Consider the following 62,324-nt stretch of genomic DNA (forward strand, 5'->3'; position numbering starts at 1 on the left):
AATCTTTAAAAATAAAAGCAAAAATCAATTTAGAATATATTTTTAACATATTTCACCAATTTTTTTTTAATGTAAGAAGAATTTATTACTTTTTGAGTGGCTATTAGCATTATATTTTTGTTATTTTATAAGAATATTACTCCCAACTTAATTATAATCAACATAGTCAATTTATTTACTCTTTAATAAATATTAAGCACCACTCTACAGTAACAATGTATTTTGTGTAGCATATATTTTATATTGAAGGAGTAATGACTAAAATGTAAATATTTACAAAAAGTTAATTTAATAACCTTCTATTAAAATCTTTAGTAGAATTTATTGATCTTAAAACATTTATTTTTACTTTGTATACATTATGATTAATTCATGCAATTTATGTTGTAAAATTAAATAATTATACAATCTATATTACTTCGAATGCATTGAAAATTAAATACGCAAAGTTTTAGGCGAATAAAATATTAAGCCGTGTTACAAATTCCTAATGTAAACAACCTCAATAATTTTGGGTTACTACGATTTTCATTGTATTGTTAGTATAGCGTTTAAATAATGGATTTACAAAAAACTATATAAACAAAAACGGTAGCACAGTGGGGTCGAGGCACAGTGTAGACAAGGCATAGATGGGACAAGTATAGATGATATTTGACAGTGATTAAAATCACTATCATAAGAAACGCTTCGATGCAAATCTGTAGATAGTGTTTTCATTTAGAGAAATTGGTGGATTATTCCAAAAGCAACATCAACTCTTATTTCTTTGATTATATACTAATTAGTAGTTCTTTGATTTTAAAATATGATATTTGAATAAATACTAATTATAATTATTAAATTTAGTATGAAAATAAAAAAGTAAAAAAAATTTAATAAGTTTAATTTCTTATGTCTTATGAACTTTATTCTATGTCAATTAAATTATATAATATTCATGAAAGTCAATATATTCTCCTAATAAGATATTTTAAAATAAAATAAAATACAAAACCTAGAATTTTAATAGAAAAATAGCATATTTTTGAATACTGTAGCCATTTGCGCATAGAAGATAGGTTGTCGGGACAAATTTTTTTTTTTCATTTTATAGTACATAAAATAAGCTTTAATTTGATATATGTTTAAAGGACGCAGTATTTCCGGAACATTTTCAAAAATTAAGTTGAAAAAGTTAGTTTTTGTAAAAAAGTTGCTATTTTAAATCCCCCCTGTGAGCAGAATAAGTGTAGATTTTCAAAAAAAAATGATATCAAACGAAAGGAAATTACCTAAGGTTTCAATATAAAAAAATATTATTTTTATTTGTTCATTTTTGAAAAAGTTATGGCAGTTTTAAGTACAAAAAACATCCCGATAAAATGTAATTTTTATCGCAAACATTACATTTTTTTTTGAATTTTCGACAGCCATTTGCACATAGAAGATAAGATGTCGGGACAAATTTTTTTTTTTCATTTGATAGTATATAACATAACCTTTGATTTGATATATGTTTAAAGGACGCAGTATTTCCGGAACATTTTCAAAAGTTCAGTTGAAAAAGATCTATGTTTTTTACAATATTTAAAGTTTTGAACGCCGCCTATATATGGGGAAATTGTCCAATTTTAATAAAAAGTATGTCAAATGAAAGATGTGCTGATAGTTACATCTTTCGAAAAGTTATAACACTTTTAAATTGAAAATTTAAAATCGAAAATCGAAAATTGTAACAAATAAATAGTGTTTTTTTAACTACGGCAGCCGTTTAAATGTAGAAAAAAAAGTGTCGGGACAAATTTTTTTTTTTCATTTTGTAGTACATAAAATAAGCTTTAATTTGATATATGTTTAAAGGACGCAGTCTTTCCGGAACATTTTCAAAAATTAAGTTGAAAAAATTAATTTTTGTAAAAAAGTTGCCATTTTAAATCCCCCCCAATGAGCAGGTTAAGTGATAGATTTTCAAAAAAATGATATCAAATGAAAGGTAAATATCTAAGGTTTTAGTATAAAAAAAAATTATGTTGATTTGTTGATTTTTCAAAAAGTTATGGAAGTTTTAAGAAAAAAAAGTGAAAAAATTTCGAAAATTAGCGATTTTTAAATTTGTAATTTTTTTGGATATTTCCCCCATTTGCGGGGAACGAGGGAATTTTTTTCAATTTTTAAGGGTAATGTCTTCAACTAGATACGATTTGTGATCTTTTGACGTATTTTTGAAAGAAATCGGTCCAGTGAGAGCTGAGAAAAAGTGGCAACAGACAAAAAAAAAAAAAAAAAACACATCATAGTAAAATTAATACCTTCTCCGCTTCGCATCGAAGCTAAAAGTGTTTAAAATAACAATTTTTACAAATTGTGTTCTTAACAATTTTTCATAAATTAGTTATTTATTAAGAAAACGCGAGGTTTTAAAGTGGGCGTTAATAAGAAAAGGAGTCCCGAAAAAGTACATTAATATAATAGAAGATATGTATGATGGAATTTGTACCAGGTTAAAAATCGTAGGATAAAATAATTCCAATGAGGCTGAAAGGTAAATTTTATAAGACTGTAATGAGACCAGCTATGATGTATGGTTCAGAGTGTTGGGCAGTTGACAAGAAAGTAGAACAGACCCTATTATGCAATTGAAAATAAAACTCTTAGTTATATACAAGATGATTCCTTTTAAATTTTTCCAAATTTGTATCTATACTAAAATGTTTAAAAAATTGTATTCAAATTCATCCCTTTAAATGATAATAACTTCCGAATAATGGGCAAAAAGTTGTTATCGAACTAATTTTCTTAATTAGATCATTATTTATTTTATAAGCTAGTTGAATGTTACAATTAATATATTTTAAATAATTGCATAATCTATATGCATAAGTGAGGTAATGTTTTTAATTTTGGATCTAAGGAATTAAAAACTACAGTAGTTTCAATATGTATTGGGATAGTCCTTATTTTTCAACTTTATACATTTTATGTCACAGACTCAAAATTTTATTAGGCTTATTAAAAAAGAAATCTTAGTAAAAATTTATCTCATTATATCAACGTCACCGTGTGCCTCAGAGTTATTTTAATTTTATACAGATAGTGTAGATTTTCTTATTTTGGATGTATACTCCATTATTTTAAATTTACTATAAAAACATAAAGAGCTATTATAGAACATAATATGAACAAAAAAAGGTAATTAATTATTTTTTTGTAAATTTAATAGTTTTTTCTAAAATTAAGAAAAACTGATTTCGCTTATTTTTATGAGAAAATAACATGGTTTTTAGTTTTTCTCTTGTATTTCCTTAAATTTTTAATTAAATAAAATGTTGAGCTTGCAACTGATTTTTTTACTTTTATAGCTAAAGATCACTTTAATATAATATATACAAATTAAAACTATAAATTGTAATGTAGTCATGACGTATAATTTTTTTTACAACCGTTAGGTTGGTTAACATTAATTGGAGGGTTGATATATCCTGGTGAAATTTTTAAGTGCAATAGTTTCTTGTTGCCTTCTACAATGACATTTCATATAATAAGATATAATGTCAATTTAAACTGATCAAATTTACTTAATACAAAAAAAAAATTCGTAAAAAAGTTAAAGTAACAATAATGTTATCTTCATGGTAAAATATATTGTTTTTTGGATCAAAGCAAAAAAAATAATAAAAAATCATATTTTTATTATTTTTCTTATTCCTTATCTTAATCCCAACTGTTTGAGATTAACTTCCCTTATATATGTTTTTCTTTAGTTGGAGAGTATTTTCAAATACGTTTCTGATCATATTATGTGTTTGGCTTTAATAGAAGATTATTTCATGCAAATCTATTTGTATGGTTTCATTAAAGGTACTTAGCTGTTTTTCAATTAAGATTTGTTCAGTGAATATCATTTATTAACATTTAAAAATATAGTTCTTCTTCTTCTTCCTCGCCTTAATCCCAACTACTTGAGGTCGGCCACCCTTTCCCTAAAATTCCACTTGACACAACCTCCCATGTCATCTACGTATACATCACCAATCGTATTCAATAATATCCCTTCATCTATTTTTCGGTATTTTTCTACCTCTTCTTACTTCAACACTAATTTTCATGACTGTTCTTACAGCTTCAGATTCCTTCTCCTCATAACATGCCCAAACCATCTAAATCTATTTTCTTTCACCTTATCTACGATTGACGCTACATCTATACTCCCTCTTATATGTTTGATCCTTATCTTATATTCTCTAATCACTCCACTCATCCATTTACATATTTTAATCTCTGCTACACTCATTCTCAACTCTACTTTCTTGTCAACCGCCCGACACTCTGAACCATACACTATAGCTTGTCTCGCTACAGTTTTATAGAACTTACTTACCTTTCAGCCTCATTAGAATTCTTTTATCGCAAAACACATCAGACCGTTTTCTCCACTTCAATCACCACTTACATTTTCGTCAATATCACCGTTCTTTGTCCAGCTGATTCTAAATACTTAAAATTGATCACCTCTCCTATCATTTCCTCGCTTATTGTCACTGATTTCCTCATTTCACCTATCTCGTGTTCTCCTTTGTCAAACTTGTTTTCTATTTTTTATCTTTAAAATATTAAAAATAAGTATTCAATTAATGACAAAATAAATGGGAGGAGTCATAGCTTCAATAAGTATTCTAAAGGCTGTTTCGTGTTAATAGTATTACTTGGTTCTAATAAAAATCAATTTTAATGTAGTATAAAAAAACTTAATAATAGCTAATATCAAATAAGTAACTACAGAATTACAATAAGTTATTAAGTGTTGAGAAAATAGAGAGTCTCTTCTTAATTTTAATCAAGTTTATCGATCATGGTAAAACATTATTTTTTCATTACCATTAATACTGAAATGTGAAACCGTAGCTCATCATGCATTTTTTTGAAACGTAAAAAATATTTATAAAATAAATCTATAAATAACTTTAAATATTTATTGAAGTGATTGAAAATTAAAATTAAATGTTTAATTTTGGCTTAATGTGTAGATAAATGAAACAAAAAAGTAAATAATTTATATTTTTAAATAATTTAAAAAAATTATCTTATAGAATGAGTTTAATAGTTTAATATGATTAATAGTAAAAAAGCTACAACGATAAATCAAAAACTCATATTAGTATGAATAGCAGTTTTTAACACCACAAAAAAACTACCATAGTCATTATCTTTATTATAATTTTTTACTTAATTTGTTAATTATACTTAAAGTAAAACATTTTTAACAAAAGTAAAAATGTATGCAGAATAGGGTTAGATATATCATATTAAATATATTCTCAATCATCAAGAATTTATATATTTTTTTAAATATTAGAATAAAAATACTTTTTAAGCTTTTAGAGATTGAATTGAGATTTTCACAGTTTATAGTAAACTAGTACGGATCTGTTTCGACAATATGACTTCTATAAAAAAAGAAAAATATTTCTTATCTCTACTGCAAAATTGTGTTGATGGCAATATTTAAAGAGTAAAAAATAAGTATGAGAAACAATAATAGTACAATGTGAATTTGGTTAAATAATTTCATTATCTAATACTAAATAATAAAGACACGTGCATTGAAATCACTAAATGAACTAGGAAAATCAACGATGTATTTCTTGTCGCTGTCGTACATGAAGCATAACTGAGAAGAACTGTACTAGCGCATGCTTTTAGTTATCATTGGATACCAGTTAGTCGACAGGTGTGCGTCCTGCGGCGCGGTCATGAGTCGTCGTCAACCGACCCAAGTGCGTGTGAGGTTTTACTTAAGTAGTAAAATTTTAATGAGCCGATTAAGTGATACAAAACACATCAGCGAATGATTTTCTCAATTGGGATTATAACTCGGCAGTAGTTTAACTAGAAAATCGTAAGCGCTAATTATTTTCTAATTATCAATTATACTTTATCAGGTTTCAAATGTTTTAAAACTATCAATGCATTTAAAACTGCTGTATGTTATAACTATAGGGTACAAAACATCTAATTATTTATATATTTTAAGTTTATTTCTTAATAAAAGAAATGTTAAAATTCTTAAAAAACAATATATTCTCCAAATATAATTAAACTTCATTCTAAACAATTGGCCAGAATTGGTAAAAAATTAGCGATTTATTGAAAATTAATCAATATTATCATGTTTATCATTAAATAAGTAATAAATTCAAATAATCGCAAACAAATATTAAGACGGTATAAACATTTATTATAATGCAAACCATTTTTGTATAGTTAATTATGAGTGATCAATACTTGGTCGTTTTCTTTTTACAGTATTTATAATTTCCCTGTGTTTGGTAGCTACAGTAGTACAGAATACTACTTTTTATGTTTATAGATTGCTATGTGATATAAAAATACTATGTTTCTCTGTATTTGAATTATAATTTATAGATAATAATTTTAATAATTCATATTTACAATATGAAAGTTCTTAATGAAGTAACATTATTGATGGCACTTAGTATCATCCAATGATACATGGTACTTGATGTACTAATATTGAAGTATTAAATCATGATCAGTAAATTATTTGTTTTTATTTAAGAAAATAATTGTATAATACTTATACATATTTAGTTAAATAAATCAAAATTAATTTTTAAAAAATTAACACTAACGTCTCATGAAAAAAATATTTTTAACTTAAATAATTTTCAATTGTTAGTTGTACATGTCATTTAATTTCAAGGTCATTAAACAACAAATATTAACGAACAATCTTTAAATTTGGTTTTTAGTACATATTAATTGGAATAAAAGTAAAAAATCATATTAGTTGTGAAAAATAGTAGCTGTATTTTAATTAATTATTTATAATCGTTGATAATTTCAAGGAATATAAATGAATGATTAATTATACATTTTTTTTACGTTATAAAAGTATATAAAGCATTTAAAATATTTTTTGCCACCACTAGAATAATCTACGTGTTAACTTATCGTATTTAGAAACCTTTGAAAGAAGGCAGTCTGAAAGTCAAACTTTATTATTATAACCCATTTTTTTTAATTACCCTATTTAGATTTCATTTTCTATAAAAAACGATTATAGCCTAAATTTTGATATTTCCCCTTTAAATATTCTTCTAAAGTAGTACAGAAAGTATGTTAATTTATTTGATTTTCGATAAAAAATTATATTTAACACGTTACAAGTATAATATTGTTTCTTTTTATAATTAAGTATTTTTTAACGTTTTGATTTGAATAACTATTTGTATTTATATTCTCTTTAAAACTAATATTATTCAAAATACGTAATGTAATACAAGTGGAAATGTTTATTTTAAAATTAACTATCATCGAATTCCTCTATTGATTTTATAAAGAAATTTAACCTTAACTTTAACACTACTTTAAGCTGAATGTGTGTTTAATGTTAATTATTCGTATAAAGTTAACATTCCCTAATGATTATAATGTATTTATAAACCTAAATTCTTGATAACACGTTGAAAACTCTTTTGAATGTAAATTGCACTTACAGGTACATTTAATTATAAATGCAAATTTCGCATTGAATAGCAAAATGATCCACATGTTTAATACTTATAATTTTAGTGTCTACTCGAAAAAACCTCGACTATTACAATAGTAAAAAAAGGTCCGTTATAAAGCCAATCGAAAACAAAATTTGGCTGAAAATTTTAAATTCTATATTAATATATTCATTTCACGTCCAGGGACAAGTCAGTAGTGTTAGTTGTGTAGGTATGTTAATAGTAAAGTAATATTTCACGGACACACGCAAAAAACGTGATTGGCTACATTCGCGTCGACACATCATCGCAGTGACATCATGTGGACTCCCATCCAAACCACATACAGGTACTGTTCTGTTGAAATGCCACGGGCCATTGAACCCGAATTACATTTATTTGTGTTTATATGGATAGTTATCGTATCGTCACTATTGACCACAAAATTATTCAACACAAATGATTATTTCAAAACTAGTACATAGAACGGCTATAAGTGTTATATTGTATAGATCATCTTCTGCGAGTTCTTGGTACATCGATAGAATATAATACAGTTATGTTCTATAGAATAAATATAAAAAATTTATATAATATCAAATGAAATTTCATCTGCATTTTTTATTAAGTAATACTATGACAATTAAACTATTATTAAATAAATAAATTAGAATTATTCTTGATGTAATTCAGTGTTGTATTTTTAGGGCGGGAGCAATCACCTGCCACAACTTTTTCAACTTTACATTTTTTAAATCCGATATTTATGTTAAATGTCATTATGGTTTAATATTTTGCCTAACACTTAGTTTTTGGAAAAATAATTGACCACACGAATATCTATCGTAGTAGAAAATATTTAGTCACTTTAAAAGAAGCTTTAAAATTTAAGATAGTTTAATTATATTTGCAGCATACATATTGATTGATTACAAATACATATACAATGTATATGTGATTGTATTTATGATTTTTGAGTATTATAAATATTTAAACTTTTTCCCGTTAAAAAATAACTTGAAAAAATGTTTGGGCGATTTACTATTTAATTTTTAGTAATTGTTTTAAAGCTAAAAAACACAAACTATTTCCTCGTTATACATGAAAAATTTGTATTTTTGTTGAATTTGAATTAATAGTGAAAACTTATTTCATAAATTTAGATTTTTATTATAATAAAAATCAATGAAATTAAAAAAAAAAAATTTGTGGTTTCAAACAAATTTTTGAAGGATGTTTCAAAATATGGCAAAAGTACTAGTTCAAAGAACACGATACATTTATTTCAATAAGTTCTATTACAATACTCAAACTATTAGGAAACCTACATTTTTCTAATTTCAATAAATCGATTTTAAAATTATATTACTCTAAGATAAACCACGAAAATGACTTTGAAACAACTGGTCACGTATATGCAAATAAATATTCTATAACAGAATAACGACATGGTATTCAAGTATATCACAGTCAAGTCGAATTATTGTACAATTAATTCGATAATTTTGATGATTTAATGTTTTTTAAANCTTTAAAATTTAAGATAGTTTAATTATATTTGCAGCATACATATTGATTGATTACAAATACATATACAATGTATATGTGATTGTATTTATGATTTTTGAGTATTATAAATATTTAAACTTTTTCCCGTTAAAAAATAACTTGAAAAAATGTTTGGGTGATTTACTATTTAATTTTTAGTAATTGTTTTACAGCTAAAAAATACAAACTATTTCCTCGTTATACACGAAAAATTTGTATTTTTCTTGAATTTGAATTAATAGTGAAAACTTATTTCACAAATTTAGATTTTTATTATAATAAAAATCAATGAAATTAAGAAAAAAAAATTTGTGGTTTCAAACAAATTTTTTAAGGATGTTTCAAAATATGGCAAAAGTACTAGTTCAAAGAACACGATACATTTATTTCAAAAAGTTCTGCTACAATACTCAAACTATTAGGAAACCTACATTTTACTAATTTCAATAAATCGATTTAAAAATTATATTACTCTAAGATAAACCACGAAAATGACTTCGAAACAACTGGTCACGTATATGCAAATAAATATTCTACAACAGAAAAACGACATGGTATTCGAGTATATCACAGTCAAGTCGAATTATTGTACAGTTAATACGATCATTTTGATGATTTAATGTTTTTTCAAAATATATTTAACACGTAACAATTGTCTAACGGGGTTATGAAAATGGAATGAAGATCTATTAGAGAAAATCTCTGTAAATGATGATGTTGGGTCGTGGNAAAATATATTTAACACGTAACAATTGTCTAACGGGGTTATGAAAATGGAATGAAGATCTATTAGAGAAAATCTCTGTAAATGATGATGTTGGGTCGTGGGAGGAGGACGATACGTTGACCTTAGTCTCCTCCGGTCGATGATGTCAGGCCGGGCGGCCGCTTACGTTTGCTAGCATCATATACAACAATAGTAAAAACTTTACGAGTCTCTTTGTGAATTGATGTTGATGTTAAAAAAATGTAATTAATTAGACTAAGACAAATCGCTAACTACTTTCCCTGCAAAAAACTAACTTTTACTCGGGTTACCGCCTAGGGCGCAAAGGGAGTGAATATTGAGATAATCCGCATTCCATATGATGAATTTACGAATAGTATGCGTTACACTGTACTTACGAGAACCCCAACCCGGAAGTCTTGTACCTATAACCTAATTAAATGCATTTCTATAAAAATTTAGTTCGCACATTTATTGTGTAATTGTTATCTTACAATTCTTTAATTGTTGTACATTTAACAACGCCTGGTTTGAATTAGCATTAAAAAAGCAAATAATAAACTTAAGCACATAATTTTTGTTCATTTTACTTTATATAGATTGATGTGAACAGTATATGTATGCACACATACATTAAACGTTATTAATGAAAAAATTAAATAGGAGTCGGTCGTTAAAGTCTTGCTTGATACGATTTTCCTAAAATTAAATGTCATTTACTATATATACACTTCGTCGAAGTTTTATGAGACAACCAACTGTTTATGGATAATAAAAATTAATTAATTAAAGTATATTAATAGAAACAGAATATTTATGTAGTTTTATTGATTTATAATATATTGATCCTGTATTAAGTATTTTTTTTTCAACACCAGTTATTTTTAATAATATTAATGACCGTGTACAATTTTAATGATATAAAGTTTATTTAAAATTAATATTTCCTTTGTGAGATAGTTGTTTAAAATATTAATTAATTTTTATTTCAGGACATTTAAAATGGGTGATTATGATAGAATTCGGAGGATGTGTCAAAAACGTGGTGAACTTTGGGAAGATCCTGACTTTCCTGCTACCCAATCATCAGTGTTCTACCATCAAAAACCACCATTTCAATTTGTTTGGAAGAGACCTAAAGTACGTTAACCGATACATAAAATTTATTACATTTACCAATTTATCTTTAATCTATAGTTTGTCCATTTTCTTAGTAATAAATTTAATTTCGTATCAAATAAGCAAGTTAATGATTTTGTTTGGTAAAAATGGTGGGTGATAATAAAAATAATCAGTGGGATGATTTCTCATCACCTACGCGAGGGCAACGTTACAGAGAAGACAAAGACCCTAATATCATTAAATAATATTACATAAATACTATTCTAATATTTTTTTTAAAGAATTAATAATTAAATTGAGTATAATTATTTTTGTAAAATGTTGTGGAATTTTTAAACCAACATTTTCTAACTATATTAATATTAACTGTATAATTTTGTAATCTTCTAATAATAAAACATATACCTAATATTATCAGTAATGAGTTGCTTCAGGTAAATTAAACTCACAAATCATTGTCTAGCATCGTACTTAACATCTACCATCATTCCATTATTGTTTTGTTATTGTGCACTCAATGTTAATTACTTTTTAGGTACCTCGTAAAGATGTCTATTATACATGACTCTTATTAACAAGTACCTCCTTATACACCTTTAGGCAAGTAGTACAATTTAATTGCAACTCAAAAAATAATTTTGTACGAATATACGAGAATGTACGTTATTTCAAAACGAAAACATTCTTAATAATATATCAAATATACTGTACAAAAAGACAATACGTATACTTGTTTCTATCACCTGAATATTAGTTTATCAAGATAAGATAAACAAAATAGGAATTTCTATCTACGAAAAAAAAATTATATCTATTTAGAATCAAAACATAAAAATGATTGTACTGGTTTTTTGTTTTTAATGTTGTTTTCAAATATGTTTATAGCATTAAAACGTCAAAAGCAAGTGTTAGTAGTACATAGTAAAGGTTTACTTAATATAAATTTTTCATCTCATAAAACACCAATCCAGGACAGCTCCCCTCTACGTTAGCATACAAAAGGGCAAAATTATCATTTCGTTCCTTCTTAATTCAATTCCACAAAAAAATAACGGCTAAAAAAAATTGTTTATTGTTAGAGATCATACATTGAATTGAATTAGTTAAATTGGTTAAATGAAAATTTCCTTTAATAAATTGATTAAAAAAATAATAATTTATTGGCGATTTCAAATTTTGTGATTATAGTGTAATGTTTATTGTTATATTATCAATTGTAGCCAACCAAATTGATCAATGTAAAATTGAAATCAAGTTTTTGCTAAGGATTAAATGTGTCTTTTATTCATATATTTTTATATTTATATTAGTATATAAATAATAAGTAATAATACAATAAAAAATAATTCCCATTATCAAGGGTAAAGTTTATAAATTACTGGATTCTTTTTTTTATGAATACTAAAATGACCAAAAAATAACTTTATATGATTTTTTAGCTATGTAACAATCAAATGGGACCGATTTTGGCCATTCAATTTGTGCCCACATATAAAAAATAATTCCTGCGCTATTGTTAAAAACTTGAATATCTTACAAAAAAAATACTACAAATATTATTAATATTATTGCAAATACAATGTGTATGTCTACAGAAGTGTAATTTGTTTATACTCGAAGAATCACTGACCATTATAAGTAGGTTATATTAGCGAGTGTATCGTATGAAGTTTAGGCCGGTGAAATTGCCAGGTTAGAATTCATTCGTTAGCTTTATTTTACTAATTATGCCTATCTTCGTTAAATATCACAATAATTGTATAAAAAATATGCAATAATTATTTAAAAATTATTCTGAATAAATACACATAAATAAATTCTACGCAGCTGATTTAAATTATGGAAATAAATTTGGAAGAGTAAAATTTAATTTTCTCAATTTAAAATTCTTTTTATATTACATGATATACAATTTTTGTCAATGTTCAACTCCCTAAAACCATTTCCAAAATTTTCCAAAAAAAAAAATCCAATTACCGTGACACATTATTATTTTATAATACTAAATTTTTAAATTTTTTTTAAATGGTTTATTATTGTAAAGTATCTATGGGACAACTTGGTCGAAACAAAATTAATTGAAAATATCTTAACTTAGAACTAAACTGTTAAATAAGAAAATAATTATATGAAATTAAATATGTCTGTATTAATAATTGTTTTGTATTTTAGGAAATTTGCAACAAGCCCGTTTTTGTGAGTGATTCAACGGCTCAATTCGACATAACTCCTGGTAAAATGGGTAAGTCCAATTAATCTTAATTAATTTTGTGTGAAGTAGATTAAAGATCACTGTTGCATGCGAAATGTTGTTTTGTCTCAGTAAAGAACTAGGCTGGAAATCCTAAGAATTAATTTTCCGCTGATTAATATACCAAACAATTTTTCTTTTATTTACATTAAATCATTACTGTATCTATTTTAAAATATATTTACACTTTAACTTTCACTTGGATTGAAAAGAAAAAATTGTCTTTTAGGGTATGGAAAAATATTTTCGCAGAGAGAGTATCCGTACCTAATTTTAGGCCGTGCTAGAAGAAACGGATATTATACTTATAAATAAATGTAGTTTTTTTATTTATATTTTTAATCACACCATCTACATTATTATTAAAAAATAAATATATTTCCTTTGAAATTCACATTTACGTTTAAGAGATATTTCACACTTTCCCTTTTGATAATTTATTGATCTTTAAATAATGAATGCATATTTCAAGAATTTAAAATGCAATTCCTAAGTATTTGATGAAATAATTCATATCAATTGTGTATGAAACATACTTGTCACATTATTTCATTAATTGATCTTAAACATACCTATTTTAATTCTTACTTCTATATGTTTTAAATACAGAGTAATTAATAAAATAATAGAACGCACATAATTCAATAGGATTTAATCATTCGTTGACATAAGTAGTACATATTTGCTTCGCAGTATCAAGAATATTATCTTATTGGTTTATTATTACTATACTAAATCATATTTATAATTTATGTTTGTGTGCAAATAACAACTTAAAAGAATTTGCGTTCTTTTATAAATATTGATTGATTGTAATATATTACTCAATATTTGTATATTAATTCTATGGTGAAGCTACAACCTTGTTTACTCATAATTTTTGTTGCCAATTGTAATCTGTTAATGTCTTAACAAAAATTATCCTTGTTGAATAGCCTGTGTAGTCTATAAAATGAATTGATGTTTAATATAAATAAAACTGTTTTTCCAAGGGCGATTTTTAAATAATGTTTCTATAGTTGATTTGATTAAAATGCATTTTTGAATAGCCCGTAAGATTATTTCAATAGTTAAAAAAAAAATCAAATTGAGTTTTATGATTAACATGTTGCGATCATAGGCCAAAGACAAGTTTAAAATATTGATATTCAGGTAACACTTAACGAGAAATAAAAATAAACTACATGTTAAATTTAAAATATCAATAGTCTAATAAATTGTCATTTATTAAAATATCTTTATATTTTAATAATATATTTTATTTCAATATTCACACGTTAGAACGTCAGTGTATGTGATGCATATATATATATGCATCNTTAATAATATATTTTATTTCAATATTCACACGTTAGAACGTCAGTGTATGTGATGCACATATATATATATATATATATATATATGATTATATATAACTTACACTATACATTGTATAGTGTATATATCAATTTATTATGCATACATTTTTTTTGCAAATTTAGCAAGCAATCATTTTGAATTGAAGTCATAGTTATTTTCTGTTAAATGAGTGCTGTAATATTTATAACAAAAAAAATGTTTTCTTTACGGTTTCTCTTATTTTGACTTTTTCATCATCAAATTTCTTTAAACTGTCTGTCATAGTAATCTTCGTGGTGTTATTGTTCTTCAATCCGGCACAAGTTTCGCCATAACGGAATGGTGATGAATGTTGTACGTGTATAGATCAGCGTGTGCGCTTTTTGATTTGGGTACAAAGACAAAGAATAAATAATTGTGCCGCACCACCTTAAGTACACATTATTTTGTGTAAGCAAGCACGACACGAAGACATGCAACACGTGGCCTTGAACAGTGATACGAAGACGTTTTAGATAAAAATGTGAATGGTCAGAGCGTAAATAATTTTTTTTGTGATTATTCTTAGACTAATTACGACCAAGATTTTTTTTACACTCTTAATTTTCGAGTATTATTTACAGTCGATAATCGAGCAATTGTGTAGATGCCTAAAGAATGATTTGTCTTATGTTATATCCTCTATGAAGGGTAAAATATTCAAGCCACAAATTAGTTATTCTTTATTTAAACATATAACTCTCACTAAACGTCAGCTGAGAGTTGTCAAGTGTATCGATGTCGTCTCTATACTATATGCTCACAAGTCCGGAACAAATTAGGCTTCTGCGTTTGTTCTTGTCTTAGTTAGATACTCTTAGATAGTCTTAGATGCATTGTTATTTAACGTGCATTGTCAGCATTAACTGTTATTATAATTAACATACATACCATGGTTATGATTGAGTATTGAACAATTTTACTTACGGAAAAATAGTGTAAGAGCTTTAGTTGAATCTATTCTACCTACTGAAAAATTAAAATTTATAATTATTTTTAAATAAACTAATTACACAAATGAAACGTGAAAATATCTAACAAGTAAGTGTGAATAAATGTTGAAAAAACAGTAGAGTTTTAATTTTTTACTTTTTGTACTAACTATTTAAAAATAAATATACCTGAATTCATATCTAAAGGTACGGTTACATACAAAAAGTTTGACATGTACGTAAATACTATTTGGGTATTTTTTAATTTAGGTTAATGATATGGTTAACCATTACAATTTTTTTGCAATATTTAGATATTGATTGAGAATATATTAATACTTAATGCTTTAAATTTAGTTGTTGAATAACACCGTTTGTAATTAAAAATTTATTCTTACAGGGGACAAGTGGCTTGTGTCTTGTCTAGGAGTTTTATACCTCTGTAAAGGACTTTTCTACCGAGTAGTACCTGCTGATCAAACATTGTCCACCGATAAAGAATATTGTGGTGTATTCCGGTTTCGACTATGGTGGTGTGGTGAATGGATGGAAGTACTGGTCGACGACCGACTACCGACCGTTAACAACCGATTGGCTTTTTTGCAGTCTTCACATACTGATCAATTTTGGCCAGGGCTTTTAGAAAAAGCATATGCAAAGTGAGTAATTTAAGTTAAAAATAAAACAATTGTAAGTTAATTAAATCTTGTTTTAAAAGTACATATAAAGCATATAATTATTACATGTATAATACCTGTTACCAACAAAATATCGATTTAAGTAAAAATCAACTTCCAGAAGTTTGCATCACTAATAGTCAAGTAGTCAATGTATAAAATCAATAAAAAAAAAAATTAAAATTATAAAATATCGTTTTATTTTCGATTTAAAATAAAATCAAAAAATTATTTTTCATGCCTAAGTATACATTTACATAGCAATATGCAATAACATATTTTTGCAAACGATCATTGATTAATTTTTATTGATAGTTTATGACCTCAGTTGGTAAATATAAAATGTTGTAGGTGTATATAGTCATGACCGTCATTTTATTGGAAAGAAGGTTAGTATTAACTTTCACATGGTCATCACAAACTGAATGTAAGCACTTGTTTGTGTGAGACCAAAAGTATCTAAAGTATGACATTAAGTTTTTCTAAAGAACAACGGTATTAAAGGCCTCGTAAACAATAGGTGTTACCTTATTGTAGTGATTGACTTAATACCAGCTGTTAAAGAATTTAATTATACTAATCAGATATTTATGCATAATATTTTGGTTAGGTTAAGTTTGTTTTTTTATTGACGGTCATTGACGTGTGGAAGTTATAGCCTTGGATAACATTGCCTATCGCTCTGTTCTCCAACTTGTTCTAAAAGATCACACTAGTAATATTATATCAGTTATTTGAAATTCAATTTTTTATATTTCACTTATCTTATAAATAGTTGAAAACTTCAGCTAAAAGTTATTGTTTATATGGAGATATATGGCGAGAATAAGTACACGACAATTACATTTATTCATAAATAACTGAAAATGTTGTTAAAATGAAGAATTCTTAGGTGGGTAAATCTAGATAAGATTCGATAAAAAAAACGCTCGAAGCATCAAATTCAACCTCGTTGCATTGGTTCCGCCCCAAAATAGTATAGCGTACAATAAAAAAATAGGCCAAAATTATTCCAGTATAATGGGGTCATTATACTTAAAAAAATAACCTTGTTTATTTGAATAGGCAAGCTATCCATAATAATATTATAAGTACCCCACTTACAATTACAATTTTTAGTTAAATAATTGAATTCTTATAGATCTTCGTTATGTTTTAAATAAGATTATTATTTTTTGGTAATTTCAAATATTATACTGTAATTATCATTTCATTTACATGTAGTCTATAGAGTAGAATATATTCTACTCGTAAAACTTACAATAGACTTAACATCAAATTTAATTATGATTATTAATTCATAATTGATATATTGTAAAATATGTTAATGGATATTATACATTTTTAATTATTTGGTTCTATGGAAAAGGGTTTCAAGTCAATTTCACACCTTTATTTAAAATATTTCTATTTAGTATTTAATTTAGACATGATATTAAGATATTTATAAAGAACCTATCATAATAAAATAAAATTTTTCTAAAATATGTTTATTTTCAGGAGTTTAGAGGTTCTTCTTAGAAATTTGATGAAACATTTTTAACTTAAAAAAAAATTAGCACAAGATTAAAATTTATTACCAATTGTATTCAACTTTTACTCACATATTCTGATTTTATGATAAATTAAATAAATTTAACTAATTATTTTAAATCAAGTGTTAAATATTCTATACAGGACAATTTATAAATTTAACGAATCAATATTTTAGAATAACAGTTTTTTAATGAAACACAAAACTTTTTGTATCTATTTACAAATTTATTTTTCAATTTTTATACCAGGAAAAAATCTTAAAATACTTTCTACTCTGAAGTAAACATTGAAAACAGTTTTTTCAATTTTTTATTGAAACCTGTATTTTATTTTACAATTCTCAATAATATGTTTATCATATTTTAAATGAGTGTCTGATAGCTTCAGTGCTGTTTATGACCAGTTTATGTCTATGTAGTCCTCGTATTTTAACAACATTAATAATTGCATAGCCAATCACTTTCTAACAGACTTAACTTGTTTGCCAATGAACTTGAATTTAAAATTATTGACCGAATCTCCTGTCTTTCGAAAACGTAGGGCAGTTGTGCTTTATTGATTAATATATTGATGCTATTCTTTATTAAATGTTTTTTGGTATGCTATTGAATAGTAGTAGTTTGTTGCTGGTAGACAGATGATACGTTTGGAATTTATCCGTTTGAAAATGTGAAAGTATACTTATTGTAACCGTTTCTATCGAAGTCTTAGGTTAAAATTAAACGCATGTCCAGTGCGTCTTTTTGGTCGTGTTTTGAATAGTCAATTCGAACATTTTAAGCCAAGTCTATTGACTATATAATAGTCATTTCATTTATGTGACCGTTAGACATGCACAATGAATATAACAAGATACATGATGTTTTTACAGTGAATATAATGAGATGCTTAACAAGATAAGATTGGTAAACCTAATAAATATTATCTCAAAAAACATGTTTGAAATTTGTTAGTAAAAATAATAACTGTGTTATCAATATTATATTAATATTGAATGGTGTTTTACGACGAAATTTCTTGCAATACTTATGGGATTATAATAGGTGTTACAAAAAACGCTAAATAAATATGATAATTAAATGTTTATAATGTATAAACTTAAGAATATAATTTTCTTAAGTACAAAATTGTGAGCTAGATAAAATCAATATTCTTTTCCATAATTTATAGAAAGAAAAAGTTATAAACTAGTTAGTAACTGTGAGGCATTGACCTTGGGTCTGAATGTCTAACACATTTTATTGGTTTGAAGTTGTTTAGTCTCATTATAAAATTAGTTTCTCTCTTTATTGAATATTGAAAATAATTTTCAGTATTAGTTTTCTATAATAGTATAAAACATTGTCGCATTAAGTGAGAAAGGGTCATGAAATTTGGAGTAATATATTTTTAGGTAAATCCTATTTTTAGTTTTATTATACAATAAGATTTAATAACAGATTAATGAATTTTTGAAAATTCTCTGAAATTTATTTTATAGTTGAAATATATTGTTGTGTTTTTCAGATTACATGGGTCTTACGAAGCTCTTAAGTATGGAACATTGTTGGATGGTCTGGCTGATCTAACGGGTGGTATCACTGAGAGCATTAATATTCGTCAAGACCAGACAGCGTGCGGCCGAATGATTGGCAAAATGTTAGAAATGACTTCAATTGTCACCTGTACCGTACAACCGGCGACTCCTCAGGTATATATTATTAATTTACAAGATCTTTAAATTTATTTCATAAAATGAAACACAAAAGAAATTAAAAAATAAATACAATTTTAATTAGAAAGGAGTATAATTTAATAATAAAAAATGTTTAATGTCGCCAAACATTATTAATTATTTAAAATGAATTATTTAATAAATAGTGACATTTATTAAAATAAATAAGTTATTCAATTAATTAAATTTTCGGTAACATATTTAAGACGTGGTTTGTTTGTTAACTGTGTTAACTATATCAGCCACCATAGAAGAATTATTTACAGAAGTTAAACAATATCGTGTTAATTATTTATTTGTGTTGGGAAAAAATTCATGTAGGCAGTCCGTAATAATAGACTTGCTTATCCGAATATGTATAGGATATACGAAGTTGTTACAGGTAGCTTAGTTTCTCTTTCCAAACAGTGTTTAATTATTTTAAAGTCGGTTTCATTTGTTTAATTGTATATTTCTTCGGACTATGAGATATTTTTTTATCATAAAACTCTCAGAAGCTACTTAAGTTTCACTTAAAAAAATGATTCTGTCTATCAAATAATTGTTGTATCTTAACGTTTAATTGTTTTTTGGAAAAATTAAATATACTAATATATTTATAATGTATTTTAATGAAAATTTTTTATAAATTTAATTCATGTTCTGTGTACTAATTTAAAACCATTAGCAATTGTAATCTTATATGTAATTAAACAAAATATTTTACTGTCCTGGCAATAAGTTAATATACTTATTTTCAGTTTTTTTATTGAAATGTTTATTTTAAAACACNATATTTTACTGTCCTGGCAATAAGTTAATATACTTATTTTCAGTTTTTTTATTGAAATGTTTATTTTAAAACACTTTTAAGTATATAAAAATTGTCATACAAAAAGTGCAATAATCCGTTTTTTTTTTTGTTAAGAACCCAGAATTTAATAAAAAATGTAAGCCTTTAGACATATTCTAAAAGGAAAAAAGAAAACATTAAGAATAAATTTACATTCAACTACTTTAACCAATAACGTAATTAACTCTTTTAAGTTTTAGTTCTTTATAACATTATACATGATAAATAAGCTTTATAATAATAGTATAATATACAAGAAAATCAATATAAGTTTCTTAAAATTCATATTTTACATAAAAAATATATTAAAAAAAATAAATGAAAAAATACTTTTGCACTAATGAAATAATTTAGAAAAATGTTTTCTCAATTTGAATAATTTTGCTGGAAACGATGCTCAACTATTATTTGTATAATGCATCAACCCTCAACTTAAAGTGTTATTCATTTTTTATAGCTCAATACCATTTAATTTAAACTACGATAGAGAGTATTAAATAAAATTTATATTTTAATAATAGTCTAGATAAATTTCAAATAAAATTATTTTACTTGTAATCTTACAGAATATACAAGAGAAAACTAGTTATATCTAAGTAACTTCTATCAAATGCTAAATACTTCTTTATTGTATTGAATTATATTACTACTAATTATTTTGTGTGTGTGTGTGTGTTTTATAGACGAGCAAAAGTATACCAGAAAAACTATCAAATGGAATTCAAGTAGGAACGAATTATAGACTTTGTGCTGTAGAAAGGGTAAAAATTAATTTAAATAACTTTTAGTTTACTATTAATTGATAATCTATGTTTGTTATTCGATGAACTTTATTTTAGTTGGAAACTTACAAAAGTGATCCATTACAACTATTTAAACTGCGTCAGCCCGGCGGAACTGGGTCAGAATACATCGGACCATGGTCGAGGGATTCTGAAGATTGGGATGATGTTCCACACAAAGAGAAAGAGAAAATAAATGCATTACATTTAATAGATGGAGAATTTTGGTATTTCTTGTTTAAATTGCATATCCACTTAAAAAGTTCAAATTAGAAATGTTTGCTAATTTAGGATGAATTATAACGAATTTGTGAAAACTTTTACCCACTTGGAAATGGTACACTTAGACAGTGATACGAGTCGAGACGAACCTTCGCTGCATCACAAAAGAACTTGGCAAATGCGACTCCATCAAGGGACATGGCAAAAGGGAGTTACCGCAGGAGGATGTAGAAACAATCCAGGTTTAAAGTTTTATTGAAAAATCAAATAAAATATTTTTATAAATCTATTCCATATTTATACCTTAGAAACATTTCATATAAACCCTCAGTTACATTTGATTCTGAGTGAAATGGAAGAAGTCGTTATCTCACTAAACCAGCATAGTATTATGGAACCTAAAGTTATTGGTTTCACGTCGTATTCGTTACCAAAATCTTGTATGGATTCTACGGGCAAAGAATTTTTCAAAAAAAATAAATCTTTAATTAATTCACAATATACCAATAGTCGACAAGTATGAAGAAATAATAAATAAATAAATTTTAATAAACTAATAAAATATTTATTTTTAGGTTAGTTATAGATGCTTTTTGGATCAAGGAGGATATTTGATAATTCCTACCACGTTTGAGCCTAGCCAAGAGTCAGGGTTTACTTTGAGAGTCTACTCTAGTAAACCGCTAAAACTAAAGTAAGTTCGGCTTTAATGGATTAATTAAGTGTTTGATTCCTCTGTAATGGACCATATAATTGTCTTTCTGTTTTCTTTGGCACAAGCCATTGCTTTTAAGAAAAGACGACAAACATGAATATTTTAAATAAATAAATTATTTATTAAAAAATAAATAATTCAATACCTATACATTTTCTATTTTTAGACTACTGGACACGATTCCTTCCCTATTGAAATCAGCAATAATGAAGGTATATTGTATTAATTTATGTTTAGTGATTAAATATGTTTAATAATTTTTTTTTATATAGGCTCCCGTGAACTTGGATGGTAAAACATTCGTTCAATATGAATCAGTGTTCCTACAATTGGCTGATGAGCATAGAACAGTGAATGCGTTTGAGCTTCAAGAGTTATTAGACGCATGTCTACCAAATGGTAAAACAATTATTATGTTAATATTACACTTTGACTAGTTATTTACTTTTGATTCGATTTTTTTAGATTACATCAAAAGTTGCGCTAGTATGGAGGTTTGTCGTCAAGTAGTAATTACTCTAGATGTAAGTTTTTTTTTATAGAAGTTGTATTTAAATTTACAACTTATTTAACATATTAAAATGTAATCAACTAAACATCACGTTTGTGTAATGATGTTTAAATATATGCAAATATGTGACTGTAGTTTTTGGAGGGTTACATGACCACGAAAAATTTGAGATAATAATTTCCAACTAAGGTCAATGAGTTAAAAACTATTCTTTATTTTAATTATTTTTCATTGTCTTAATAGAGTACGGGCAGCGGAAGGCTGAAATTCAACGATTTTAAAGACTTGATGTGTAGCCTCAAGTACTGGCAAACGGTTTTTAAAAATCATTCGAAAGACAAGACTGGTATCTTGAAAGCCGAGAGGTTAAAAGATGCACTCCTCGAAGTTGGCTTCCAAATCAACTCGGAAGTTCTGTCTGTTTTGATCCTAAGATACATGCGTAAAGACGGAACTCTTAGGTTTGGAGATTTCGTGTCTGCCATATTACATCTTAGCATCGCATTCAGTTTATTCGAATCGAAAGATCCATTGCTCAACGGAAATATTAAGCTGAGTTTAGGAGAATGGCTAAAGTCTGCATTTATTTGTTAATTTGCTGAATATAGCCAGTGCTCTGAGCAGTTTTATATTGTGATTACTTAAATGTACCTTCCTCGACTGTAAAATTCTTATTAGTGTTTTAAATTCGTTTGTTTTATATTTTGTATAGTATCTCGTTAAACATTTTTTAAGTTGTCAGTGAATTTTATAAGTCAAAAATACTTTTTTACGTATGCATTATTATATAATTAAGATATTTTTATAATAATTCGATTAAATCAATTTTCATTATGAATTGTTGTATACTCGATATCAGTTATTTTTGTTATGAATATTAATTATTATATTTTATTAATATTATTATTATTATGATACAATACTTTACTGAGAGTTAATTATAAATATAACTAACAAAATGACGTGTATTGTAATTATTTATTAGTAAATTAAATTTGCTGTTATTAAATTCTACTATTTTTAGAATCAGTATAGTGTTTTTTTTTAAATGTATTAAAAAATAAAATGTGAAATTTCATTCTAGGGCACTGCATATTCGCTGTTACACTTCTCTAAATAATAAAATTATGCTAAAACCATAAAAAAAATATATATTCAAAGCCTATAAATAGTATCCTTTAGTCCCACTTGATAATTCAGTAAAGGAAGGTTTCAAACATGAACTATTTTATTTGTTACAGATGTATTAGTTTTTTACTATATAACCGAAGGTTTTCATTTTACTTATCCTTGTAGTTTCAAAATAAATAAATAAATAAAATTTATTTAATGTATTATAGAAAATAATATAAAATAATCCTCACATATTGGAATTGTTTTTTTATGATAAATTAACAAAAAAAAAAAAAATCGAAATATTTGAAGTTATAATAAGTCATAATTGCTAATATCAGGTGTTATACTACTAATATATAATTATTTTGATATCTTTTTATCAATATTGTGAAACACTGCTCTTTAGTGTTCAGTAAAATTAAAAATATTGAAAGCAATTATAATAAATATTTAATAAAAATAATAAAGTCACAATACAATGTAGACTTATACGATAAATATAAAAAACATTTCACCATAGTACAGTTATAGAAAAGAGAACGTTATTGAGTAAAAATGTATCAAGTATAATAACATATACTTTATAGTTAATTATAAAATAACAATAAAAATTATGTACAAAACAATAATAATTTTGCTGTCAGCGTTATTTACTCCAGCGGCGATGTCGTTTGCTCAAACAAGGTTTGAATATTTCCGTCACTAGAATCTCAATCAGTCGAATGCCGTTTTTGATGAGTTGGTCGATACTGGCCCCGGACTTTTGATGGTACATGGTAATCGGTGATCTCCAGGGGCTCATGGTGAAGTAAACGGAACGGACAGGAGGATGATCCATCAGTTCCATCTGAGTGATTGGCGAGTCTAAAGAACCATAGTTTTTCATGCGTATCGTGGTACAGATGTTGTCGAGTTCGTCAAGAAGAGATTTTTGCACAGTTATCTTTTGAGCAGATGTCGCACGATTATCTGCAAGCGTTTCCAACGCTGCCTTGATACTTTTTTCCATAACAGCCATTTGTACCACTACATTGGTAGGATGATAATCGCCTGCCATAACTACGTCGTAAATTTCTTTGAGTACTGCGCAAATACGTTTAGCGTAAGAAGTGCAGTAAAGGTTGGCAAAGTTAGCGGCGCTATTAATTTCCACTAAAAAGTTTTCTACAGAAAACACTGGCCTAGTGCTTGAACGAAGTGCTACCACAGCCAGACCCACAGCACGACACATATTCTGCCGGCAGCACAGGTCGACATGAGTTGACAAAAGGGAACGAGCTGCTGACTTCAGAGTACCATATACGCGGCCTGCGTCCACACAGGCTGGATGCTTCTTATCGGTAGGCCTCAAAGCTGCAGATAGTTCAGTGAGTTGATCGCACACCATTTGACTTACAGTGTGTTCAGAAGTCTGGTATAATACGAGATGTGCGATAGCTTCTAAGTGTTCACTGAGTCCAGTGTCCCAAGTTTCTACTACACAGCCTCGAACGTAGTCCGTTTTGAGGCAGCCGTCCAAAACGGCCACTAAATGGGACGGGTCCAATAGATCAGACAGACGACGGGGATCGAGTAAATCCAAAATGTCCGGATTCCTGTTACAACAGCCATCTGCTCCATCTTCTTCATAAGCCTCGACTGTGCTATTTGTGGAGCAAGTTTCGTCGTCACTGTTGTCCATCAACGCCGGCACACAGCCGATTTCTAAATGAATAAAAAACATTTCATTTATTTTAATATAGAATATTTTATATTAATAAAAAATATTATATATACTAAAACAATTACCTAAACAAAATATATTAATATTGTTTAATGAAAAGTAAATAAACTGTACACCGAGTTTTCGCTGTAGTATATTAATCGTTATCTTCAAGTTGTTAGACATTTTTAGAACTTCATAGTTCATTATTAGCAAAACTTTACAAAAAAATAATTAAAATACAAAGTGAAAAAACTTGATTGAACTGGAAAAAAAAACTAATATTTCTAAATTCAATGTAGCTTCTATGATTATACACATAGATAGGTGTTAATATGCAACAAATTATTCTGGTATATTAATTTAAATTAATTTTAAAGGCCATAGCTGGTAACTACTTTTAGAGAGATTTTATGACCGCAGATTTTTAGCTTATTATATCATTATAGTGATTTAAAATTTTATTTTAAAAGATAAAATTATAAAAATATTTTGAATATGTTATAGTAATGTTATAAAAGAAAAATTCTATTAAAGTTCCCAATCTAATAATAAAAATATGTAACGAAATGTTGAAAAATAGTGCGATAATGTGTACAAATTGATTATAATTAAAAAATTAATGTGAAAAACTTATTTTGCATTTTTAATAATTTATAAGATCATTAATGAAGGATATAGAAGATTTCATCATTTTAAACTATTAAATACTAGAAATAATACAATTATTTGTTTGAATGTTTACAAAAAAATTATTTTGGACTTTACACTCACTTAGAACTATACATTTGAATGCATCTATTAATTAAAAAAATGTAATAGCTGCAAACGTTTTATTATTTATAATAGACTGGTATTCAATATTTAAACCTATTTTTTATTTATTTTTATTATATTTTACCGAAAGGTATTATACTTATATTAAATGCAACATTTTAAATTATTTAATTAAAATGGTTTTACTGAAAAATAACTTATAGTCATGTAACTATGTCAAATATACTAAATACAGAATACTAATGATAATATATTTATTATTATTATTGAATATTATAAAAGATTATACCATTTAATTAACATTGTAAAACACATTTAAAATTTATCATATTGTATTCTCATACAAAACATATTCTTATAAGTGCTTATGGGTAGTTAAAGAGGTGAAAAAATTAAGTATTTAAAAAATTTCTTTTTGACAGTAGTTTAATTTATATTATAGAACAAATAATACATAGTTTTTATAATATATTTCATTTTTATTTAACAATTTAAAAAAAAATAAAACAAGTTATTGGATATACAAACCGACTCAATGGTCGGTGATCACTGTAATTTAAAAAGCACTTTTTCGAAAACATGAAAAACTAGTAATCAAAAACAAAGGATTTTTTTATTGATTATTATATTTTTAATAAACAATAAATTAGAGCTCTCTTCTATGAGAATTTGCGTTAAATTATCAGATGACGCCATTATGTTAATTTAACTAATATTAACTGTAAAAACAGTTTTTTTTTTGTTTGGTTGATTTTATATGAACTACGTAGTATCATTTTATGATGGTCACTGTAAAGCTTAACATAATGTGTTATTATGAATTTAGATATTATAATATTTTTAACTATATATTACATTGAGAAATATTATAATATTTTATTTTATAAATACATAATATTTATTTTATTTAATATAAATATCTCAATCAACAGCAGTTCAGTTTTACGTTTTATTAAAATGAAAAAGTCAAGTTAATTCAATAATACTTACTATGGCAGTTACTATGATAGTATACTATAAGAGCACGTCTCTCGTTTAACACGTCTGCTATTCTTAATGCTATCATTAAATATAAGTTAATCGAAAGCTAATCACTTGGCTAATGAATAATTGAATTAAATCATTAATTACAAAGTTAAAAAGTAATTTTCTAGTATTTTCTAACTACATTTAAATTATTATTTTCTTAGCTTATTCGATAGAATAAAAACTATACTAACACCTTTCAGCTAAATGACAGAGTGAAATATAATGATGACAGCAAGCTTATTGTTACACTACGATTTTTGTTTGACTGATAATAAACCAGTTTGACGGATTTATTTTTTAATTTATTGTCGTATTTATAAGTTGTAGTTAGTAAGTGTATATTTTTCATCCACATATGTAACTCAATTGAATAGATTTCGACAGTTAGTTTTAAGTATTCATTAAGATGATAAGTTCTTAGTATACAAAGCATTAAAAAGAAAAATTGGTTATGTGTAAGTGGAAAAACAAAGATTATAAAAATTTAAAAATTATATGATTTATTAAATACACGTGAAATTCTATCGTACATAATGTAATTTATATAATAGAATGTAATGAAAAAATATACTTAAATTATGTTTCAATTTTGCCAAATAATATTGTTAGGTCTATCACAATAATGGTTATATTTTCCAAACGAATGTTTTGTTAATTAGATAAATAATTTAGTTTGCCGTAGTAGTCATGTTTGGTATTAAAAGACCTATTATAATTACATTTAATGAAATTATTTGCTTCTAATTATTTTTTACACAAAATAAAATCTGCGGTTATAATTCAAGAGTCCTTATTATTTCATAGGAGATGGGTATAACGTCGCCCAACCATTATCTAATTGCTCCTTTTCCATAAACAATTCTCAAATTTTGAGTGAAGTGTACAAAATAAAAGTCTTATGGTGATATAAATTAAACATTTTTTAACCAAATATTTAACATAATATTCATATACATTTTTTAACGACAACGAAAAATGACAATAAGCATCAACGCTGTTCTTTGGTAATATATCCAAACGATATAGATACTAGTAATCTAACTGTTATCTAATACTGGTACTGTATTATAATAATAGATCGAGCACATCATAAGACTGTAGATAATATCTAGGCTGTTTATTAAAGATGGTGTGCATGTTTATAAAAAATTGTCTTGTTTCGGTTACTACATCTCAAAATATACAATATTATATTAAATTAACGATTTAATTCTGAAATATTTTATAAAATTGTGAATTATTAGTGTTTCACAGCTGCTTCAAGCCTCATTAATATTAAAGTTAAAATCAGGAGAATGCGTGGTAAATTAAAACCCATAAGATTTATTTGTATCTCTTAAACAAATTATTCATCATAATAACTTGAAACATGATAGAAATATATCGAGACTAATTGGTAAAAATCTCATTAATTAATATGTATTATTTTAAGAAAGTTTAATAAAAGTTAAATTTGGTCTACCAAGAAATAAAAATAATATGGAGTGTAAAAATATTTAAAAGGGGTAATCGACCTGATGACTCCCTGAAGGTGTGGTGCAACTGGATAATTATTAGGGTACTTTTTTCAGCAACGAAAAACATCAACTTTCCCTAATTTATTTTCATTTAAAAACTTCCACTAGTACTGCCCTAATTTTAATAAGATTTGTTCATTCAAATACACTTTATTCGTGATAATTATTTAGTTATTGAAATTCTATATAGTTTTACTTGATTATTATATGAAAATGTCTAAAATATCTAAGACCCTAATTTGAGGGTGCACTTGGTTTGTAAATAATATAATTTATAAACTTTTCAAATACTTTGCCTGGGCATCATTAATCTGCGACAATCTCAGAGATACCTATGAAAATTTTACAATACTTCCAACTAGTGTCAATATTTTATTATTAGATTTTGGGTGAATTTGATTATGTGTGTATTGGTATGTGGAGGAACAAAGGTTTTCTAACTCGTTTGTTTTATCATATAGCTGATCGAAGGTTGTTCTCCCCGTTTAAGGTGACTGTGATATACCCTTAACTGATACAACAATAAGTATTCAACCACCGAATATGAACATGCCGAGGGGATGTGTCGGATAAAACGAATTCTTAAACCTCATCAGAGAATTTCTTGTGGAAGATATCTTAATGCGACAAGTCAGTGGTGTTTACTACGGAATGTTTTTTTATTAACAACTGAATCATGTCTTATCATGAGTGAATATTTTGATATGGGCCAGTATCCATTGTAACTTATCGATATGAAGTACAAAGAAATCCAATGTTATCTATAATTGTATTTAATCCAAACAATAAACACGATAAAAAAGAAACAACACGCTAACAATTATAACAGATTTCAATATTTATTTTCATAAATATTAATATATTTTTTACTATTCCTTTGTTGAATTTTATTATATAGTATATTTCAATAAGGATATTATTTTTTACAAATTTTAGTCAAATATTTTGCACTTTATATCAATGATTTTGTTTAATAAATGCGGTAAATCAATACGCTGACAGATCTATATAGTTTATTTTATCTTTATAGCATCAATTGTAAGTACGTGCTATGAGTTAACTTAATATAATTTAGTTTACATTATAATTATAAAATTAAAAATCAAATAAAAGTGTTAGACGATTCTTTCGATTTTTTTATAGAAATGTGGATTCTCGTTAAAATATTCTTTCATTATTATTATTTTTACATAAATTAGCTAAAAATATTAAAAAAAAAAAATGATTAGCAAGAAACAAATATGTATGGTAAGGTAATCGGCGGAAAAGAAAAAAAACAATATTTTAAACGAAAAGCAATAGAAAATCATGGGGTTAATATTTGACAAAGTAATTTAAGCAAAAGGTAAAAATAAAAAATAATGTTAAACTGGCATTAAAATATTGCAAGACAATCATTTATAATGAATTTTTAAAAATACAAGTACTACTTGTATGGCTACAAATTACTGTAAATATCACTTCTATTATTATGTTAATAATTATTATTAAGTTTATATATACTAAGAGACATTTAATTTAAGCAATTACCTTAAAAATCTATTTATTAAGAAAAATAAAATGTAATTATTTAAAAGAATGAATACTATATACTATTACTATACTATTATAGTTCAGTATTTTCTAACATCTTTAAGTCACAATTATTAATTATTATTGTTATTTTTATTGTAAAATTAGAACTTACCTATACGTTTTAAAAATGTGCACTATTTCATTTTAATGATTTGTATGCGACACCACAATTTTACACATAAGAGATTGTGTTTATAGACAAATTTAACCGAAAAATCAGAAATTTCTGTCTAAAGGCTAACTATATCGATCTTAAGTGTAAACACGTTGTGTGTGTACACAATTGTTACCTATCAACGGAAAAGACCGTCAGAGACTGTTGTGATAGTAGAGCACTAGTCTGACCATAATCGAAGTTAATACTCAGGTTAAGGTTCATTGAAAAGTGGGTTTGATTTTAATATTTAATATTGCTTGCAATGCGCATCATATTGATTAGGCTCATATAAAATTGTTTCGTTTTATTTACAGTGATAACGTGTTAAATGATTTAAAAATACAACATGATCCGCATATGAAAGGTCCTATAATACTTCTATACGAGTATTTAATCACGTACTTAAATATTTTAGTACGTATTCTATTTGTTTCACGTTACTTATCTTTGTGTAAAATTTCAACTATACTGAAATACGTAATCATAGAATTATTTTACTTGGTTCTGAAAGATACACTTTTAATTTTTAAAATTGTTTACCGTTGTGTTAATATCATTGAAACGGATTTCTAATAAATGTATAAAGTATTTTACTACTTCAACAACACGCCATTTCAACTAAATGCGTGTTAAATTTCGATTGGATTTCAATTTTTGTCATAAATTAATATTGTCTCTAAAAAATTTCTTTTAAATCGAATCTTGTTACATTTTAAAAATGGCCTTATTTACAAAATCATAATTCTTAAACTGCCAAAAATAAAAATAAGTTTCATTTATCATGATTTATTTATTTGTAAAAAAAAATTATGCGTGTGGGTTTTTTTCAACGGACAAAATAACTTATCTACAATTAATTTTTCAAAATTTGACAGGAAGCAATTGTAGTTTTTCAAATTACTATTTCAATCAATCGTTGTATTGGAATATGATAATTTTATTTTCAAGCGTATAAACTTTTCCATTGTGCTAATAAAGATAATTAAATAGATAATTTGGTCGTTTAAATGAGATTATATTTTCCGGTAAAATCAAGTCCGTAACATATTATAATCGCATATTTCTTAACTTATCAAATGTTAGACACGAGACTGATAATGTTGATGAATGGATACCCTACTAATATTGCATGAATGAAACCAATAATTGAAACCCCACTACTTTATGTTAAGGTATAGTAATATCCATCATGTGCGATTCAGGTAGAAAATGTGCGTAGGCAGGTGGTATTGAACATTATTTAAATCTTACTTCTTCCTCCGCGAAATTTGACCATCCCAATTTTTTTTTTTTTTTTAACTCATCTTACATTAACACGTGGTAGTGTGTAAATACTTTAACATGAGTAATTTTTAACGGTTAGAACGTCAAATTGTAAATGTATATTTCTTACTTTTACAGAATGAAAGTTTTTTTAAACGATGCTGTCACGCGAGTGTAATTTTAAACATAAAATTACTTAATTCAGTGATATTTCTTTCCGTTATGTATTTTACGCAGAGTTGTAGCTCTACGATAAAGCTACGACATAAGTAAAATTTAAATATGATTGTTTTGCACGATTCAAAATAAATTTAGAAAAAACTTAGAAAACCGAAGGAAATAATTTTTAAATACTTTATGCATTTGTTGCAAGCATTGGGACTTTGATTTACGGTTCCTTACAATACCATAAGTACAAACATGTATGGTCAATGTCAAAATAACCTCTTAAGTTAGTTTTATGTTTACGAATATATTTTATGCTTAAGAATGTATATCTACTGGACGCACGTTTTAATTGAAAAAATTGAACTATAAAAGATACCCACCCTAGTAATAACATGTTATTAGAATACGTATACAATTCTGAAGTGGCTGTTCCTCTGTTATTACGAATATCTATTAAACATTCATAATATTATTACGCCAATGCTTTACCTTACAAACCTTTACCTTTTGAGTATTACGATTATTATTACTGTCTTAGAGAGTGTACAAGTATAAGATATTGTTGGGTTCCACTGACCATAAATTTTTCAACCTCAATGATATATTTTAATAGTTTTTTCCTAAATCGGTATTTTTTCTGTTCTTTTGTATTCGTTGATAATACAGTTTCTATCAAATAAAAAAACTTTATAAATCGTTATTTTAATTCTGACCGTATTATGATTTTTTAAATAACAGAATAGAAAAACCTCAAGGGGAGAGTATAAATTTTTTTTTATCACCCAAGTCGCATGATTAGGCCCTGTAATTAGAAGTTAGTCTAACAGGCAATGTTAATGAGACAACACTATACGGAATTCATAGATACCGAAGTTGTAATTCAGAGTATAATTTTTGTGTTAAATTATATACAATTTTGAAATGTTGGGTTAGATCTTAGAAATTCTCTCAACAACAATTCTCATTATACTCTTTTGTTTTTATTCGGCGCTGTTCATTACTCCATAATTTGGAGTAGAGTAAAAATCACTGCATATTTTATACAGTGATTTTTATCACAAGCGGAATGGAGAAAAACTCTTTTGTATTTGTAGCCTAACGAATAAATTGATGATAACATTTGGTAAAAATTGTTTTTGAAATTCCAAATAGCTCATTGAATTTGGATTTTCACGTAGATATTTTCCAAAAACCTTACTATTGTAAACAAGAAATTTAAATATCGTTGCCGTTTTTGAAATATTGGTCCTTACGATGGTCCACAAAGAATACACCACAATAATAAAGGAAATAAAAATAAAACGAAATTGTTGGGGCATTCGGCTGATAGGAGCGCCTGCAACAGCATCCCGTAGTGATGATCTACTACACGAGTATAGTGCTCGTCCGGCGGTCCGTTGGTGTTCACGTGTTCCGTCTGGTCGTTTCCGACTCTCCTCCCGTCTGTCTTTAGTAGCCCAGCAGAACATTTGGCCGCCACATGCGTTGTGGTTGCCTGCTCGTTTGGTGACCGTCAAGAGAACAACAGACAAAATTATTCCCTTTGCGTCATCTTTTTTCCATAGTGTTAACGTTCATTTTTTAGTGGTCAGTGTTCAATCAAACCGAATTATGTGTTTTTGTAGTGACTAGTGGTTAACGCGCGGATAGTCATTTTTTAAACTATTAGTTAATGACAGTTTTGCCGTCGTATTTTCCAAACATGACGCACCGTCGACATAGACTTCTTGTTTTATTAGCAACACTCTTGACGGCTTTAGCAATCACTACCGGAGATTCTGATGTGCAGCCCGTAACTAGTTCTAAACAAATTGATAACACTGGCGGTAATCACTGCTACGATGAGCATAACAACCCTCAGGTAAACAATCATATTGAAAGGCTGGTGTAAGAACCAGATCTTTTTCGGGAAATAATTTTATGTTTATTTTAAATAAATATCATTTTTTTGTGTAATTCAGTACAAAAAAGCGTCGTTATATACTTTTATTACTTGTGAAGATGTTTAGTTTAGAATAACATTTTGATTAAATTGCTTTAACTAGAAAATTAAAAAAAAATAATGGACTTATTTGGTTTTTGCATCAAGTCCTTCAATTTTATGACACATTTAATGTATAATTATATCCTGTGAATAGTTTTGAATGTATTTAAAGAATATAAGTTTTTATTAAGCTAACAATTTTATATTGTAAGGTTTCATTATTAGTTTTCTAAACAAAATAATTCAAAATTTATTTTTTTAATATAATAATTAAAATTTTACTTGAATATTGCCGTGAAAAATAAACGGAACTTAAATCTCACAATAAATAAATAAAAACAAATTTTACCCGATAAAAAAAATTACATAAAATTTATTTAATACATCGTGTTACTTATTTTTAAGTTTAATTTTTTCTACTACTCTGCAAAATTCTTCTTATTAACAAATTGACTAAATAGAACGGTCTAATATTTGTAAAATTATTTTATGAATGAATTGTTTTTTTTTTAAGACGTGTAATATTATTGTAATACTCTTTTTCGAATATATTCTTTTTTATTATTATAAAATGGGCATGAGTATCCAACATACAATTAATCAAATTTATGATTTCGAGTTTAATCACTCTTACAGTTATATTTAGAAGTAGCTAAATTCATACTTGATGGAAAAATGTACAGTAATTATATAGAGTTTTATTTGATCGGGGACCTTTTGATTGCATATACAATATATCATTAGGTTGTTTTTACTTTAAAAAATAAATTAGAATATTAAAATGAATAGAATATTTTTTTGTTACATTACTAACTGCAGCTGTTCTGGTTTTTGTTTTGAGCAAATAATAGAAATACATTCATGTTTTTGACCCCAAACCTGTGGATTAAGCCGTTTGATTCATTTGTTGTATTGAAATTTTTTTTCTCAAGGAGAGGATATCGGAATGATCTTTTGTTGAACGACCTTTTTCTTTGGAATTCCTAGAAGTACAAGCCGTGAGCCTACGGTATAGTAAATCTATTGTCTCTAGAATTACTCATATTTAGGTTTACAAAAAATTATTACTTTTGGTTTGAACAAAAATTTCGTGACTATAATAACAGATAATAAGTTAGGTTCATGAATACCAAAAGGATTAAGTTTTAAAAAATTAATATTCACGAGTTTCAATGATGACGATGTTAATTGAGAATATTTTTAAATCAATAATAATTATTTATTATGGATTTAATTATTAAAAACACCAATTAATTGAATTTATATTTTATTTCGTGCACATGTATGGAATCGAGAATGACCTCACAGTCATTCAGTTACCTTGTTATCGTTTTCGTTGCTATTATAATGTGGATATGATATTGCATTAAATAAATTTCTTAGAACTTTATGGATAATACTTTACGTAATAATAGGTTCGTTTACCTAGAAATAAATTTACACTTTTTAATAAATAATTCATCTATTTGTTCGGATCGTTATAATTTCAATTTATTTTTTAAAAAAATTATTTGTATTTTCCCTAGTCAGAAGAAAGAAACTAGTGATGAGCAATTTTTAATATTTTAAGCTATCAAATAGTTTATTTTTAGCATAAACTATTAAAAAAATTATTGTATAACTATTGAATATTTTTACTATTCGAATAGTTCAAATAGTGGACAACTATCGAATAGTTCGATAGTTACAATTCGATATTTCCCATCAGTAGAAGAAACTATTGATAAATAACATCCGCGTCTTACCTCCAACTGTCATTATAAAATGTTAATAATTTCCGAAATACTGATTTAAAGTTTATCGACCAGTCATTTTTTTAATTAGATTATTTATTAAATAAGCCAGTTAAGTATGTATGTAGTCCTTTAAAAAAAAATAACACTTTTATAAGGCATAGGGAATGAATACAATATAAAATACTTCATGATTAATAATTTGAGAAAAACCTAAAGAAACGAAAAAAATTATCAATATTATTTTATTTTTCGATAAATCAAGTGGTTTATGAAAAATAAAATAACATATATTTATACATACGTATATTATTAAAATTTTAAATAAAAAACATCTCACGCGGTTTTAACAAATTGCCATAAAAAACTATGTACATTTGTCAAAATCTAGTGGAACACCTTATATACAATTTTGAAATAGGTATTTGAAATACCTATGTATTTTAAAATATATGTATCATAGTGTTTACATTGAGATATAATATTTGTTCGTTTATTTTTAACAATTGTTTTTTAACGAGACACCCACGGCTTATTAGACACTCTTGTTTATTTGGTCTACAAACTGGTTTTATCATTTACTTTTCCCACATCTCAGGACACAAAATCGATTTTACACACAATCGACAGTCTTTATTTCATAGAAATTATTTATCATGGATAATTTTAGTTACCTTATAGTTTTTGAAAAGCTTTTAGCTGATTATAACGATGCAACTTGGGATAAGAAATCTTATGTATTTTAACAAAATAACGAATTCTTTCTCTGATAGAAACAATTTAAACGTCAAATAAGCAGATAGTTTTAACTGACACTGCTTGTTTTTTAACAATATTCGTTGCCTCCTTATAACAGAACTAGTGCGTGTTAGGTATAACCTATCGTATAATATAAGCTAGTAAGAACATGTTTGAGGAAAAGGATAGTGTAAAATTAAATGTTAAGCTCTGCGCATAGGTTTCGTGACATCTGCTTTAGTGCATGTTTCGGGTCGGATCTAATTTTATACAGAAGTCGTAGTAACTGCATGCTGAGTTACGTACACCAGAGACCCTTTTAGCGTAATAATAATTACTAGTTTGTATAATGTCTATATAAAGAGAGAATATACAATAATGTAAGTATGTACAATAATACTATGCGTACAGAGTTTGAGAGTCCATATCATCACAATGCAGTGTTTCTTAGGAGGTACAATCTTGGTAGTCGGACCGTGAAAAGAAACTGGACAGCGGAAAGCATTTATTTTATTGAAAACGACAAGATAAATCCTGTTAGAAGTATTTAAATGGATAAACTTGGTGCATTTTCTATTTTAACAACATCTGTGGGGGGAGTTTAATTTGGTTTCATCATTATCGCATTCTTTTTTGTTATACGTCAGACTTCATCAACATTTGAATTACTACTATGAAACGTTGTATTAAATATATTATATTTATTTAAATATACATATTACGCATGTGTAAATAAAATATATCTCTAAATGAAAAATGGAAACATGTTCTCGTTTTGTATTTTTTAAAAGAGACAAAGACTGAATATTTTCTAAAATAATTAAGAAGTAATACTGACGTCAATTCATTAGATACGTGCATTTTTTGCTCTAAACGACTGCAAAAATTATGGAAATTACATTTAATAATAAATGTACAGTGCAAATTTTCAAAAGATTAAATTCCGAATAATTTTTTTTATCAAGAAACACTTAATTAATCAAAAAGTAAATTTATATTAATAATTTTGTTTACTAATTAAGCAGTATTTATTCTCGATTTATAAGTGTTAAAATATTCTTTATGTTTATTTCTTTTAACTTATAAGGGTATCAACTTTGTTTTTTCAAATAGCAACATTCATAATTTATTTATTTATTAGATAATAATCTAATTAAGAAAATTCTTGGTCGATAATGACTTTTAAACCAGTATTTCGGAAATTATTAACAATTTTATATCTAGTTGGCAGAAAAAAGAGAGGAGGCTGAGAAATGTTTAGCGATAAAAACGGAAGCACCCACGTCTTACCACCAATCAGTATTTTAATTGTTAATAATTTCTGAAATACTAGGTCTAAAACTTGTTATTGAATAGTTAATTTTTCTAATTTGATCATTATCTAATAAATAAACTAGTTAATAATGTATTTTACAGTCTGAAAAAAAAATTGACACCCTTATATGTTGAATATAAAAAATATTTCATGATTGAACTGAAGATCCCAATAAAAAAATCTTTAATATTATTTTAAGTTTTTACTAAATAAATGTTTCATAGTAAAAGAATCTCCTTAAATATTGAACAAAATATAATTGGTTATTGTTTTGGTAATTTATATTATATTATATATTGATCTTAATATTGCTTCAAATAATATTATTAACCTTATAGTCACATTAAATTGATTTTAAGAGGAATGTGCAATATTTATTATATTTTACACAAACGTATAATCATTAGGTTTTTATAAAATATTAAATGTTCAAAAATAAATGAACACGTGTCAATTGCACCACTTATTTTTACAACTTCAGTTATATGATAATGTCTAACATTATAAAAAATATTAAAATAATCGGTTTCAATGATTTTTTGTTAAATTTACTGGAATCATATAAAATTTAAACGATATATCATTAAAACAAAAATACTATTTGCATTTTATTAAAGAAATCTTGTTTGGTATTAAAAATCTAAAATATTCTTTGCTGCTATACATTTTTGAATGCTTTAACATGTGTCATATTTAATATACATAAATCAGTCTTTAGTGAATAACTAAAATATCATGCACAAATCATAGGTTTTTCCAATTTTTAAATTACCTTTTATTTACAATTATGCAACAATAGTCATGTAAAAAACGTATCAATAAATAAATACTATATTATAATATAAGTTTAATAAGTATATGAAACATCGTTACAACTTTATAACGTGTATAAAACGTTATAAAGTTATATAAAACTCTATGTACTAAGTAACGTTTATATAGAAAACGTCACTAATGAATAATTTTTCAAACATTTAAAATAACTGTAACAATAAACGTCTTTGAAAAAAAAAACGTTGTAACAATGTAAATCATTTAACAGTAATTTTTTTTTAACTTCAAATCCTGATGACAACTCAATTTTTATATTGTATAGTAATACTTAATTTATTTTTCATAGCGTTGTATACCAAGTTTTGAAAATGCTGCATTTAATCTTCAAGTGGAAGCAACTAATACATGTGGTCAAAATGGTCCTATGGAGTTTTGCGTCCAGTCTGGCAGTCAAGTAACGAAAAAAACTTGTGATATCTGTACACCAACGTCGCATCCTCCATATTATATGACAGATTTTAGTAGTTACGCGAATCGAACATGGTGGCAATCAGAAACCATGTTTGAAAATGTGCAATATCCTAATCAAGTCAATCTAACACTACATTTTGGTTAGTAATAAAAATTATGTTTCTAATTTGTTTAATAATAATTGTTTTAAATATTCAATTAAAATAAACAAGTTGTTCATTAGCTCATTTAACATGATAATGATTAGCTCGCGATATGTTACCACTTATAATATATTGAGTGGTCGATAAAATTTAAATTTCAGTTAATAGAAACATTAAATTGATATGTTAAATATTAAAACTAGAATTAAGATTAGTTGCGACTTTTAGTTTGTTAATTTGTGATTCTTAACACAATTTGTATGTTTAGATATTCATTGAACATTAATCATTAAAATTTGTCTTATATAAAACTCATAAGTAATATATATTTTCAAAATATTCGTCTATGTGAAGGATCAATATTCTTTTAGATATATTTTATTGCATTTATAACTTTCAATTTTTTTATCGATTTCATAAAAAAAAAAAAAATAGAATGAGCGACCAGTTAAGAAGTTAAAATAAATCGTTATTTATTTACTAATCACACATCTTTATAAGACTGGATTCTTGTTTGCAAATCACAAATCACCTTATGTACACACATAAATATAACTTGGTGTCGTGAACGAGACTGGAATTAAATTTTGTTTTATGAAACATAAATACATTTTAGATGGAATCATGTGGCCGAGTCGGTAACACTCCACTCATCCCTTAGTATACATGGTTAAAAAATTTTCCCTAAGGGGAGGTTGCAATCGCCCTCAATGAGCAGTAAAATGCGAAAAAATAAATAAATACATTTGTATAATATATATAATAAATTAAAACTTTATTACTTGAGTACTCTATTTGTTGTCATCTTCATTTCTATAAAGATTTCTAATCTTAACGTTCAAAAGCGTGTTTGTATAAAGTTATTTTCAAAAGGCCTTAGAGCTTAAAAAGTGTTAGTATACTAGTTTTTGTATAGGAGTATTTATTTATAATATATTTAGATCATTTAATATATGTTCATGAACATTAATATCATCAATATGTGGGTTGACCTTTTTCCGCTGATTCACATGATCTGTTTTATTCATAATTGACTCATAACGCGTATATATTTACTTAGATGTTCATCGTTGTTATAGACTTATATATAGGCCTATGCGCACACCAATCTAGAGTATAGTGGATCAACTGAGACTTATATTAATCATCGCCACAAAAACAAAAATTGGTTAACTCGTAACCGATAGTAATAGGTTGTCAAAACTGACAACAATCGTCTCATGCAACTACGAAGGTGGAGCTCAGATAATTAAGTTTTCGTGTTAACATTACTATAAGAAACTGATTTTCATGAGATATTTTATACAAGTTTCGGTTTTTATTTGAATAAAAACTATTAAATAAAATAGTTACATGTTCATTAATGAGGTATTTGGAAAAAAGTATCGATTATTTGAGCTAATGAATAAAATAATTTATCTACCAAAATTAGCTGTAGAAAAAAATGTCTCTTATACTAGATACTATACTATTATTTGTATATATTTTTCTGTATTTTTCAAAAACTTTAAAATAATGATTACTATATAACACTTTTTCTGATACTTTTATTTTAAATTATTAAGTTCGCTCAAGCATCTTTTAGTATTATTTTTTTAATATTTAACACTTTGAGCTTTAATATTAGTAATTCATAGTATTATTATTATTATTATTATTTACTTTACTTCTAATTTTAATTATTTTCACAAAGATGTTAAAATATTACACACTTTTAGAGAAATAATACATTTTATTCGACGATGAAATAAACGTTTAGTATCCAGATAAAATATAAAACAGGAAACAGGCAAGTAATGACCTCTGGACTATTAAATTGATATAAAATCATATCGACAGCAAAATTTCCATTTTAACAGTTTGTTACGTGAATAGAATGTATAAAAAAACGAAAACGGTATTAAAAGATTCTAATTTGCACATATTTACTTTAAATTACATAAGTATAATTTATAAAAATTAAAGTATATTTAAGAAAATTAATTTAATATTCTTTCAATAGCTTTGATTTGATACCGGTTAAAAAAACGAAGATCTTTCGGAACATTATTAAAACTTGAATTGAAAAAAATATGTACAATCGTGGGTGATTACTTTCAATTTTTTTCATTACTCAGGTTTATATTGAATTTCATGAAATATGTACAAAAAAAAACTTATTTTCTCTATTTTACTCGATTTTACTCTATTTAAACTTCATTAAGATCTGTGTTTTCAAAAATTTTTATACCCGTTTTATAATCCAGGAAAAAACCGGAAAGGGTCATTATTTACAGTAGTATAATTTTGATATATTTTTCTAAATTTCTAAAATTAAAGCGTTTTTTTTTATTAATTTTTGACGAAAATAGGTTTATCAAGATTATAATCGGGTTTATTTGACGTATTTATCATTAAAATTGGTTCAGTGGGAGCTGAGAATATTCATGGACAAATAAATAAAACTTAACCCATACCTTCTCAACTTCGCATAGAACTTAAAAAATATTTCAACAGTGTTATAAATAGAATTAATAGATATTATAGAATTTATAGATTAATAGAATTGATTAAAGATTTGTTAATTCATTATTATATCAAAATAAAAAATAAATCTGCGAATTAGTAAAGACTAAATGTATATACTATCATATTTTTAATGCCTACCTAAAAAACGTAGACATAATAAATTAAGATATTATATAGCTACATTGTAGTATATAAGTAGAATTTATGGTTTTATAAATTGGGTAATTATAATTTAAAATCAATTTTCAATAAGCTTAACATAATATTATAAGATCATTAATGATCTATCAAAATAAAAAAAATGTTATATCATGACATGACGTAGACGAACAGTTTATATCTGAAAATAATTGCGATGTTTAAATGATTATTTAAATTTACCAAATTAACCTTTTGTAAAAGCATATCGTTATAATAAGATTAAACTATTCGTTTTTAGTTTGAATTTTTGTACAATTTCGTTAAGAATGAATAATTTTATTATATAACAAATCAATCCAGTATTTATAATCGTAATCGATTGATATACAAACATTACTCAGATTATTTATATCTTTATATTTTAGTTAAGTTTGGCTCAAAATCAGACAAATAAATTACAGCCAGACGTTTTGTCATTTCTGTAGGATGACCATAATATAAATACACTACTTTTTTATTTTTGTTCGCCCACAAGACTGAGTATAACTCCTTTTTAATCGTTTTATAACGATGGTTTACAAAATTTTATGCTATAATGGTACACATCAGTTTGCAATTATCTACATGCCGTCAATGTATCTTTATGAAGCGACTCGTACGACTTTATTTTTGTTGTGCTACCTATAGATGAATTATCTTGTGCATAGTTCATTCAAAGTCTAACTTGGAACAATTTATTTTCTTATACTAATTATATAGCAAAAAAATATTTTTTATTTAGAAAAATACTGAATGTTTTAAATTACCTTTGCTTTTGGTAATATTTTATGATAAGTTTAGGCAGTTGATATTTCCTTGCAACCATATATATTTTTTATTTACTTGCCTTATAACTTAAAAAATTACAATTACATAATAATTTTACAAAATTTAATAATTATCAGTTTTGTTAACTAAACATTAACATTTTGTCTATACATTTTGTATACCTGAAATATCTGTTCGTAATTTTTTGTTTATAATAGTATGTGAGTAAACGTGTCTCTAATGCTACGCATATAATGTGTAAATAAAATTAAGTACGAAACAGTAGTGAATTATTTCACTCTTGAGTTAACAAAGAAATTCGTCGGCACAAAGGAAAATTGCGATTTTTTATGGAACGTCGTTGACAGTTTTACATTATGTGTTAATTTTATGTATTACTCATTCGAGTGGTAATATCATTTACAAGGGCGACAAATCAACAAATTTATTTTGAATTATGACTGATTTAAACATAACATTTTAGTTTATTATAACAGTGAACCTTATTTTGAGAATAAAGACTTTAAACATTTAGTTAATAAGAAGTGACTCCTATGAAATCGCAAAAAAGATTTATCGCACCCTGTAGTGTAGTGTCTTCAATATAATGTATGTAAATGTATTTGGGTTGTATCGGATATAATGTCGTGAGTCCGATTCTACGTACTTCGACTACATCCAAATGACCTATAACACAATTGCAATTGCTGCTGTTGTAGTTGAGGATAAGGATAGTTTTGTGTACACGACAAAGATGAAGAAACCTATTTGTATATATAAGTTCTAGGTAAATATTATTCTTAGTTAATGTACACTTGTATTACTGAAATCAGTTAAACATATTTTAACGTCGAAGTTTCTTTCAGTACAGCCTCAAAATATTATTTACTATTTTTCAAGTATATTAATTAAAGAAATAAAATAATACTCTTTCAAGAATTATTATCTATAAGTATACACTAATATTTTTTAAGTATTAAAAGGTTATTAAGGTTTTTAATAAAAAATATTATATTATTTCATATCTATTTATAACAATTGTAATATTTTTATTCTGAGTTATTGAATTATTTGATTGGTTAATATAATCTTTACAGTAGGTAATATCAATATTTATTTAATTTTAATAAACAAATCTTTTATGACGTTTTCCAGGTAAAGCCTTTGACATCACATATATTAGACTGTTGTTTTACTCATCAAGACCCGAAAGTTTTGCCATTTATAAAAGAACTACAGAAGATGGGCCATGGATCCCGTATCAATTCTACAGGTAAATTAATATTCATTTATTAAATATATAGACATAATTGAATTAAATTTGGAATATCAGAAATATTAGTATTAAAAAGAAAAGTATAATAGCAGTTATAATATGATATAACACATTTTTAATAAGACATTTATGGAAGCAATGCATTTTAATATTTATGAGGAAAACATATTATTGGCGGCTACTAAAATCATTTAATATTTACTATGCTTAGTACAACTTCTTTAAGAATGTGGATTAAATCCTAAATTAGATGTATTTTTGTTTTTCTTAAACTTCTTGAATTTAAAAACAATATATTGTTTATGAAACAGTTTTTATATTTATTTAAAATACGCAGAATAAATGTATCATGATGATATCGTAATTTTTATAATAAAACATATTTGTAATATTGGTTAAATGTAAAATGTTGGTAATTGTCAATGGAAGTTGTTTTATAAATCAAACGAAAAAAATATCGTTAAATGCATTAAAAAAAAAAAAAAAAAAAACAATATATTTGAGATTTTTATTAATTAGATACATTGATTTAATAAAATTTCACAAAATAATTTATTCTTAAATAAAATTATTATAAATTATTATTAATTATAACAAACTATTATGAATGTTTTCATAATGATCTATCTTTTAAGAATTAGTGTAAATGTCATAATTTATTATGTAAATATAGTAAATATTAACATTTTGTACATTATTTATAATAAAATATTTTATTAAGGAAATGTGAATAGTGTAAAATATGTTTTTCTTTAGTTAGGGAGTATTTTAAAATACGTTTCTGATTATATTATGTTTTTGGTTTTAATAGAAGATTATTTCATGCAAATCTATTTTTATGGTTTCATTAAAAGTACTTTGCTGTTTTTCAGTGAATATTATTTGTTAACATTTAAAAATATAGTTCATTAGACACAATGTTATAAATGCATATGTGTGTATGTGTGAGTTTATTTATTTATAGTATCATTAAAATGTAGTGTATATTAAGATACGACCGATAGATTAGGTAATTGATTTGACGCTATATTGTTTAAACCCAACCAAACGCTAAATTGTACATTACCAAACAACAATTATATTATGTCGATTGCCACTGGAATTTCTGGTAATATTCTTCTTCTTCCTCGCCATAATCCCAACTACTCAGGGTCGGCCACACTTATCCTAAACTTCCACTTGACACGATCTCACACATAATTTACGCTCAGCTGTCTCTATATCGTATTCAATAGCATCCTCCATCTCTTTTTTGGTCTTCCTCTACCTCTTCTTCCTTCAACATTCATTTCTATAACTGTTCTTACAGCTTCAGATTATTTTCTCTTCATAACATGACCAAACCATCTAAGTCTATTTTCTCTCATCTTATCCACGATTGACGCTACACCTATATTCCCTCTTATATGCTCGTTTCTTATTCTATCTTTTCTAGTCACACCACTCATCCATCTAAGCATTCTCGTGTTCGCTACACTCATTCTCTGTTCTACTTTCTTATCAACCACACAACACTTTGAACCATATATCATAGTTGGTCTCACTACAGTTTTGTAGAATTGAACTTTCAGCCTCATTGGAATTCTTTTATCGCATAAGACGCTAGACGCTTCTCTCCACATCAACATTTAAAAATATAGTTATTTTCTGATATGCGAAAATGACCAATAATAAAACGTCAATATTATGCTGAATAATATAACTAATTTTAAAATTGACTATCATAGTAATATCATGATAATCACATTATGTATTGTTACCTATAACATTAATGTTTTCGAATGTAGGAGACTATTTTAAAACTTACGAAATTGTAAAATTTTAATGAAATTTTACTTGTCAAATTATTTTTGCAGTAAGACATTGAATTAAAAGTATTTTCATTAATATCATCTACGATAAACGCTCTTCTTTTGCTAGTTACTACTTTCAAATATACAAATTATTATTTTTTTAAAAAGTTTAATAAACAATTATATCAATTTACGTAAGTTTACTTATGTTACAGCTAATTTTTTTTAAAATTAATTGAGCATACTACACACACAGTGAACCAATCTAACTGATAAACTCTTATTAATTTTGATAAAATTATCATTTATCTGTAATTTTTTTGATACATTTTTTGTATACATAGACTGCATAAATAGTATGTATATTTTTTTTTCTAAAAATAAATTTAAAATATAATATATTTATTTTAATTTTATATATATATATTTTTCAACATTTCAAAGCAACAACAATTTCTTACAAAAAATATTGATGTGTGGATTTTAAATCTAATGAGTGTTTATTGACCGAAAAATAATTTAATAGATGGTGTATTAATATGTAGCGTGAGTATAGCTTGAATTAGTATATATTTATAATACATACTCCGCTCACATATTCTCACTAAGATATTAAAATATTTGCATCTCGATAAGTAATTGTTCTAAAGTTATTATCAACCCATCAATTTTTTTTTTAAAAATAGCTATTTTTATTAATTAATTTTTACATTTTTTTTTGTTATAAAAAAATAATAAACATGCTTTTACGTAGTCAAAAAATACAGAATTAAAAAAAAAAACCCACAAAGTGGGAACGTGACATAATTGAGACAAGTTCAGGTATTATTTGACAGTGATTAAAATCACCATCATAATAATAAATGCTTGGATACAAATTTTAAGATAGTGTTTAAAATCGAGAATTTTCACACAATAATAGTATTTGGTAGCCATTTTCACCGTGAAGATAAAATAAAATCCGAAATTTTTTTTTTGGATAATAAAGTACATTACATTAGTTTTAATTTAAGATATATATAAAAGTGTCAGACTTTCCGGAACATTTTCAAAAGTCAAGTTGAAAAAATTAATTTTTTGTGAAAAAGTTGTCATTTTAAGTCCCCTCCTGTGGGCAGGTAAAGGGTCCGATATATAAAAAAAATATACCAAATGAAAGGTAATGATATCGTGTGTTTATATAAAAATTTGTAATTTTTTCGGAGATTTTACCCATTTACGTGGAATGAGAGAATTTTTTTCAATTTTTAGGGTAGTCTCTTCGATTAAATATGATTTGTGATCTTTTGATGTATTGTTGAAAGAAATCGGTTCGGTGAGAGCTGAGAAAAAGGGGTAACAGACAAAAAAAAAACACATCATAGTAAAACCAATAACTTTTCAGCTTCACATCAAAGCTAAAATATTTATGATTAAATTTTAAACATTTTTTTGTTAAAGTGAGGGTTAAATGGGTAGTTATTATTACCCTCATTTATGAATATGCTGATTCACTTAATAAATAGGTTTGAATGATTAAAAAAAAATTGATATAAAATATTCTAACATCATGAAAAACTGTGATGTTTTACGCGAAAATAACTTTAACTTAAGGGGCCGTTTACATATAGCAGATAAAGTGTTGAGATTAATACAATTTTCGCTACTCATTATATCTTAAAGGATAGAAGCTATACATAAAAATACAATTTTTTGACAGTTATGCGCTTGAAATACATCACAATTTCAATACCCATTTATGCTCTTTGAATGCTTCTCTGTATATAATTTATTAAATTCTAAATCTTATTTCATTATTATGTTTACAGTGGTTCCTGTAGAGACACGTATGGACTACCTGATTTAAATTATATACGAATCGGTGAACAAGAAACAAGAGCTTTTTGTACTTCTGAATTTTCTGATATTTCTCCATTGACTGGGGGAAGTGTACCTTTCTCCACTTTAGAAGGTAGACCATCAGCAAAGTTCTATGACTCTAGGCCAGAGTTTTGGGTAAATAATAATATTATTATGCCAGTTATATGTAAATTTTTGTGGTCTATATTTTTTAATAGTAATGTTTAATATAATTTATGAAAAAAATGTTGTCATGTATATTACAATAATATTTATATTTATAGTTGCTTTGAGCGCTCAATTCGTATTACGCAAGCAATTAAGTAAACTTATATTATTTTATTTACTTTCAAAGCAAACATTTATGTTTAATTATATTCAAGCCTTATAATTTCATTAGAAATCACTACGTTTACTATTTACTAAATTTTGTTTTAGTTTTTATAAATTAATTATAAAAGGTTGAAAGCTTTAAAATAATATGAAAAATGTTTTTGTGTAAGGGTTTAAAAATTTCTCTATTAATTGTTATTTTAATTATACTAAAAGACATGTTAATTTATTTTACGACACCTATTTATTAACAGAAAATCAAATTGGTACTGAACTAAATTCTAAAAATTTATATAGGCTTATAAATTAAAAAGTTTACTAAATTTAAAATTAAGTAAAATAGTTTTTCATTGTAAAAAAAAAAGACTGTTATATATTATTTTTATTGAATGTTTTATAATTTAGGACTGGGTAACTGCAACTGACATAAGAATTACTTTAGATCGTTTGAATACATTTGGAGATGAAGTATTTGAAGCACCACAAGTTTTAAGATCATACTTCTACGCTATTGCTGATTTTGCAGTTGGTGCAAGGTAAATAATTTATTAACTTACATAGACTTCTTATTTTATACCTATATTTCTTCAATAGATGTAAATGCAATGGTCACGCAAGTGAATGTGTCAATAGTTCTGGTGTTGATGGTTCAACAAGAAGAGTATGTCGTTGTGAACACAATACTGCTGGACCTGATTGTAATGAGTGTTTACCATTCTATAACGATGTGCCGTGGAGTAGAGCGACGGCTTCAAACGCACATGAATGTAAAGGTAATTGCCTATTTGAACTTACTATTGCTTATATTACGTTCATTACTAGATTGCGTTAATTGTTTTATGAAAACTCGCAAATTTTTAATAATAATTGTTTTATGTATCAAAACACCCGTGGATAAAAAAATTTTTTTAGAGGTGGTCTTTTTACTTAATTTTATAGTTTTATTTTCAAAATATCAAACAAAATGTGATAATGACCCTATTTTTTGTGCCATAACCCCTTCTTGATCCAATATTGAACAAACAAGTAATACTTTTTTAATTCATTATTCTTTAAAATGTTTATTTATTACAAGAAACGGTAATAGAAAATATTGTCATGTTTACTTGTAAAAACTATTAAAAACGCAAAATTCTGTGTATTAATAAATTATGGTTTGTACTTAATGTACACTCTGTATAAACAAATTTGAGAGTTTGCCCTAATCATACATTCTATATACATGTATTTTATATATATGAAATAAAGAGGTTATACATCATCAATAGAGGCATCAATTAATGTCACTAAATTGTTGCTCATAACATGTATAATTTAAAATAAATTAATCTTTTATTTTGTAGTTTAAATTTGAAATTTACTTGAGTGTGATTATCTTGTAAATTAATATTTGTTGTTATGAAAAATTATGAAAAAATCATATAAAACTAAGAAGAAAATTATAAAATGAAATATGTCAGTAGTATTTTAAACACACAAAAAACCGGTTACCGATATTTTGGCTAAAAACGTGAACAAATGAACTGTATAATAATATATCTATCACAATGCAAACAATAAAGACAGAGATGGTATTCATGGAGTTCATGTGACTCAGGCGTGACAAAGATTGTGGTCTCACTGCTGACAAACACACATGAAGAATAACTTTGTAAATGTATATGTATATATATATATATATAAATGTTTAGAGCTCAATATGGACTTCATTATTTTTGAAAGGCTTTTTTGTTTATTTTGCGTAAACAAAGATTGTGTACAATTTATTTATTAGAAACAGTTAATAGATAGTGAATTTATGTGAAATTCATATCCTTAGTCAATGCTATTACAAACGCCAGCTTTACCGTTATGTTTATGTGTACATTGGCGAGTATCACGTTATATAAAAAAAGAATTATATAAAAAACAAAAAATAAAGGAATAACAAACAGGTATAAATAAACACAGCACGAAAATAACAAGAGTGGCAAATTCGAGCTTAGACTAGTTGCCGAATATGGTCTATATGCTTCTTGGAACACTGTCAGCACTAAGTATACTATGCGTACGAGTTTAATAGTGTAAGGTTTCTCAAGACAACACTAACGGGGCCTAATTAGATACAAAAGCTATTGGAATTAAGTAAAAAATTTCTTCGAGGATTTGTGTATAGTTTTTACTATTAGTATTTTTGTGAGAGTCGAGTGCTATGCTGGAAGATATCTCATCCTCCATATGACTATCAATAATAATATTCATATAATTAAATATTTTTAAGACAAAATTAGTGAAATAAAAATGTATTGTACGATAAATATACAAAATATAAAAATATATATTTATGAAAAAAAATCTTAAAGTTAAAATAAAGAATTTATCAGGCATTGATAACGGATTTAAAACAAAACTGTAAAATGAAAATCAATATTTCTCTCTCAAACAAGAAAGTTTCGATTGAAAACAGATAGAATTAGCTTTAAATAATTTTAAAACATACTATTGAGCTTTACAATAAAAATTTGATGAGAGGTTTCATCTAAATTTATGTTACAAACGACATCATATTAAGGTCATATTGAAATAGGTACTCGTGTAATTATTGCAAATAACAGTAGATATATTACTAAGGTAAGTCTTAAATATGTCTCATGGCTTGTTTATGGGAAACATAAGAGTTGTTATTTAATGTGAGATATTTATAGAAGAGTTCTTTACATTAACTACCATTTATGTGTAGCGTAGTAGTAAATGCTTCTATGTTTCCCCTACATCACAGATATTATAATTTTGATTTCAGTATACCTTCTAGATTCTATGATGTTGGATTTAATACAAGGTAATTTTCGTATAATTTTATTGCCTGTGGTTATCACGACTTGATCAATATTCGTTTATTGTATTCTTTTAAATATTACTTGTATACGTTTTGTGAAAATAAAATTGATCTTGAACGGAGTAGTAATTTTCAGATTTCATAATTTTACTTTTGTGTTATTCAAGTATTTTTTTAATACATGCCATATTGATATAGCTCATAACATAAGTGTGATAAAACATTTAATTTCCAAATAAAATAATATGAAGTCATTCTCCTAATGATGTACTATTTTACATATTTGACTGTCACTATGCATGTGAAGAATACTAGAAAACACATTTTGTGTTTATCTATATATTATAGATTTACTATAATGTTTAAAAATAAGTAGAATAATAATAACTAATATTTGAAATTTGAAAATAAACCTGTAATAATTAGAATTCACATAAATGTTCGTTTTATAATTTAATTTATAAACCTGAAATATTATTTCTGCTTTAAATTATCTAGTACGTATGATATTGACAAATAATTTTTTGATTTTGATGAAAGAACAATTTTTTGAAAAGTATTAAATGTCTTTGAAATTCTAAATTTAAGTATAATATTCATTCAAATTACACTTCAACATTTTATTTGGAGTTAATTGATTTAGTCAAATTTCATATATCAATTAATATTAGATTACTATTCAGTTTACAATACTTAATTTACTTTAATTTGTAGGTCATTTCATAAGTTAATTTTTATGTGTAAAAATTTTAACGTTACACTGAATTGTACAATCTGATATATAAATATAATGAAATATATTGTAACGAGCTTGGCTTACAATTGAATGTCTAGAGATTTAAAAAATTATTGTTTTTCAATACAGTATTCTTACGCGAGTTCCTCAGGTATTCATTTTCCGTATTTGGAGAAACGGCTTGTCTGTAAAGTACTGCTGTCGATAGTTATGTTTCGATGTGTTGAAAAATCTATGGAAAGGTAAGATGCTTTTTCGATAAATGTACCTTCATATGGTACAATTCAATTAAATTAAGTTTAATTGAAATTCAACTTAAGGTTTTACGATAAAATTTATTTAACATTTTATTTGGATTAAAAATTTCCAACGCTTACAATTATGGGTTAAATTTGACAGAACTTAAGAATTTTGAAGATAATTTTTTTGTTTGTTAAAGAAATATTAATTCTTGAAGCCAACTTTACGTTTCATTGTATACTATAATGATAATTACAAACATTTTCATTAATTTTTAAAACCAAATTCATTACTTGCAACTTTTATATTAGTTTGAATATAAAATAAATGTAATATTATGGTTTTTCAAATGAATTTCATGTTAAACTGTATATTTGAAACGAATTTTTCGTATACAGTTTTATTGCGAAAAACGTATCGTGTGTACTATAAAAATGTGAAACAAGAAATCCAAGGGTCTATACAACTGTTTGGATAAGGATAGTTTCCTCGTAAAAGTAGTAGGCAGGTACTCACAATACTACCTTGTGTAGACTTCATCATTGCTTAGGTAATCAGTCTTCTCGGTCGTCCGCCAGCATTAGCTCTCGCGTTGTGGTCCACTGGAAAATCGTTGTTCTATACTCATACATTTATGTATTAGTTATTTTTTCTTTTTAAATTATATATATATATATTTGTTTTTTATTTTAAGTATATACTGACAGTGTGTTATTTATAAATTAATAATTTGTTTTTGACAAATTATAAATCTGAAATACAATAACTGTATATAACATTATATAAAAGATAATTAGTGATTTCAAAAGTATAAAATGTGATCAAATTGTAGTATTATGGAACTTACAACACTGATTCTGTTCTTCTTACGTTTAATGCCTTATTGTAAACCTACAGAATGGGACGGTTTTACTCCCTGGTTTACTGGTTCTGGTAATTATTTTCAAATGTATCTTGTAATATAAAATCGTTATGAATTCATTAAAAGTAATTTTAATAAAAGTATAGTGTCAAAAGTTAAACTTGAATAGTAGTACTATAAAATTAGTTCTCTACATTTTATTCTCTTATTAGTTAACGTTTGAAAACATTTGTGTAAAAATAATATCCTTGATTTATTTTACTTCTTAAATATTTTTTTATTAAACAGTGATCAATTCTTCAGTGCATAATTTTATTGCATATAAGTGTTTTTCATAAAAATATTACCTCTAGGCATCGTAATAGAGTTTTATTGATGGAGTTATACATATTTTCGATACTTGCTGGTACAACAATAAATTTAATCTTCTTAAATTTACTTCATAAAATATTTATAGATCACAAACTATTTTCATTAAACAATTAAAAAAAAAATACTAGTTATAAAATATAGTATATATAAAATGATAATGAAAATAATATAAATAAAAATGTCTTATGTCTTATAAGAACTCGTTAAATTGCTTTATTAATCAATTAAACTTTAATTTTCAAATGATAATTTATTAAAGTTTAATAAATACAATATAGTTTACATTAAGTACCGTAAGAAATCTATAAATTGGAATTCTTAATCTGATTTATTTTGTATTCTAGTGAATTATTTAAAAAATCTATGTCCAACAAAACAGTATTCACTATTTTATATGAAATACCTCATTTTATATGTATTAAGTACTCGTAGTTTCTACGAATTCATTATTTATCTTTTGCACCTTTTTAGAGTGACATCAATGGTTAATCTTCTATTATTATTATTATTTTTTGTATGAAAAGATTGATGTTTTTTTATTTTGAATATGCTTCATAATAAAAAGAACGCGTCAGTCATGTGCCTTTAAGGTGTACTACAAACGAACCATAATCAGTAATGATGCCATTATAATGACTAACCGTAATAATTTAAAATAAGTTCTATTTTGACAATTACACGGGTAAAATTGTAATTATTTTACAATCATTGTTACATTGAAGCAATTGAATGATTAATAACCTTCGTTTAGTTGCTAACAAATACGAAGTGTTAAATTCTCAATACATTTCACTAGCTTATTAGGACCTCACAGTGTAATATAAAATATCATTGTTCAACAGATCATCTATGTGTCTCAGGTGGAATATATGTTAATGAAGTGTGCACAGTCATTGATTGAAAATGTATGGCATCTAACATATAATCCGAAACATTAAGAAACTACACACTTTTCGGTAGCAGGCAATCACAAATTCCTTTTATTTTAACAATTAAAAAACGTAAATCTTAATCATAGATCATTGCTCCTAAGAAAAAGAAACACTCAATTATGGTAAATACATTTTATGTAAAATATCCTGTTTTTTACCCCTAACGCTCATGATGTAACACAGCGGGTTATGGCGCCACACACATACAGGATTTAAACCCCCCGCCCACAATAAAAATTGTTTAAAAAGAAATTAACTGAAAGACGCTAAACTATGTCTCAGGTGTGCACATTTTAACGACTGACCTTCCACCATCGCAATATACCGTTTACATGATTTACCATCTCTATTGTGAACGCTTATCACATCGGCACCCGAGGCGGTCTATTTAAAACGAAAATGCTCAAAATCTTAAGTGCTTTGACGTTGTTTGATGTGAACGCCGACGCACTCATTGTTATTAATTAATAAACTCTGAGAATCGTTTGATTTTTTTTTTATTGTTTTTAATCAAATACATTATAACGATAATCTGATATATTAATTGTGTTAGTGTATTTCTAAATAAAATTTAGTTATTTAGAAAAATGGCATGTATTAATAAATTATGGTTTGATATTGAATTTTTAATTATTACTCTGGGCATAATGATCTTAGCTGAGACTTTTGGCCATGATCATATTTAAGATTAATTTATATATTAAAATTAATTATTTTACGAATTCTAAAGATATTTATGTTTGTTTCATAATTATATAACAAATAAACGTATACAATTGGAATTCGTAAAAAAAACAGAACACCGACAACATTGGTCTTCTCTTAATGGTAATTGTCTATGAGAATTTGTTTGACGTGTGTTAAAAGTGAACAACTCAAAAAAATCTTGTTATGTAAAGTTTTGAAAAAATAAAATTAAACAAAGGAAAAATTAATATTGAAATTTGTTTTTTAGATGCACAGTATTTAATTTTTTTAATAAAATGACAATTGTGCTCGTAATTTAGTGGCTAAATTAATTTAAAGAATTGATCATATAAGTCGTATAAAAATTTAGTAATAAATTAATTTAACAATAATAATATTAGTCCATTGACACCTATTAATATATTGAAGATGACAGTTTTTGTTTAATATTTTGTGTTACAAATAGAAATACGAAAGTAATATATGGAGATTTTTATTTTCTTTATTTTATACTTAAGATTTTGAAATGTGTTAAAATTCTTTCAGTTATAAAAGAGAATGACTGGCAAGCAGTCGGTATTTAAATAAACAAATTATTTAGTGTCCAACGGTATGAGGTTTACTACAGTTACTCAGTTTCATGGTTTTTTTTACATGGTGTTTTAAATACTTTTAGGCTAGTCAAGAACCATAACACCCTCACAACTGTGTTTGAAGTTGTTAGCGCGTGACAAGTAGACCATCTCGATATAAGTCACTCACGAACACCTGATTACCTTCCTCCACTTGAATAAATACTAATATTTATGCTGGTCAGTGTGCTTGCTTTAAAGGGAACAGAAGTAAATGACGGGAGGACTGTAAAAACTTATTTAATCCGGGTTCATGTCCGGTAATAGGTGTCGTGCACATTTTCTGCGCTTTTTATTTTATTTTTCACTTTCTACAGTGTTTCTCACGGTTCATGTACTCACCGGTGGTTGTGAATTAAATTTTTTTCTTTTAATAGACTATGTCATTTCCATGGCAAACGAGACACGCGCACTTTTTTCTTGTGGTTCCATGCACGTCGTTTCCAGTGAAAAATTAATACTATGGCAGCAATAGCTCTACCGGTTCTCACGACCTGCGCGAATGTGATATCAACCCTACCCATTGGTTGTGTTTCTTTCTTAGAGAATTTTTATTTATTTTTTTTTTGTACAAATCGACATGAAATGTTCAGAAGTGTTAATTAAGTTATGTTAAGGTTTTTTTTTCCTGCAGATACCGATACCGTGACTATCGAATTTCAAGTAAAGAATAGTTTGAGTAAACAAACTACAAAATATATTAAATTTTATATGAAAAATAAATATCCATAGTTTTATTACAAAAATCATGACTTTAAAACATTTATTAACATTTGAATAATACGGACTTAAAATATTTATGATAGATTACATCTCTACGTATTGTTATGCTGTTCCTTAAAATATTACATATCAAATATAATTTTCTTCTAACTATTTTATTCATCTATTAAAAAACTATATAATAAAATGAACTCTTTGATTAGAAATTTTGTTTTCGTAATATGATTATTGTATGAAAATAAAATACTAAATTTTCTAGTGAACAATGTCACTAGTAAATATATTTAAATGTTTTATATTTATAATGATTATAGTCAAGAAGAATAATAATTTTAAGAATTTTCATTTATGATTATTAATAAACTAATATTAATATTGCAATTCCACTTTGTTAGTTGATATTTTATGTTGTAATTCTTATCTTGAGCATCAAATAAAAATTGTTTTTCGTTATGTACTTTTTTTAAGTTACTGTTGTATTGCGATATTTTAAGATATTGTACACTGAGTAATCTTTTTAATATTTTCATTAAAACATATTTAGTTAACATATAAGCTATAAATATGTGTGTATATTTACTGATTTGATTTCACACGAACCTTTATACGAAACAAATGGTTAATTTTTAAGTCAATCATAATATAATATTATATTATAATTACTGGTATTTTTTAAAAAATTTATCATGTAAATATTGTGTACTAATACAAGAATAGGAGCTATCAATTAAATAAACATTTAAAAACGTTATCTCATTATCAACTATTACTGATCATAAAAAAAATTTGTTGTAGTTCAGAACGGTACCATATTTGGAATTGACGTTTAGATACTGGAATGTGTAAAGTACTAGATGGTTAAAAGACGTTTTTTTAAGGTCATCTGAATTCTGTACATTTACTCTTTTTAATAATTTTACTTTAGTTAAAATATTTGATACATTTTTATATTATGACATGTTACAATTAACATCTATTACAATATTAGTATGAGTGTTTAGAGGAATTTAAAATAAGTTTTTAAATATTTATAATTATTTATTTTGTATATTTTACCAGGCAACCCTATGCTAAACATAGTAATATAGTTAATAGTACATCATTAATAACAAACAATTAAGATAAATTAATAGTACATGAAATAAATTAATTTAATAAAAATTAGCTACGAATCTCGTAATTAAAAAAATGAAATTTTTGAAATAGTACTTCAAAAGTTATTAACATTTTTAAATATAGAGGGATGGAAGAGCGCGGTAGAATAATGCGTAATGATAAAAATAACATAACCTAAACTTCACCTATACTGTATTTTAAAATAGTTATGATTTTCGAAATAATCTGTCAAAAGATGTTTACCAGTCATTTTTTTAATTAAATCTTTTTTTTAATTATAAGCTAGTTAAATATGTATGTTAATAAAATTTGGTTGACCATCTTATAGGGTGTAAAGAATGTATTAAAAAAATTATTATTATTGATAAATCAAGAAATAATATTTCTTGATTTATATATTATATGAAACTAAAAAATACCAAAAAGGTTTTTCTTGATATAATTATGATTTTAATAGAAATCGAGTGGATAAGAGTGGCTATTAAAATAATCGCTCTGTATTTTCTTACCATATTTTATCATAAGCTATTAGTAACTAGAACATTTTTTTTTGGAAAGTGCAGCCGTCTTCTTTATTAAATACTTATAATATTGACATAAATAACTGCAAAATATTTTTAACTATCATTTTAATAATTTTTTAAACATTTTTTTGTAAGGGGGGAATATATTGGATATATTATTACCCAACTCAATTTGTAGTAATACCGCTAGACCTAAAATATAAGCATAAATAACTAAAAAAAATTTATAAGAGCATGAATAACAGTGATTTTTTACATCAAATTAACATTTTTGTTTAAACTTAAAGGGTATTTATATATAATAGTACAGTGTTTGGACAAATTTTCGTTTAACTTATAGTACGTAATATGAGCTTAAATTTAACATATGTTTAGCATATGAAGTTCAAAGTATATCCAGAACATTTTATTAATTTTTAACATTAACGTTAAAATTTCATGAAAAAATAGTATTTTTGAATCAGTCCTAGCGAACAGACTAAAGGTAAAAATGTTAAAAAAGTATATACCTAATGAAAGGGAAATACTTATTTTTAAAAATTTATGACAATTTTAAGTAAAAAAAGTTTAAAAAACTTTTGTCTTGTTGTTGAAAATTATCGATTTAAAGAGATTTGAGAAAAAGAAGTATATGGGACAACAAAAAAAAAGTGGACCATTACTTGATCCACTTTTTTAACTATATTCAACAATGGAACGAACAATTGAAAAATAAAGAATATTAAAAGCAATAATAAATGTGGTTAACTCTAAACATTTCTATTAATAAATCCAAAGCTATAATGCTTTACTTTTTAAATTAGGAATCAAACAGTATACCTAAATTAATAATTTAATTTGATATTAATATTATAATTAACCTGAAAAGCTGAGGTAAAATGAGCAAATGCCATAACTTTATCAGAAAATATTCCTATGAATATATATTTAAAATATAAAAAATATTCAAAAAAGTTTTTTTTTTAATTTTGTATCTTGACAAAAATGTAGTCTATAATTGAATAGGATTGACAATACCAATTTAACTGTAAACTTTATCAAAACCTTTCGTAAAGTCAGTAAAAATACTAACTACTTCTTAATCGGTGGACATGGTTTCCGTAATAAATTGCAGAAAAACAAGATTGGTTATAATAGAGGAAGAAAGCTTTATCTTGAGAAAGTCGTGATAATCGTTATTAATGATTGGACCTAGAATTTAAATAATTTTAGGTACAAATGATTAAAATAAAATAGGTTTACAATGTGAAATTATAGATTGATCAATCTATAAAATTAGGAGATATGAAAGGCAATTTTTCAGGCCTAGGAAATACACTGGAAGAAAGAGAAATATTATAGAAACTTAAAACTCCAGATAAAATATATTTACATATTTCTATAAATTCGAATCGATATAAACAAATTAAATTTTACCACGATGTGTTCTTTTTTTACTTTTTGTGTCTGTAACTACTTTTTCTCAGCTCTCACTGGACCAATATTTCTCAAAAACATGTCAAAAAATTAAAAATCGTACCTATTTGAAGGTATTACTCTTAAAAATTGAAACATTTTCCCTCGTTTTCCGTAAATGGTGGAAATTTCCCAAAAAACTTCAAATTATATAATTGGTAAATTTCGACATTTTTTCACTTTTTTTTCTAAAAATTGATATAAATGTTTGAAAACTAAATAATAAAAAAACTTTTTTTTATATAAAAACCTCTTATTTGATGTAAAGTTTTTGAAAATTTGACCCTTTACTGCCCACAAGAGTGGATTCAAAATAGCTATTATTTACAAAACTCAACTTTTGCATCTTAACTTTTAAAAATGTTCTAGAAATACTGCGTACTTTAAACATATATCAAATTAAATAATATGTTACGTACTTTAAATTTAAAAATAAAAAATCTCCCGACGACTTATCTTATACGTGCAAACGGCTGCCGCAGTTAAAAAATTGTATTTTTGTGTTAAAATTTTCGATTTCCAATTTTAAATTATCAACTTTAAATTACTATAACTTTTTGTAAAATGTATGGATCAACACAAATTTTTGTTTTTAAATACATTATATATACTTCTTTCTTCCGACATATTTGTGTTTTAAATCGGCCATTTCCTTCTTATACAGGGGATGTTAAAATCTTGAAACATACGTATAAAAAGTGTAATTTTAACAACTTAATTTTTGATAATGTTCCGAAAATACTACGTTCTTTAAATATATGTTAAATTAAAGCTTACATTATATACTATAAGTAAAAAAAAAAAATTGTCCAAACGACCTATCTTCTATGTGTAAATGACCATCAAAATTGAACGAAAAATGTAATTTTGGTGTAAAATATCAATGTTAATTTGGTACTTAAAACATCCATAGCTTATTGTATAATAAACAAATCAAAATAATTTTCTTTTGTATTAAAACCTTATGAATTTCCCTTTTATATGATATAATTGTTTTGCAAATCAGACCCTTTATCTGCTCACAGAGGAGGATTCAAAGTAACAACTTTTTTACAAAACTAAACTTTTTTTTGTTTAGATTAAATTTCGTACAGTTTATGGCATTGCTTATAATTTATATAAAATACATTAATGCCAAATTATTTATTATTTGAATACTCGTGAATATTCAAACAACAAAATACTTAACTGGTTTTCAACAATACAGGATACCATATTGCGCAGTAATATGAATTAATTAGCTATTTCAAGTAATTTATTGAATGGTTATATCACAGATATGTTGAATATTTTTGTAACTTAAGAAAATTATTAATAAAACCAATGAAACCTTTTTTATTATGGGCAATCATTTAAATATATACGAGCGAAACAAGTTTAAATAATGTGTTATTGAATAACTTATGTAACTCTGCATTGTATGTCGGCCCTTTTTATACCTATTGTTTAAAGAGGTTCTTTATTGTTTAGTAGTCTTTTTGTACATTTTGGCACTAATAGCCGTTAAATACACAAAAGAAAAGCCTCCACGTTTACTTTATAGCTACAACGACTATTTGTGTGAAAGTAATAATCCCCGATACGTTCCATTGAACCATTAATAAGCAAAATATTGTTCTTTCTACGTCTATTGAGATACTNTTTGTGTGAAAGTAATAATCCCCGATACGTTCCATTGAACCATTAATAAGCAAAATATTGTTCTTTCTACGTCTATTGAGATAACACCATTGGCAACCGACCACCATCTAACACGTTGGAATTTAAAAACTTCATTATTGGTCTTTACTCATTTAGTAAAACATTTGTTGTCAAGAATATTACATAGTTTTAATTTTTCAACCGTGCTAATTAAATTGCATGGGATCAGTAAGAGTAACATTTATTGTATTTAAATTTTATTCAATAATGACTAATTATTTATATAAATAAGCATTACTTGAAAAAAAAAAACATAAGGAACTTTATATATAAGCCAGCAAACTCAACATTTTATTTTACAATAAGTCATTTTCTGATTGTAATTGATTAGCTATGATACTACTGTCGTACGTCAGTAGTACCTCGATGTAGACACAAAAGTAGTACACAAATTAACTAATGTTTTTTGACGACGAGTTCGTCATTTTTAGCTCTTCTCTAGTCCTCCCGTTGGATACACTGGTCAGCCCCAATCCCTCCAATTAGTGAATTACAAAAAAGGTAGAGCTTAGATCCGTCAGCACGGTCTAGCTCAAAACTATTAGACTGAAGAGTGGCTCCTCGTCAGCCACCAGCAAAACGACCTTTTCACTATACCTATTAAAGGATGGTTAGGTCCAAAAACTATCCAGCAAGCACACTAATTGTTATGATCGACTAAAGGATCAGTAGTCCTACCTTGACTTTTGCCGCACACACACAATTTTTAATAGCACGGCGGATATAAAGTATTTACGAACAAGTGCAGGTTATTACATAGTTATTTTATTTATGAAACGCTAAAACACAAAGTCAAAATTTAATATAAAAAAATTTAACACAAAATTAATTAAGTTATACAAAATACGAAGTTACTTAAGCATACCAAACGTTCTGATCCGTAGCTCGACGTTTCTTCATCAAAACGTCAATCCCCTATACTTTTCATGTTTTCCGTTATATTTTCTTTTTCTCACCTTTAATTGTTTATCCTGCACTTTCCTTTTATAAGAACATTATTATATTGCTTAAGAATTTAAAATTTGCTTACTATTAAGGTAAAATTTATATTATACTAATATTTACGTTATTTAAAAAAAAAATTAAAAATTATAAGTAATAATAAAATTAAGTGATTATAATAAAAGTTTAAAATGTGATATTACTTATTTTAATTAAAATAATTGGTTAATTACACCAATGGCCTACTGTTACAAAAATGTATGATATATTATTTAATAATGATATATAACTACAATTTTTTTATAAAGAGATAATAATTATAACTAATCTGGCTAATTGAAATACTGTTCATTTTAATCATTACAAATAAGGTTATGTAGATTATACTATTTATTCTACCTAACTAAAAATATTCAAATACTTCATTAAATGCATGTTCTTTAGATATATTATAGCAAAAAAAAAAAAAAGATATTAAATTTCAATATTATATAAATATTGGCGAAATCAGAATTCTCCGGATGGATGGCTGAATAATGACTAATCATAAAAATAACAGCATCAGTGCTTCACTATTAATACTATATTTTAAAATGATAATAACATCTAAAGTATTGGTCTAAAAGTTGAAGATGGACGAAATAAACTATTGGCTGAATCAATAACGTTGACATCTGAAGAAATCGAGACTGTAAGTTTTAACAAAATTGTACATCTATGCAATGGAATAATCAATGATGTATCAACAACAGGATAATTAACAGGTTGGTTAGGATATGAAATACACGATGAAGGCTCTGAAATGTTGAATGATTATCAGCTTATTTACAACTGTCATCAATGATACGTAGAGGGGAGACAGAGATTGAGTGTCTTCAGGGTAACGGGGAAAAAAATAAAACAGTGTGTGTGTGGCGGTCTTAGTGAAATGTTTTTGTGTTAAACGTATAAATTTGTATTTTTGCAATATTCCTTTATAAAGATTGTGT

General features: G+C 25.8%; 3 protein-coding genes across 9 annotated transcripts; 2 read left to right on the top strand and 1 right to left on the bottom strand.

Moving 5' to 3' along the window:
- The first annotated feature begins 5,686 nt into the window (after nucleotides 1-5,686).
- Nucleotides 5,687-23,336, top strand: LOC126906299 (calpain-C). Its single transcript, XM_050686827.1, has 14 exons — nucleotides 5,687-5,878; nucleotides 10,761-10,908; nucleotides 13,063-13,132; nucleotides 15,851-16,109; nucleotides 19,170-19,353; nucleotides 20,893-20,970; nucleotides 21,049-21,218; nucleotides 21,283-21,455; nucleotides 21,522-21,730; nucleotides 21,789-21,907; nucleotides 22,095-22,140; nucleotides 22,201-22,327; nucleotides 22,394-22,452; nucleotides 22,683-23,336. The coding sequence occupies exons 2-14, from the start codon at nucleotides 10,771-10,773 to the stop codon at nucleotides 23,031-23,033; spliced, it is 1,983 nt and encodes a 660-aa protein (XP_050542784.1). The 5' UTR covers nucleotides 5,687-5,878; nucleotides 10,761-10,770; the 3' UTR covers nucleotides 23,034-23,336.
- Nucleotides 23,337-23,982: 646 nt separating this feature from the next.
- LOC126906308 (uncharacterized) lies at nucleotides 23,983-30,501 on the bottom strand. 2 transcript variants are annotated; one of them, XM_050686846.1, is made up of 2 exons: nucleotides 30,268-30,501; nucleotides 23,983-25,259 (listed from the first exon to the last, which is right to left on the bottom strand). In XM_050686846.1, exon 2 carries the CDS (start codon nucleotides 25,234-25,236, stop codon nucleotides 24,202-24,204), a length of 1,035 nt encoding a protein of 344 aa, XP_050542803.1. In that variant the 5' UTR covers nucleotides 25,237-25,259; nucleotides 30,268-30,501; the 3' UTR covers nucleotides 23,983-24,201. The 2 variants fall into 2 exon arrangements, with proteins under 2 accessions (XP_050542803.1, XP_050542802.1); XM_050686845.1 differs by lacking the exon at nucleotides 30,268-30,501 and adding an exon at nucleotides 27,025-27,437.
- Nucleotides 30,502-33,108: 2,607 nt separating this feature from the next.
- On the top strand, nucleotides 33,109-56,442 carry LOC126906307 (laminin subunit gamma-1-like). 6 transcript variants are annotated; one of them, XM_050686843.1, is made up of 7 exons: nucleotides 33,109-33,604; nucleotides 38,634-38,898; nucleotides 43,513-43,630; nucleotides 47,235-47,421; nucleotides 48,004-48,134; nucleotides 48,193-48,371; nucleotides 56,393-56,442. In XM_050686843.1, the coding sequence occupies exons 1-7, from the start codon at nucleotides 33,416-33,418 to the stop codon at nucleotides 56,425-56,427; spliced, it is 1,104 nt and encodes a 367-aa protein (XP_050542800.1). In that variant the 5' UTR covers nucleotides 33,109-33,415; the 3' UTR covers nucleotides 56,428-56,442. The 6 variants fall into 6 exon arrangements, with proteins under 6 accessions (XP_050542800.1, XP_050542798.1, XP_050542797.1 ...); XM_050686841.1 differs by lacking the exon at nucleotides 56,393-56,442 and adding an exon at nucleotides 55,509-55,621; XM_050686840.1 differs by lacking the exon at nucleotides 56,393-56,442 and adding an exon at nucleotides 55,252-55,364.
- Nucleotides 56,443-62,324: the final 5,882 nt, after the last annotated feature.

Source organism: Daktulosphaira vitifoliae, unplaced genomic scaffold (genome assembly GCF_025091365.1).
Source record: "Daktulosphaira vitifoliae isolate Bord-2020 unplaced genomic scaffold, ASM2509136v1 Scaffold_4, whole genome shotgun sequence".
NCBI classification, from domain to species: domain Eukaryota; kingdom Metazoa; phylum Arthropoda; class Insecta; order Hemiptera; family Phylloxeridae; genus Daktulosphaira; species Daktulosphaira vitifoliae.

What these genes read in the sequence shown, in the direction of transcription:
- LOC126906299 (XM_050686827.1), top strand. Translation starts at nt 10,771, where the DNA reads ATGGGTGATTATGATAGAATTCGGAGGATGTGTCAAAAACGTGGTGAA. An exon ending in TTAGAAAAAGCATATGCAAA is followed by an intron (nt 16,110 to 19,169) that starts GTGAGTAATTTA and finishes TGTGTTTTTCAG; the next exon opens with ATTACATGGGTCTTACGAAG. An exon ending in GACTTTGTGCTGTAGAAAGG is followed by an intron (nt 20,971 to 21,048) that starts GTAAAAATTAAT and finishes ACTTTATTTTAG; the next exon opens with TTGGAAACTTACAAAAGTGA.
- LOC126906307 (XM_050686839.1), top strand. Translation starts at nt 33,416, where the DNA reads ATGACAGTTTTGCCGTCGTATTTTCCAAACATGACGCACCGTCGACAT. An exon ending in ACTCTAGGCCAGAGTTTTGG is followed by an intron (nt 47,422 to 48,003) that starts GTAAATAATAAT and finishes TTTATAATTTAG; the next exon opens with GACTGGGTAACTGCAACTGA. An exon ending in AAACGCACATGAATGTAAAG is followed by an intron (nt 48,372 to 53,837) that starts GTAATTGCCTAT and finishes ACTATGTCTCAG; the next exon opens with GTGTGCACATTTTAACGACT.
- LOC126906308 (XM_050686845.1), bottom strand. Translation starts at nt 27,100, where the DNA reads ATGATAGCATTAAGAATAGCAGACGTGTTAAACGAGAGACGTGCTCTT. An exon ending in CTATCATAGTAACTGCCATA is followed by an intron (nt 25,260 to 27,024) that starts GTAAGTATTATT and finishes TTATTCATTTAG; the next exon opens with AAATCGGCTGTGTGCCGGCG.